Source organism: Schistocerca gregaria, chromosome 7, assembly GCF_023897955.1.
Source record: "Schistocerca gregaria isolate iqSchGreg1 chromosome 7, iqSchGreg1.2, whole genome shotgun sequence".
Classification (NCBI taxonomy): Eukaryota; Metazoa; Arthropoda; class Insecta; order Orthoptera; family Acrididae; genus Schistocerca; species Schistocerca gregaria.
The window spans coordinates 530,379,789-530,451,877 of record NC_064926.1 but is presented as its reverse complement, the minus strand read 5'-3'; the positions used below and the strand labels follow the sequence as shown (position 1 = coordinate 530,451,877).

The window sequence follows — 72,089 nt, the reverse complement described above, 5'->3', positions numbered from 1 at the left end:
CCAATGATGGTCGTATGCGTGTTTGACGCCGTGCAGGTGAGCGCCACAATCAGGACTGCATACGACCGAGGCACACAGGGCCAACACCCGGCATCATGGTGTGGGGAGCGATCTCCTACACTGGCCGTACACCTCTGGTGATCGTCGAGGCGACACTGAATAGTGCACGGTACATCCAAACCGTCATCGAACCCATCGTTCTACCATTCCTAGACCGGCAAGGGAACTTGCTGTTCCAACAGGACAATGCACGTCCGCATGTATCCCGTGCCACCCAACGTGCTCTAGAAGGTGTAAGTCAACTACCCTGGCAAGCAAGATCTCCGGATCTGTCCCCCATTGAGCATGTTTGGGAGTGGATGAAGCGTCGTCTCACGCGATCTGCACGTCCAGCACGAACGCTGGTCTAACTGAGGCTCCAGGTGGAAATGGCATGGCAAGCCGTTCCACAGGACTACATCCAGCATCTCTACGATCGTTTCCATGGGAGAATAGCAGCCTGCATTGCTCCGAAAGGTGGATATACACTGTACTAGTGCCGACATTGTGCGTGCTCTGTTGCCTGTGTCTATGTGCCTGTGGTTCTGTCATTGTGATCATGTGATGTATCTGACCCCAGGAATGTATCAATAAAGTGTCCCCTTCCTGGGACAATGAATTCAAGATGGTCTTATTTCAATTTCCAGGAGTGTATTTGCGTCTTCTTTCTCATAGAGTTCGTGATATGAATATAAGCAGTTTCAAAGTATCAGGAAACTGATGATCCCTTGAAAATGCATCTTTTATCTACAATTTGTTGTAATAAAAATGACAAGAAACTACATTACGCTAGGTAGTTGACGTGTTTAGTGTTACAATTTATGTGCTACAAAAGTATACCACTTCAATAGTACGGCACAGTCTTGATTTATCAAAAGTGCACCTTTCTGGTAGAATTTCAATATTAAACATCAAATAATTACATTTTTAAATACAGTCTTTATACATTGGATCTGGTAGCGTCGTGGGAGGTTTGGGTCTGCAGTTCTTTGTATAATAGATTTCCCCATCTTTTCATTTCTAAGGGATTCTGCGTCCTTCTTATTCATTTAATAGAAGTATTATCTCAACAATATTTCTTTTCTAGGAGATTCAGGGTCTTTCTTATTCAGTTAATAAAAGTATTATCTCAAAAACCGACGTTATTTATTATAAGTAACGTATTTGCCACAATTCTTCTTGCAAAGACCAACGACTGAAACGTTTCGCCAGTGGCCATAAATCTTATCGTGACCTCCAGTCTGTCTGAAAACAAACACAAGTTACACCCATTTGTCATTATGAAACTTTCCAGCTCTGCGCTTATGGACTGGCTCATGTTTGTATCTTGCCGGTAAATATCTTTTTCAATGATGGTGAGAAGCTTTAATACAGTATCCTCTTCCCTTCGAGTGAAATTGCGAAACGAATCTCGATCCTGAAATATATTTGATGATGTACGTTATTTCCGAGTTTTAGTAGTCAATGCAACGTCGATATATCATTGTGCATAAGCAAACTGGCGTTAGACGTTAGACCTTAACGACATTGAATATAAAACTGAAAACAGGATAAAATTCAACTGAGTCAACGAATAAGTTCAATCAGTATGTACCTTAGATCGCTGTAACAGCAACTCGCGATTTTCTCCGCCGTTTTCGACAGTCGCTTACATTGTTAACGCAGCTGTTTTCACACGTCAATTTTTGTAAAGAAAGTGTCGTCTGCGAACCACATAAAGCCAAAAACTGCCGCTAGAGAGCGCAGATCACGTTAGTGAGCTCGTCGTGTGAGCCGCTGGCGCTCTTTGCCGTCAGGTCGCACGCCGCGTCCGTGTGAACATTAGTTGCCCACGTGAACGTAAGCTGGGTCGCCCCGTGTGAGGACACCTTAAGGCTGTTTGAGGACTCGCATTGCCATGCAACAAGCACACTGCGCTTGACAGAATTCCCGTCCTTCAGTTTTGAACGGTACCTTTCATAGGGTCTCATAAAATTTTTTTCTTCTCCTGAGGCAGAAAGTCGACCAAAAAGAAGCCAAAAATACTGGCGCCCTGACTTTTTTGCCCAAAATTGTGGATCTGAATTGTTTGGTAGGTGGAGAATTGGTGTTTGTTTAGTTTTGCTTTAGGGTGCAAGAAACAACTGGGATCATACGCGCTCAAGTCAAAATCATAAAACATGAAGACGGAGAGAAGTTAAAAGACGACTATACGTCAGTCCAAATTCACATAAGAGAAGAGAGTTAAGAACAGGCACGCAGAAAAAGGGTTAAAAAAGACTCCATACAGAAACGGAGGTCCAAATCTAAAAATTAAATGGTCTTCTCCATAATGCTTTAGCGGATAAAAAGTAATACGCGGTCGACAACCCACGTGCCATTTGCTAAAACGGCCAATAACTAAGACGTCAAACACAAGGGAACGTAGAAGGTTAAAAAAATGTTACATTTTATGCGAGTCTTTTGCGCTTTTGGGCGTTGTGTATTAATGTTGGACCATGCCTCTTTACGCAGTTTGTAGTTTTAGTGTGTTCCGAAGAAGACGTGGTTTCCGTGACGAAACCTAGGTCTACTTCCGGTTTCTATTTGCAATCGCGGCGGATTCTTTATAATCATTGAATTATTCACGATTGCTGCCGCGCTGCAATGTTAAAAGTTCTTAAAAAATGGGCACTAGATCAGGAAGTGGGGGACAGTTAAAACTTGGGCGCACTATGCACAAAGTGGTGGTGTACCGCCAATTATCAAATGTCGATAGCTAACAAGGCAGTGCCCAATGTGCAGCCTAGTTAAAATGATCTCCTCCAGGCGGGAGGCCCGAGTGGACGTCTTCCAATCCGCTGGGAGAGGCTTAATAAGCCGGAGCTTATTCCTGTGAAGGGAGGACCACTGGCGCTGTCAAAGGGAGACCACCTTCTGACAGACGGCAACACACAGATAATCGGAGGGAATATAAGAACTCGCGGGCTTAGATACGAGTACTGCAGCCTTGTTTCCTGGTGGACCGACATGGCCAGGAACCAACTCTCCTCCCGCCAAGTGAGCAAGTGACAGTTTCCTGGACCCGCTGCGCTAATGGATGGGCAGTGGACAGCGCACATGTACTTTAAAGACGAGAAGAGAGTCTCAGCAGAGGACACTGCGCCGTGCATGGCTCGCCGTCCCACCATACGGTATTCTGCACCCTGTTCTAACGCATTTCTATCTCACCACGTTGATTTACATTACTGGCTTCACTGTTTTGCCTGGCCGTCATCAGCGCTAGTATAGCGTATCGATGTATCCCCTCTGATTGGACCTTTGCTCGGCTGCTCTGACTTCCAGGTTGTCATCTGTCGTGGAGTCAGTCGGAAGGTGCTAGGAGGAGAGTTCACCGCGGCAGTCCGGGTCCTGATTTGGGCCCTGGCAGGCAGTTGCAGCTTGTCTGGAGCGCAGCCCGGGCCAGCCAGTCGCCGGCTTGCAGCAGCTGTGAGCCCTGCGTGGACATCGCCCGCCTTACCGCTGCCGCCACGCATCACTTATCCGGGTCTGACCTTTGGTGGATTGTTGGTTGGTCGGCGTAATCGACTGGTCCCGCTGGCGGTCTCTGCGCTGTGTCGGAGTCTGTCTGGAGCTGTCCGTTCGGGACGAGCATCGTCGCTCGCCCACCCAGGACGTGGTGGTTAAGTGGCTTCAGGTTAAGTGGCTTTGAGCATTACGTTGTTGGTTCCGGCGTTGCTGTTGTGGAGGTTTTCCTTTGAGCAACAGCGAGTGAAGTGTTCGAGATAGCCGCTGTCAGGTGGAATTGATTAAATTAATTTATCCATAGTTAAGTGCACCAGCGGAATTTTCTGCCTTGTGACCGTTAGTGTTCTGATTACCTGCCCTGGCCGCTAACGCAATTTTTAGGCAGTGTCTTTTCCCCACCAGTCGTTGCTGCCCAACATGGTGTGTAGTTTTCGCAACTCAGTTCACATACGCGTTTGTTTGGGGATAGTGATACTTGTAACGTTTTGGGGCGTTGAATTCTCCTGTACTCTGTCGTGGCAAGCAAGTGGTTGGTCGGTCGGTCCGTGACTGTCCTTTGCTTGGGTTCGGACGAATCGAGTGTAGTTTGGCTCACCATCAGTCTCGCGTAAGTGACGAAGGGCAGACCAATCCCCTGGAGGCTCCTGAGTGCTGTTCTCTTAATTACTCTTTGGCAGTGTTAATGTTGTAATTTATTTTAAAAGGTTTTTTGGAGCTTAACTGTATTTTATATTTTCAATTGGGCAACGTTAATTGAGGGCCTTCAGCCCTCGAAACATGTTCTCAGAGTTTCCTTCACGTCCAAACATTATTGGCTTGTGCTCTTGAAAGGTTATTGTAATTGTGGGCCTTCCGCCGTTGGTTTTGCAAAGGAAATTTGTAAATTTAATGTATTGTTTTACCGATTGTTGTAACATATATATTTCCTTAATTTTCATAATTAGATTTTGCGGCCTTAAGCCATCTTATTGCGTTTGTTTATCTCTTTCTGTGCACCTTGCGGGCCATCAGCTCTTTTAGCATCTTAAAACATTGTGGCCTTCTGCCTTCAGTAATCATCATAGTAAATTTGGAAATTTGAAGATTTAATCCGGCTGCCTTCAGCTGCTCCGCATGCTGATCTCGTAAATTTAACTGTGTGTCTTGCCTTTTCAAAATTGAACTTATTCTAAAGCATCTGTTTGGAAGCCTTCAGCCGCGAGTCAAATTTAATTCTTTCAAAAGTGTATTTGTGACATAAATGATAATAAATTACAATTGTGAAATGAATCCGACTGCAATTCCCTTGGCCCTTTGCACAACCCTAATTACCTGTTAGCCCTGTGTGATTTAGCAGGCGTTTCAGACACAATTGAAAAGGCGGTTTCAGCGGATGTACTCCTTGGCCTGATACAGGGCGAAGAGCTCGGTTGTAAAAACTAAGCAGTGTGCCGGAACCTGATTTCGAAAAAAACGGTTGAAAATGACGAAGGCACACCCGACCCCAAGGTCAATCAGAGAGCCATCAGTTTATACAGAGGTACTATCGCGAAGTTCGATGCGAAGGTCTTGAAACTGATTTCGATAGACCGAGGTTGAAGTAGTGTCCTTAGGAAGCTAATGAAAGCCAAGGTTAACATGGGCCGCTTCACTAAGCCAATGTGGTAAAAGGTTCAGACCCACCGCGAAAGTTGCAGGTTGCGTGAAGTAACAAGTGCCGAAAGCGGAGTCCAGGAGGTAACAGAGAAGAGGGACGCGCCCCATACTGGCGATCAAAGGAATCATCAAAGAAGGAGACATCGGATGGGTTGCCACGCATGGCAGACAAACGGCTTACATACCTCCTGAGGAGAAAGACGCGGTGATAGGACAGTTGTGGCTCAGCAGCTTCAGCATACAGACTCTCAACTGGGCTGATGTAAAAGGCGCCACTGGCCAAACGGATACACGATGGTGGAGAGTGTTAAGACGACTGCCGTATTGTCTCAGGTCTGTAATAGGCCACTCATATGCAATCGCAGTAGAGCTCAGGAATGCCTCACCTTGCGATTCAAGTTGCTCAAAAAATTCGCAGCGCGCTACTCATCCAATTTTTGTGTACTGCTTTGTCAGTTGTTTTGAGACCCATCTTAGGCACAGTTTCCTGTATCTCGGCGTTTCTGTGAATATCTCGTATAAAGGGTTCTGGAGAGTAGCTGAAACATCTCAGAAATTTCATCCACTCTCAGTCGGTGGTTTTCACGAAAAGTACTTTAGATTTTTTTGCACCAGCTCATCAGTCAAAATGGAACGTCTTCCACTCCTCTGTTCGTCATGAGTATTGGTTCTGCACCCTCCGCTACTTTCCCTGCACCACTGAAACACACTCGTTCTGTTCATAGCGCCTTCACCGTAAACCATTCTAATTCGCAAAAAAAAGAAAAAAGAAAAAAAGGCAGGTGTTATCTCTTCCGCAGTTAAAAAGCGGATCACGGCACTTTACTTGCGTTAGGACGAATTTCTCACCAGCATCTTTCACGAAACTTCACAGTACAACGTTAGTTTACGCACTACCGTATTCTTGTGAGTCTCATTCTGGTCAGGGATTCGTCAACCCTCAAAAAACAGAATACCATATATCTTTATGGTCACAGCACACTTGCTTTCTGAACGTGCCTCGTTTTCGCACCTTCCAGCATCTGACTTGTCTGGGGTTGGCCTTATTACGTTATTATTGAAGTATGAGCGTACTTCAGCTGTCTCAGATTTGTTTCGTATCAGATGGATTAGCTTAGTTGTTTTATGCTGTCTCAAGGAACTCAATAATTATGAAGGTTGTTGCGTACTCCAGTAGCCTTGTTCGACTACTGTGCTTTCAGTGCTCGTATATCCTACTTTCTCTTGATCTACTTGCTTTGCCTTTCCGTAACATTGTCTTCAATTTAGTAACAGTTGTTTGTAGTACATTTTGTACAGTCTGGTGACCTTATGGCCTGACGATGTCCCTGCAGTTCACAGATACTAAAACTAACAGACACAGCTACCCCATACACGAACCGGAGATAGACCCGTTCCTTCCTTTCCTAATGGGCGACTGTGGTTTTGCTGGCACCAAGTCTTGGAATTTCTTTGAACTCACGATTCGAGCACACTAGCTCGGCGTTTACCTCAGATTATTTGCAGTCAGTTGCCAGGTTCAGCGAGTTCTTGGGAGTGGTGCGAAACGTCACACCTCCGCTAATTGTTTGCTGTCGCTGCACCACTGCTTGGGAGCAAGTGAGAACTAGTTCGCTGTGGAGCGTCCGGAAAAGTTAACTTGTTTAAACGGAGCCATTAGTTTCAAGTGCCAATGGCCACAGGCAATCGTAAAAGAGCAGCCGGCGGCGGTAGCGCGGGGGTGGTGTAATGACCGGAGAAAAGATAAGACATAAATGGGGGGCGTAAAGGGGCCCCGCAGACGCCGATCCCATTTCTTTCTTCTCTCTCCTCCCGCTCCCCTCCCCCCCCCCCCCCTCTTCTCCTGCGGGGGTCGCACCGAAACGGTCCGCAATTCACTCGCGCTCCAATGGTCCCGTAACCCTCTAAATTACCCCCCGCTGCCCTTTACGACGGCTCGAGTGCGCGAATCCCGCAGATAACTCACTTTACTTATTTTACCGCTTCGTCACGCCGTCCGCCGTCGCCCGCAGTCTTCTGCCCTTATCCATACCTCTCCCGACTATCAATTACCATAAATTAAATAGAATGCACCGCTGCGGCTGCTGACTCGGAAACTGTTTTTAATGAAACTTTTCGCTTACCCGTTTATGCTGGGGATGTCGCCTAGGCAGGCTGTGAACGACCAACAACCCGGTACAGCGGTGGTCGTGAAGAAACCTGCTGTGAAGGAGTGACAGCCAGAACACACTGCTAGTCACCAAATTAGCGTCAACAGAAATGGTAGCAAACAAAATTTTAATTTAGAGACCTCAGTTTCTCCCTGCGTATACAATGTTCAAATAAATTACGGAAATGCAGCCGAATGTCTTCTTCGACAACAGCCATCATTTTGACAGTACACCCAACCATTTTCAAGGCAAAAGTGCAGCAAATAAGCGTTTCTACAAGCGAACTGAAAACCTCGGTTTTCGGAGAAACTCAGTAAAGATAACACAGGCACACACAAAAACACACACACACACACACACACACACACACACATACACAAGCGTGCGCATGCGTGCACACGCACACATACACACTGTAAGCACTAATGCCACAAGAAAACAACGATGGCCGGCATTTGAAATTATCGATAGTGAAATTAATAATTAACTGCTGAGGTAGCATAAACTCTGTCCCTCTTTTGTCGACAAGCGAGAGATGAGGATTCCATGCATTTATAAGATTGCGTTATATACAGCCATGGTGGTTTTTGTTTAAATTCTGCATGGAATCGTGCTCTCTTATTTATTAGGTTACATTACAAATAGAGATGGTAATTTTTGTTTAAATTCTGAATGGAGTCTTGCTCTCCCATTTGTTTATTAATTTCACCATCGATAACTCTTGACGTCGCTTATCTTTGTGATGGCGCTAGTGTTACAGTGTTTGTGTGTGTGTGTGTGTGTGTGTGTGTGTGTCTGTGTGTGTGTGTCTGTGTGTGTGTGTGTGTTATCATAACGGAGTTTCTCTGAAAACCGTGGGTTTAAGTGGCCTAGTACAGAGCTTACTTGCTGAAGTTTTGCCTTGAGAATGGTTCGGTGTGCTCTGTCGAAATGTCGGCACCCGGGTGTATTCCAATAAGTTATTTCAAGATGGTACCGGTTTCGTTGCAGCTTTTTTGGAAAAAAAATGAATTTGTTTACTTGTTGTGAACTTAACTTGGACTGGTTTCCTATCTTAAACCTTGTCTGTCTATGTTCTCGTCCTGAACGATGAGAGTGGTGTCATTACGGAAACGGTATCTGATTAAATTAGCAGCCAGAACTATCTGAATGTGTATAACTGTATTTTATTACTTCTATCAAAACATAAAACTGTATAATAAGAAGGCTGTCCCGAAATTCTGTATAGTGCAGTGAAGTGACGAGTACTATAGCACGTGATGTCAAAGAACATGATTTGCAGTTTCAGCACACAAAACTAACAGAATAAAAGTGCTTCATGAAATTGCAGATTCTGTTTTGAAAGAATAAATAATGAACATGGTTCTATAAAAAGTGCACTGTGAATTTACATAGGCGATCTGACTAAAAAATCCAATCACTGAATAACATTCAGACAAATGTACCACTTCACTCCAAGAATAAGTCTGCCTGCATAAAGGAATGGAATACAAACGGAAGTGTCCCCCAACCGAACCTGATATTAGTTGTTAAGAGATACAACTAACTTCAAATGCTCTCTCTCCTGACTGTTATTAAACTGACCCCATCACGTTTCCATGACCTACCTGTGGCAACGGAAACTCAGCTTTGCTCGGAGTGATGAACATAAGAATAGAGCAAAGCAGCAAGCCGGACAAACGGAAAGAGAGCCTTGGGTAGTGTAGTGCAAGGACGTGCTTTTGTTCAAAGTAGACCATGCTTTGACTTTAGCCACTGTATTCTGCAGAGTGCAATGCGGCGACAGAAAAATGAAATTCTTTCGTAAGGAAACTGGTCGAATTTGAACTTGATAAGTGACTGAAAGGAATCTGACTTTTAATAGCACTCTACTGTGAAAACTGAAACTCATTTTTTTTATAATTACAATGATATTCACAAACAGTACTTTCATATCAAATATTACTCTGCCATAAAATTATTTATTGAATTGGTAAAAGAGTGGTAAATCGAGAACCACTGATTGCAAATCACCTCAACAGGTAACTTGCTTAATTACGTCTCAGTGATGAAGTAACTGACCCATACAAATAGAGAAAACTCCTACTAAAAGTCCCTGTTATCCAACAACGCTCAAGCAGGTAGTGCAGCAACAACACTACGTGCAAATCTTCCTTCTCAAATTAATCATTTCAAAATCATATTTCCAAATTTCATCGTCGTCTCTAAGTTTATCTCTGTACTCTGTAAGGTATTTCCAGACCACTCACTAGCGTGGACAACACCTGTCTCACTCACTAGCTTCTCTTAAAATGTCACAGCAACAACAATGATACTGGCAACCAAAGATCTCATTGCTTGTACTTAAGGTCTCTCTGACGTAACGTACTGACTACTGAAAATGGAGGAAGACAGGGACACGGACAAAGTCCGATTATTTTGCCACGTGTGTGCTGCATACACTGTTGATGATGCGATGTTGGTAATAATGGGGGAAGTTCCCAGTGCAGAAATCAAAAATTCACGTAGTATATGGTCAATCAATGGATGGAAAGTCCTAGGTGTCAACTGAAATTTGGACTAGGACCACGAACACAGTCGAAGGCTGACATAGCAAACTAAGATCTTCAACAAATCACAAACATCCGAACATATACGTTCTTATAAATAACCTGAAGGTGGCAGCAGGTTATATTATATTTCCATAAGTCGGCCTTTACAAAAAAAAGTTGGAAAATGTACATAGATCTTGACAGAAGATTAAAAGACATTACAGGAATGTATAACGAATCTGGCAATTTGAGATGACATTTACGAAAAGCTGAGTAAGGAATTAAAATTTATAAAATAAGACAAAATTTTAATCATTTACTGCAGCAACGTTCTAGAAAAGGAAAAAAAGGTTAAGACTAATAAAAAATAAAAGTATTTAAACCTTCATGAGCCTAGATAAAATATAAAGAAATGTTCTTATAACAAAACGGTCTGCAGAGCCTTCCCCATCACTATCTTTGACTGTCGCAAAACCCACAGCTGAAATACTTGTGGCTGAAAATACTGCATTGACGTAGTGGGTCAGCAAGTGATGCTCGAAAAGATCGCTGTGTCAAAAATCTACAGATACCAGTCACTGAATGCTGATAGCTATTTTGACTGTACCGGAGTTGGGATTACTCCCACTCATCCGTCAGGTGGCCTGAAGATGGGGTAATGTAGTGCTGAAACTGGCTGATCAATAAAAGAGCTGGGAATTTAGACACCTGAAGGTGTTTTGATTCGACATTTTAAACTTTAATGTTGTCTTTAAGAGTACCAACAGCAACATTCCTCATCAAATTAATTAGGCTATGAGAAATGGGAGTGATATATTGTGCTGAGAGATTATGCTTACACTGACGGTGTTCCGAGTGCTGCAGAGCGGGATGTATACATCACAGGACGCTGAAACATCGTAGGTATATTCACTAATCGGTGCACTCACGGAGTATGGTGAACGTCATAGTTTCACTTTCTGCTACTGGGTGAAAATATGATGATGTAAACAGTCGAAATGTGGTGTGGGTGCAGGAAAAGGGGAGGAACGATCAAACACATGATAAGGTTGTTTGTGGCACGTTTATTACGAAAAGCTCACAAAGTTACAACAGATGTTCAATGTGTTCTCCCACACGTCATCGTCGACAATTGCTCGGAGCATATCCGCTGTACTCAAAGTGATGTGCCTTGTTTCAGACCAGGAAGAATCCGTATGTACCCTCGTTAGACGCGATCCTTTAGATATCCCCACAACCAAAAGTCATATGGATTTAGGTCAGAGGATCTGGAAGGCCACACTTCTTAAATCACCTAGAGATAATGCGGCCATTGTCGAAGGCTTTTCGAATAAAACCTTTCGCCTGTCTAGCGACATGTTTTGTTTCCCCATCTAGCATAAATACAGCGTGGTGGAGACAGATACGTTCTCACAAAGCTGGAATCACTTAGTGCACAAGGAGGTCCTTATAACGTGAAGATGTCACTGTACACATAACAGGCCTGTTAGAAGGAAAACGGACCGAGAATGAAGGAGCTTGTGGAACCACACCACGCAGTCAGATAAGATGAGTGCACTGTACGTTTCTGCACAACATGTGGTGCAGTGCCAGATAGGCACCCGGTGCCCAAAATTAGAACTAATCTGTTTTCCAGTGTAAATAGGTAGCGCACTAACGCATTAACATTTTGCCAAGTTTTGCAACCATACGATAATTACAGCCCACTCTGGAGCTACGTGAGAAACTGAACCTCAGCTATAACCACTCGGTACATTATTTATGTAGTTGCGGTGCAGCCCTAATCATTTGCATATCCAATCATGTAGTACACTTCATGACAGTGTGACGTTTGCTGCACGCCCTCTCGATGGCGTAGCTTTTTAATAGTCAGCAGTGTACTTCGTGTTACGGAAGCCCCAAAACACCTTCAAGTCTTGCATAGCTTTAATAGGATACTTTCTTCACAATACACTGTTGACCACAGATAACGGCTAGGTACAGCGATCTGTTTAATGAACGTAAAGGCAAACCCGCCTTCTCTGTGCAGTTGTGTCTCCAGTCGTGATCAAGACAATGCGCGTGCTGCTCATTGTGCAGTCTGTGTACGTGGCACTCGGGTTCGTTTCAAGTGTAGACCGTGAGTGGACAGCCACTTTATGGGGAAAAAGATTGTCATATCAAGCAACTATCGTCGAATAGGGGTACGCAACTGCGATTTCATTCGAACATCTAATCGCTATTGTCCTTCTCCTTGCTTCATTTTCATGGGCTAATGAACGAGTGGCAACAGAGTAAAGCATGGGAATTCTGAAGCTCGTCACCAGACACAAGAAGTGTTCAAGTCGAGAAGGTGATTATGTACAGATATGAAGGAAACTTCATGTATGTACCGGAATTGTTTTTTCCAATAATCATTGTGGGTTTCAGTTTGTATCACTAAATGGTTTTTATTTTCTGGATGACCCTGTCAGTGGTGTAGTCGATTGTGGACGAGCTAGAAACTGAAAAATATGTCAAAAGACTTCCCGAACTGTTGAGCTGTCTCTTCAAGTGTTCCTTCAGAAAGGGAAATCAAAGGAGGTCGCCAACATTCAATAGTTTTACTTGTGAGTAGCACAGTAAATAAACTAAAAACGTAAAATCACAAAACTTCCACCAGAATGGCTTCTTTTCTCCTATTGCAAACGCCACCTGCACTCGCTTACGTTAGTAGGCTCCACAAATCCGAATCCTGGTCGAGGAAATTCTTTTTCGTTCTTAATCTGCTGCAAGTTTGTTCTACATCTCAGGTCTAGATTAACTATCGAAATGAGGTAAGCTCCCTAAAAAATGACAGGGCCGTAGTTCCATACCTAAAAATAAAAGATAATAAGTACACCTATGTAAAGCATAACAAAGGGTATTTCGTACAAATGTGATTACACAACCACTCTCTTAAAAGTAAAATATCGGTACGGTATTCAAAGATAAGACTTTTTCAACAAAGTATTACACCGTTGTTTATCTTACAGCGAGGTAGTATAAATAAAGTAAAGCTGTATGATGCCACGTTACCACCTGTAGCAAGTGACGTAATTTTCCAATTAAATTAACCAAACCTCTTAGTAAAATAATTTAAATCATTTAGTGGTGACGTCCACTTCGTAACTTTCACTATCACATCGTATCTCACCCTAGTGTATTAACCAAATCTCTGATTGGATGAGTCAAAATGTGACCAATGAGCCTTCATTTACTTTTAGCAAGCTTTCAAATTGTAGAGCCGGAGTAATGTCAATAAATATAAAATAGTAACGACGTTTTACGTTTCAGAAGAACTGGAGTGGAAATATCACTTGATAATATGTATTTGTTATGCTCAAAGACCGGTTTGATGCAGCTCTCCATGCTATTTTGCACTGTGCAAGCCTTTCCATCTCAAAATAACTACTGCCCCACTCAAGATTTTGAGCTTACTGCGTTCACTCCTTGGTCTCCCCTTCAATTTTTACCCTCACACTTCCCTCTGGCACAAAACCGACGATTGCCGAATTGCCCACGAAGTGTTAAATCAACTGATCCTTTCCTTTAGTCACTTTATGCTGTAAATTTGTTTTTTCCACCACTTTGATTAAGTTCCTCATCACCAGCTCCTCCTGTTAGCCATATGATCTTTGGCATTCCTCTGCAGCACCGCATTACAAAAGCTTCTATTCTTTTCTTGTGTGAATGCTTACCATCCAATTTCACTTCCATGCAAGGCTGCTCTTACGTCGTAAAGTGAAGCGCTGGCACGCCAGTCGGAAACGACAGATCGGAGAGGGCTGTGAAGAAGATGTCAGTCAGTTGCACACTGAGCGACCCCTCTGCAGGACGACAACGCAACAGCAGCGGTCTCTTTGCGAAGAGAACATGAGCGCCGTGCCCAACTGGCCACGCCCAGTTCTAGAAAAGCTTCAAGACTAGTGACGTGAATAGAAGAGTCAATCCTATTACTTCACTTGTAGTAGAATTGTTAAACTGAAGTTGCTTGTTTATTTCGGTTGTCGCCCTTTGCTTGCAACACGTCTATATAATTCTCAAAGTGAAGTATGATATAACTCATTAATACGATTTGCTTGAATTGTTGTCTAACTCTCAGAGAAAGCAGGTTTCCTAGCTCCCTATATTCTGCGACGAGGCAGGATTCAACAAGTACACTCCAAGCAAATACCACAAGAAAAGACAACCTGACACTTTAGTCCATAATTGATATTAACAAATTTCTCTTCTTCAGAAAAGCTTTTATAGCTATTTCTATTCTACATTTTATAAACGCTCTACTTCGGCGACCACCAGATATTTTACCACCCAAATAGAAAAACACATCAACTACGTTTAGAGTCTCGTTTTCTTATTTAATTCCCTCAGCATTGCCTGATTTGATCCGACTACCATACATTAAACATTTTTTTCTTTTTTTTGTGATCATCGTATATAATGCTTTCAATATACTGTCCATTCTGTTCAACTGCTTCTCCGTGTCCTTTAAAGCCTCTGACACAATTTTCTTGTCATCAGCAGACCTCGGAGATTATACCTTTCTGCCATGATTTTTAATTCCATTTCCAAATTTCACCTTTATTTCTTGCTGAATAACGTCGGTGGTAGGTTACAACGTACGAGTATTTCACTTCCTTCTCAACCATTTCTTCTCTTTCGTGTCTTTAGACTCTTACAACAGCAGTTTGGTTTCTGTTCAGGCTGAAACTATAAATGAAGGTTTGCTTTTCTAGAACTTATGTTGTATGGTACGTCTTTGTGCCAACATTGCTTCACCTTTTTCTGTATTTCTCCGGAACCCAAACTGATATTCCAGAGGTTTGTTTCTACCAGATTTTCCACCCTTCGATAAATAATCGTGTCGATATTTTGTAACCCTTAATTCTTAAACTTATTGTTCGTAATTCTTACTCGTCTTGAAGTCTCCCATTCCATCTTCATGCACCACCTTTTCCTCCCTTCCTTTAACATTGCCTTCAGTTCCAAGTGCCACTTAACGAGAAGCTCACGGGCAGTTGCTAGTCGTACGGGGCATGGGAATTATTTCTGTTTAGTATCTCCGTTCAGTTGTATTTCCGTTAGGCGTGCTGGAAAGCCTTTTAAAGACCAATTAATGTCATTACCTATCGAACTCAGTAAGGTCCGGGAGCGTGATGGAGATTCTGGATATTTTTATACAGAATATGCGGAAGTATTAGGCCTACTGTTAAATTCGAAACACCGCTGATCCATTGAGGAGAGAAAAATTTGCAGTGACTAGCCTAGGGCATAGCTTGTATCCATCTACAAGAAAGGAAGTACAACTGATCTACACAGCTGTCGCCATACAGTACTCTCGTGTACGCCGAAGGAAAAAAATCCCGACACCTAGAAGATAAACGATACTGGATAGGCATGTTTCTGCATCATAAAGGTGACGTCTATTCAAATTTCGCGCCAGTGGCTTAAGAGGGGGGGCTTTAGCGCCGCTATGAGTATGTTCATGAGGTTTGCTTAGTTACACGCTGTAGCGGTATTGAGCGTTAGTTACCTTTCAGATTGGACGTGGTGAATTGGTGTTAGTCAGGAATCCCTTTAATATGATGAAGATGTCACTATCAACAGCTCACTGAGTTTAGGCGGGGTCGTGTAACAGAGCTACGGAAAGCTGGATGTTCCTTCCAGGATATCGCAGAACGTCTTGGGAGGAATGTAGCCGATTGCTGGTCGCGATGTCACAAGCGGGTACGGTCGCAAGACGACCGGCCACCAGATGACCACGTGGCACTACAGGAAGGGAAGGCCGTCGTGTTCTGCTTATGGCTGTGGTGCGTCGAACTGTATGTGCAGCAGCAATTCGAACAACTTTTGACATCACAGTGACACAATGAACTGTTGAAAACCGGTTAGTTCAAGGAGAGCGACGACCCAGACGACGTGTAGCGAGCATTCCACTGACCCCAAACCACCACCATTTGGGACTGCAGTCGTGTGGTGAGAGCTCATTGGAGGACGGTTGGTGATCAATTGTGTTTTCTGAAAAAAGCTGATCGTGCCTCGGTGCCGTTAGTGTGTCGGCTAGAAAGAGAACAGGTGAGCGGCTGCCACCAACTCGCCTTAGGTGTAAACACACTGGACCTACATCTGGGGATATAGTGTGGGAAGCAATTTCGTACGACAGCATGAGCGCTACAGTGCTTATCCTTCACCCTTGACTGCAAGTTTTTCCATCTGTCTGGTGATTCGGCCTTTTGTACTGCCATTGACGAACAGCATTCCGAAAGTTGTTTTCTAACACGATAACGTTTGCTCACATACCGTTGTTGTAATTCAGCATGCTCTCCAGAGTGTCGACGTGTTGCCTTGGCCTTCTCCATAATAATCAATTGAGCTCGTATGGGACATCATCGTGAAACAATACCAGCGTCATCCACAACCACCTTTAACAGTCCCTGTACTGACAGACCAAGTGTAACAGGCGTGGAACTCCACTCCACAAAGTGACATCCGGGCACCTGTACAACACAATGCATGCACGTTTGTTTGCTTGCATTCAACTTTCTGACAGTTACACCGATTATTAACGTGCCAGCATTTTACATGGCTTATATCGCGTTTTAATTAAATTGTGATCTTGCAATGTTAATCACTTAAATACCTTTCGTAGGCAAACGTATTCATGAATTTTCTTATCTCCACATTAATTAACTTAGGTGCTGGGACGTTTTTTCCCATCAGTGTATTTTTAGTCGAATACTGTGAGTAGTGTCGGGGCAATGGCCTTGCCGCAGTGGATACACCGGTTCCCGTCAGATCACCGAAGTCAAGCGCTGTCAGGCGTGGCCGGCACTTTGATGGGTGACCATTCGGGCCGCCATGCACTGTTGCCATTTTTCGGGCTGCACTCAGCCTCGTGATGCCAATTGAGGAGCTACTGGACCGAATAGTAGCGGCTCCGGTCAAAGAAGACCATCATAACGATCGGGAGGGCGGTGTGCTGACCACATGCCCCTCTTATCCGCATCCTGAACTGAGGATGACACGGCGGTCGGATGGTCCCGCAGGGCCACTTGTGGCCTGATGACGGAGTGCTGCTTCTGCATGAGTAGTGTCAGCTCAGACGTAATGAACTAACGGAAATCAGTGTTGGTTCCGTAAACATCAATATTCTGACGCTCTTTACCCACGATATTTAGAGCGTCATCATTCAACAGTTACACATGTAATTTTATTTTTATTCTGATCTATTTTACTTGAAATGGTGTTCCAGTTTTCTCATATTTGTTTTGTGTCTGATATTCCTCATAATTCTGGAAAACAGTTTCCACCATTTGACTGTAGATTTGTATTCATTTATTTCACAAAGTCGCGATTTAGAATTTATAGCCATTTTCAAGAACTATCTGAAATATCTAAAAATGTTAGACGTGCGTAAATGATTCGTCACCGTTGAAATAACTTTTATCCGGTATCATAAACCAGTTCTGATTTTAAAGGCTCTGATTACATACATGTATGGTTGAAATTGTGCTTCTTAAAAGAGCATAAACGAACTGTAATTCACCTTTAACAGCCAATACATTGCTGTGACCAGCATTCACCAGTCTTATTATGTGCCTTTGACATGTACTCAGACCCTTTAATACGACTACTGGTCTAGGACACCAGATAGATGTTAGTTCGACGTTAACATGTCATTCAGGCAGGTCGAACATTTTTTCTGAGATTTTAATTTGCACTTGAGATTGGCTACAAAGCCCATTACTGTTTGAAATAAATGAACACAAATGTACAACCAAATGGCGAAATTTTCTTTCAAGAAGTTCTACATGAATGTGGTATACCAGGAAGGCCAAAATCATATTTCTCATACTTTCCGTTTCCTTGAATGAAAACATTTTGTTTTCTAATTGAGTACTTCACTATAGACGATGAGCTTATAGTACTGTCCTTATAAATGCTATTAATGTGATCTTTAACTTTACTCAGAACTATGTATAGTTCTATAACCCGTTGGAGTGCGCAAGTAGCACTTTTGACTTTTTTTAAGTTATTGTCAACGTGCAAGCAAGTCTGGTGCCGATTACTGAGTAATAGAGTAAAGCTGTGATGAAAAAGGCAGTGTAGTAACAGCCGCAGCTATCCTGTAATCCGAATTTAGTAGAACGCTGTGATGGGCACCGTGAATACCTCACTGGTACGCGAAAAAGGTTCAGCCAGATGGATGCCAACATGTATGTGAGCGGAGGAGCCTTCATAGGAGAAAAGCTGATTTCGGTACTGCAACGTCTTGATGGCATACTGATTCCAGGATAGGGATTAAATTTTCATTGTGCACTCAACCACTCATACGAGTAGTGCTCAAGTTTGTAAATGAGGATAAAGCAAGCTGACTGGGAAAGGACGACATTTTATACTCGGCATGCTTGCCAGGAAGTCTTGTCCGTTATGTAGAGGAGTCTCTACTGTTATTGAATTCACAATTGGCACAAAACAATAGTTCATGTCTACACCAATGGCATTGGCCACCTAGGTTCTGAGGCCATTCTCGGTTCCTGTAGGAGGTGAGCTGAATTGATGGAGACAGCTAGCCTCGCTGAAAGTGCGGAAGCGGAGGATCAACGTTTGTAGCTTCGCACCCAGAAACAATCACGCTCCTTTGGTTTGGAGCCGGGTGCAAGGCCTCGCCAGATGGTCAGATGATTCCGCAACGATATCGGATTCGAATTTCTCGATATCTGCTATTGGGTAGAGGACTGAAGGCTTCTCAAAAGTTTTGGGATGCACTATACAAAAGAAACGGCTGCTACGGTGCACTTGCGTTCGTTTTCATGTTAGTGTTGGCGTTGGATGTTCGCCTGTACCGAAACACGTTCTGTTGTGTACTGCTTCGTACACAACGTTAAGGAGAGGTGAGCTACAGGGTGGTGCGACAGCTGTCGTCAGAGGAAACCGGACAGGAGCGGAAATGATTAGTCAACATGTAAATACGGTAAACAGCAGATTTACTTAAATTGTAACTGTTTGTTCATTACGATCTACAGACACTGATTCATAGAAAAAGTGCCTCTAGATAATACTTAGAAATATTATTTTTCGCGCTGCAAACGTAGGTTAAAAAATCTAGTACTTTGGAAAGATTTACTTAATAGTAGTACACGTACGATTAAAGTATACTTGTACATTAGAATCAGGTTGTTATTCGAATATATTGGAAGCAAGTATTTAAACTGTTCTGTCTGAAGTAACCGTTTTGTCTTACAGGCCTTTCTTCCGGAAAATGCGTTAGTTGTCTTCTTACCAACAGGGATTATGCCCTAGTGATCTGTTCCGACTATAGATGATTTATTCCATTCATTTTTCTGCTTGCTGCTTTTGATACACTTCTTTCACTCAAAACGTTTCCATTTCTTTTCGGGTTGTTGCATTTTGTCGATTAGGTTATACACTTGCTCCTCTTCTCGTATTTCTCCATTTCTTAACCAATCTGTTTTAGACTATCGTTTTGCAGACCTTAGAGGTTTAGTTTCTGGTGTTTCTATGCGGCTTTCATGTCTCTTACTTCCCATAAATCTCTTCCATAAAGTGCATAAGGACAGCCATTACATTGTAGAACATCTCATTTAGAATTTATTTAATGTTCATGACTCTGTTGTCGTTAAAGGCATATTAAAATGAAAGTAGCTAGAGTCTTATTCGCTTAGTTGGTAAACGACCATTACTTCCTGAGAAAGCCATCACATTTTTTGAAGCCATTTCGATTACACTGAGTAGAGCACAGCTGTAACTTATGTAACGCTCTTTGGAATCCATCTTCTTTCGTAGCTATGAGTAGCAAGTCGTCAGCAAACAGCAGGATATTAATAAATTTGCATTTTCATAGATTAATACCTTGTGTTGGAAGTGTACTTGTTCCACAAAATAGTGGCATCGTCAAAGTATATATCCGTGTCAGATAAGGACTATATCCTTCTCTTACTCTTTGACTTATACTTAATACCTGCTGCTCACTTCCTTCTGGAGAACTATAAGTGTGTTCAAATATAAGCTTTTCATTGTTGTTGTAAGATATTTAGGGTACGCCTTTGTAAAATTTGGGGTAGTATATTTCTATTTACGTTGTCAAATGCATTTTCAAAAGCGACGAAAGCAACATATGTCTCAAGGTTACATTGTCTCTGCTTCACCAATTTTTATTTATTATGTGTATATGTCCTGAGCAAGATCTTCCTTTCGTAAACCCATTTTGAACCTCTAGTAACTTGGCCTATGCTGTCTGTTGCAAACGAGCAAAGTACCTCAGTATATATTTTGGATCCTGTTTTCGGGATATTTATTCCTCCGAAATTTTTGTGCTGGATCTCTCTCCATTCTTGAAGGTGATACTACATTTTCCATCCTCCACTGCTCTGGTATCCTGTTTCCAAGCCGGCACACATTTGGCAGTTGCAAAAACCGATATTTCAGAAGCATTACTCGCTATTTCAGTAGTTTCGTAGTAATACTTTCTGAATCCTGGGCCTCTCGGTTTTTTGTTTTCCTTAATGCTCCTTCCAGCTTTCCTATAGTTTTGGAATCAGGGCCTTTTTTTCCATCATTTCTTCTTCTTCTATCACCTTATTGTGACTGCATCTAAGATTTTTTGTAGTGTTCCACCCAGTCATGAATTTTTAGCCCTCCGATTTTCAGAGTAACTCTCTTCCACTCATTCAATTTCAACAGTTCATAAGAGAAGTCCATAGGTCCATGAGCAGCATGTTCTATTTGGGTGACAAACCTATTCCAGATTTTCCTATGGGCATTCCTTATTATTGCTTTTGCCTTTTTTCGTTGTTCTCTCTGTTGACTGTATTTTTAACTTGATTCTTATGAGCCAATTTCTATTAAATTCAAGTAACGTTTGGCTGTTCTCTAATGTTTCTGTTTTTTATGTATTTCAAACCCTTTAGCCATTCTTGTTTTCTTGATTCTACGTCTATCTACTAATTCTGTAGCTGTTCTTTTAACGCACTGTTTGATGTTGTTCCATTCTACATCTGTACCTTCTGCTGTTGGTAGTTCCAAAATATATCTAGTCAGTCGTCTTTGGTAAAGATATCTTTCACTATAAGCCTCTAGTAGTTGTATCTAAAACTTCTAATTCCCTATAATTATGGGCATCTGTTTGAGGAAGTACCTTGATAACCGGAATAAGCTGTGCTTTTTTTGGCGTTTGGTATCCTTCGTTGTTACCGCGAGCTACGGCAAACCACTGTTGTAAAGAGAGCAACTTCTTTTGAGTAATCTTCGCAGAACCTCCTTTGGTCCGGTACTGAGCGATTTCAGTTCATCTTCTCCTCCATGATCACTTACCTCAATATGTTTCCCTTAGAAGTGCATGCGGTAATTAGGAGAAACCGTACGACGGTCTTCTGCGATGAAATAAATTCACAATACTGTGTTCAGTATTATAGTCTTGTCTCTGCCATCTTCCGTATCGGTATCATTATAGTAACTGAGCGACAAAACAGATCATTTCGACTCATTTAATGACTTTGAGTGATAAAAATCTCCTTCACACTTATAGTGAGATAGATTGTCAATAGCTTACTGTCAAATTCATTGAACGCTTCTCCCATGTCTCTCCTGACTTTCATGTTGGCTTCGTTCAGCTTTTAATTGTATGTCAGAATTTGAGTTTGGCTATATCTGTGATAATGCTGTACCATTCCTGACAAACTTGGGCAGCACATGTCTAAGGCGCATTTTACCATACTTCTGAATTTCATCCAGTTTTGCTTCTCATCTTTGTCTTCAGAACTGATACTTTCAGATTGTTTTCTATCACTCTCGCTAAACAAAAATAATTTCCTTCCGTTATTAATTTTTCTTGCAATGCCTGTAGTCGTTAATTCTATCACAGCCTTATAATCACTCTACCTTCGGTGTTAGCTGTTACGAAAACTCGGGCCTGTTAGTAACTAGATGGTCTAAGAAATTACCCTTACGATCGGTTCTCTATCTGCTTGAAGCAGTTTTCAGATAACGTATTTGAATCAGGCCCACACGAGTACCTGTCTGCGGTGCCAATTTTCGTGACATGGTAACTGGCAAATTCAAGTCTCTCGGAAAACGAACTTTGTCTGAAGCTCTCCGCCACTACAGCTTCTGAGACAGGTGATATATAAAAATATCCGTTTACTGTTTGTGAACCACTTCTGATTCTCAAATTTCGCAAGATTATATCACATTCAGTTGCTGTCATAACCTCACTGCATATTATCAAGTTAGGTCACTAAATACGTCGCCACCTTTGGTGTCTAGCCTGTCTCTGGTTTGTACAGCCTATTCTGAATTCGAAATTTCGTTGTTATTCGTTTCTGGTTTCAATTAAATTTCTATCCCGTATAATATGTCAACATGATGGTCCAGCACTTTAGAAAATTTTTATAATTAAAATTATTCCACACAATTTTAATCAGACAAATTCGAATTAATTCTGAATCGAAGTGGTAATTCCAAGTTTGTGGAGTAGGAGAGGTGTTGGGACAACAGATGTTAAAAGAAAAGCAATGCATTGGAGAATAGGCCTAATCATGTCACAATAAGTAAACATCAAGTGTCTCGTTTCCAAAAGAACTCCGTTTACATGACTGATTAACTTTGAATGGGGCACTCGAATGGTACCACTCGCACATGCCACCTCTATGGCTGTTAGTTTGGCGTAGTGTGTAACCACGAGCTACTTACATCATCCATGTACTTAACTAAATTCCTGACTTTTTTTCTTTTTATTTTTCTGGCTTCACAGGATTAAAAAACATCGTTGACAGTCGCATGTTTTTCAGTACTCCATTACTGTATTTCTGTTTCAAAGGTGAGAATGATGTTAGTAAGTTTAGCAATGAACCATTCGCTTTGTAGTTCAGAACAAAATACTTCTGAATTTTAAACATAAGCACTCTGTACATTAAACTGAACGAGAATAGCTTCGCGCACACGCGTAAAGGAAACGCTGCTCAGGTCTCTAGCATTGAGATAATGAAACAAAAGAATCGCAGAATGGTCTGCGTAACCTGAAGATTAATTTTAAACAATTTCCCGAAAAACGTCACATACATATACGGACTCTTCTTCCGAAAAGTGCCTCAATTAAAAGCCTATATTGCTGATGTCAATCTGTTGTAAATTTATGGAAAATGTTCTGTGTTCAAGCATTACGATATTTTAGTAAAGCGAAAACCTCGTCTACAAAGACTATCATGGACTCTATGAACAGATATCTTTCGAAATACAGCACACTGCGTTCGTAGGTGTAATCTAAAAGCTCCGCAGACAAATGCGTCCAGTTTGATTCCGTGTTCCTTGACTTCCGGAAGGTACTGAAATACACTGTCTCACTGTCATTTATCTAAAGAAATACAAGATTACCAAGTATGTGACAAGATCTGTGACTGGTTCAAGACTTCCTTCTTTACAGGTAGAACTCAACACGTCACCCTTAACGGAACAAAATCGACAGATACAAAAGGTAATTTCTGGAGCGGCCCCGTAGAGCGTTATAGGGCTATACTGTCTACAATATACTTGTATAAATCATCTGCAGGATAGCGCCGGAAACGCCACGAAGCTATCTACAGGCGATGCTGGTGTCTACGGTAAGGCTGCAACCCCAGAAGATTGTAACGAATGCAGGAAGACGTCAGGGGGGTCGATCATTGGTGCTGATTCCGAACGAGAATAAACGTGACGTAGGACGTTCGGACATTAGGAGACATCCATTATTATTCAGTTACGCTATTGGCGAGAGACTACTGTAAACAGCAACAACTGTACAATACGTGGATGTAACAATCCTGAACAAGTTAAAGCGTAGTGGTCACATGAAACTATCAGTAGGAAGAGCAGTTCCCAGGCTAAGATTCATTGAAAAATTAAAGAAATACAATTCATCAATGAAAATAGTGACTTACAGAACACTTGTTTGACAGATTGTTGTGTACTGTTCATCGGCCTGCGACCGTTACCGGGTAGTGGCGACGTGTTTCGTCACGAGATTATATGGGAAGAGTGAGAGCATTACGGAGATATCAAAAAACTATAGCGGTAGTTACTGCAAGAGAGATGTTGTGTGTTACGCAGAGGATTTACGTTGAAATTATAGGAGGATACGTTCGAAGAACAGTCGGACCACATATTAGGTGTGACCAAAAGGTTTCTGTTCAAAGGCTCTGCTGTACTGATGCCAGTCCGGCAGAATCGCCATGATCCCTGGGGCAATCAAGCCACCGACTCACCAGATTGAAGACACCCGTCTCGTAAGACACCATAGCCTGTTGCGTGAAGAAGTTCGTGAATGCCCACTGCACATCCTCGTCTGACAGCAATCGTCGATCCTTCAAGGCCTCTTTTTAAGGGACAAGCCATGATAATCGCATGAGGAGAGATCGGAACTATACGGTGGTTGCTCGTGTGTCTCCCACTTCAGCTGGCATAAAGGATGATGTTGGCCTTACAGAGAGACCAGCGTCTTGTGTCGAAGTGCAGCGAACACGGAACTTGGAGCACCATTCTACAATTGTGAACTTGGAGCACCATTCTACAGTGGTAAACTTGGAGCACCATTTCACAATGGTGAACTTGGAACACCATTCCACAATGGTGAACTTGGAGCAGCATTCCACAATGGTGAACTTGGAGCACTATTCTACAATGGTGAACTTGGAGCACCATTCTACAATGGTGAACTTGGAGCACCATTCTACAGTGGTGAACTTGGAGCACAATTCCACAACGGTGAACTTGGAACATCATTCCACAATGGTGAACTTGGAGCACCATTCCACAATGGTGAACTTGGAGCACAATTCCACAACAGTGAACTTGGAACACCATTCCACAATGGTGAACTTGGAGCACCATTCCACAATGGTGAACTTGGAGCACCATTCTACAACGATGAACTTGGTGCACTATTCCACAATGGTGAACTTGGGTCACGGTGGTTTTTGATGGACATGCTGCCACAAACACTCATTCTTCATTCTCCGATGGATATCTGCCAATGTTTTACCTTTGGCAGTGAAGAAAATAATAACAGAACATTGGTCCTGTTTGGATCCATTTGGTAACAGCATCGCCATGGTTCACGTTTCTGCATTTACTGCATGCACATCATAAAGACACGAGTGACAGACTAGTTCCTTACCTACATGTTGGTGCTTATATCCCGGCACCAATGTTACACTATGTTGCTGATATGTTGTAGCAACGGTCTCCATCTCCCCTTATAATACTTTCATTTATGTTTCGCCCAATGACCACGACAAGAAGATCAGAGGAATTAGAGCTTATACGGTAGCTTAGTGAAATTCGTTGTTCCCACGAATCAGTCGTAGATAGAACAGGGAAGGGATGAGATGATAATCGTACCAGAGGTCCTCTCCACCACACACTATAATGTGGCTTGCAGAGTATGCAAAATATCAGATGAAAAGTCTAAAATGTGGTCCTGTAACATTATTATAACTAGTGGAAAAAGTAGTTTACCATTCTTAGAAAATGGTTCAAATCAGTAGCTGCTTTGTAGAATGAAGGCTTTCACGACCGGTTGACATGGCTGTTGATATACTTTCCGGGATGTGAGGTCGTGGTCCAATAACTTTTTCTACTCCTTACGTTTCGTCCAGGACTGCGCTGGACTTCCTCAGAGCGCTGCTCCGCTGAGTCTTGCCGAGTCGGCAAGGAGTAGAAAAAGTTCTTGGACCACGACCTCACATCCCGGAAAGTATATCAACAGCCAGTAGCTGCTTTTCAAACATACAAAATTAATTTTTTATAAGGAACAGTTCTATAAGCTAGACACATTTTCAAAATATTATTTTGTGTTCCTTTGAACCTAACCGATTATATAGTCGCGAAATAAAAAGGCGGCACTGTACTGCCGCTAATAATCGTTATTTGTTAAAATTATTCATTGCTGTTATGATGGTTTGAATCTTCTGCGTATGTGTGAGTAGGACACAACTGCAGCTAAAGTGCTGACACAACTGCGTGGTAAAGATATTGTTTTCTCTGCTGCCAGTTTTGTTGCCACAAGCTGTCTGTTTAAAGTAAAGTCTATTCTACAGCCTTACTGTTATGCACGTCGTTGTAACTAGCGTATATAGATAACTGAAGGAAATAATATTTCATTAGCAGTGAAAGACATTAATGCTATCCCAAACGTCTATACATTACGAGGGCTCTTAGGAAAGTAAGGAACGATTGGTCGCGAAATGGAAACTACAGTGAAAATCAAAACTGTTTTTTTTTTCATCAGTTATCTACAACTTCCAGCTACTTATCTCCATAGTCGCCGATCCGACTTAAACGTTTGTCGTACTCTTGTACCAACTTTCCAATAACCTCGTTGTAAGGCAGCCGCCAGTGCTTTCCGTCAAATCTCTACGCTGGCCTACAACTCGTTGTCTGAGCCAAAATGTTGTCTTCGTAGCCAGTGGTTCATGTGACCACAGATGAAACTCGGAGGGAGACTATTACTATATTGTGGATAATCAAACATTTCGAATTGAAAACGGTGCAGGAGCATCTTCATTGCCCTTGCAGAATGCGGCTGAGAATATTATTGTCTTGAAGAACAAAACGCACAACAGTTATGTAATGTCGTCTGCATAGCTTCAGGCGAAATTTTTCACGAGGCTCTCGTACTTCGCGGAAGACACTATAGTTCTAGGTATCTTTGTGTGTTCCCTGTGTGCTCAGAACTAAAAGGAATGACGTAACGTTGTCGACAGCCATACTAGAGACACTGCCCAACACACTTGTGCCAAACTTCATCCAATTTTCACTGTGGTTTCCATTTCCTGACCGATCGTTCCTTACTTCCCGAACAACCCTCGTATTTTAGTAGGAAATTACATTCACATACAGCTCTCTTGAGCTATGGTGCCTGCTAGTTGGCTATTTATAGCCACAATTAGTCTTACACTCGCTCTTTTCAAAAATTATGCTGGTAAACCCTAACATTAATGATAATATGTGTGACTGTTCAGCAGAAACTCTTTATTGCGACAGATAAGTTGTGATGATGTCCCCTGTAAGGCTATCTCACTGCGTCTTAATTAGACGATTGCTTTCTAATCATGCAGACGTAGTACCAGTGTCCCAGTTCACTAGCAGTTTTCAATAATCGAAAATCGGTTACACTTTCAAAGGTTACCAACTTATTTTTTGACATTCCCTAAAAGTCATGTGAGTTCTATTTTTATTAAATGTGACTTACTTCATATTTGAGCAGTGGAATTTTTCAAACAGAAGTCTTCCGCAGTCGATGCGTTACGCCACACAGGTTCCGAGTACAAGTAGTGTCGTCTTTAGTTGTCAGCAGCACTGTCGTAGCTTGCTGTGAGAAGTAAGTGAGGAAGTCGGCTGTTGGTCACGCTACTGTGCGATCTGGAAATATAGCAGAGTGCAGAGATACAAAGGCACAGGGTGCTGAATTTTGAAAATACGATTTGGTAAAAATTGATTAAGGAATTGTGAAAATTTTGAGGTAATGTCGCTGAAGTGCTCGCACGGAATGTGTGACTAGTTTGCGAGAGACAAATTTTCGGTGATTTTTCTCTTTATTGGTTAGGGTCAGTTAGTTTGATGGCGGAGACAAGATCAAGGAAAATTATATATCCACTTGGCTTGCACTCAGTGTTGCTATACCTCTCTGTTTGCTAATTTCGTGTCGGAGTAACATTTTCTAAATAAGAAGTAATTTTCGTAACGATGATTGTTATTGTTCGTTAGTTAGTTTGTTAGTTGCATGTTAAGCAATGCGTTTTGCAATACACTTTTCGAATGTTGCTCTGTTCAGCGTCATGCAGTAGATGCAATATCTTCCACGTCTGCTCACGCAAATTTGTTTAGTAGTTGTGTGTTGCCTCATTAAAATTCGCGAAACACCCTGGCTAAAATCAAAGCTTAATGAGCTCAACATAGCTACACATCCTCGCATTGCCACTTATGCAAGATTTTCTTGTCCTTAGCTGGTTTGCTACTGCATTGTACACTCCTGGAAATGGTAAAAAGAACACATTGACACCGGTGTGTCAGACCCACCATACTTGCTCCGGACACTGCGAGAGGGCTGTACAGCAATGATCACACACACGGCACAGCGGACACACCAGGAACCGCGGTGTTGGCCGTCGAATGCCGCTAGCTGCGCAGCATTTGTGCACCACCACCGTCAGTGTCAGCCAGTTTGCCGTGGCATACGGAGCTCCATCGCACTCTTTAACACTGGTAGCATGCCACGACAGCGTGGACGTGAACCGTATGTGCAGTTGACGGACTTTGAGCGAGGGCGTATAGTGGGCATGCGGGAGGCCGGGTGGACGTACCGCCGAATTGCTCAACACGTGGGGCGTGAGGTCTCCACAGTACATCGATGTTGTCGCCAGTGGTCGGCGGAAGGTGCACGTGCCCGTCGACCTGGGACCGGACCGCAGCGACGCACGGATGCACGCCAAGACCGTAGGATCCTACGCAGTGCCGTAGGGGACCGCACCGCCACTTCCCAGCAAATTAAGGACACTGTTGCTCCTGGGGTATCGGCGAGGACCATTCGCAACCGTCTCCATGAAGCTGGGCTACGGTCCCGCACACCGTTAGGCCGTCTTCTGGTTGCATTGGTAAAAGATACTTGATATATAGTGAAACAGTTTTAGATTGGTTTGGTGATTCTTTCTAACAGATAATGTTTAAGTAATCACACCACATGCCTTGTTCAGAAACACAGTACTGACTCACACGAAGTTAAGGATAGGAAACCAGCCCAGTGCAGTTTAGTTCACAACTAACACAAGTTACAACTTGAGTCAAAAATAGGCACACCGTTGCACAAAGAGGAAATCAGGGTGTTTGGCTTTCCAGGCCTTGAGCGCTTTTGGATCTATATCTACATCTACATTTATACTCCGCAAGCCACCCAACGATGTGTGGTGGAGGGCACTTTACGTGCCACGTGTCATTGCCTCCCTTTCCTGGTCCAGTCGCGTATGGTTCGCGGGAAGATCGACTGCCGGAAAGCCTCCGTGAGCGCTCGAATCTTTCTAATGTTACATTAGTGATCTCATCGGGAGGTATAAGTAGGGGTAAGCAATACGTTCGATACCTCATCCAGAAACGCACCCTCTCGAAACCTGGATAGCAAGCTACACCGCGAAGCAGAGCGCCTCTCTTGCAGATTCTGCCACTTGAGTTTGCTAAATATCTCGGTAACACTATCACGCCATAAAGCTATCACGCCGTAACGCTATCACGCCGTTCAGTGCCACACCGACGCCTTCTACAAGAAATATGATTCTCTGGGATTTGTAATCAGATTTGTGAAATTATCTAAAATTTCGTCATAGGTGGGAAATTCTACGTTATGCTGGATAAAATCATTTGCAGTAACTGAAGTAAAATCTGGTGAGCACCAGGGGAAAGTAATGGCTATTCGTGTTATACATTAATGATTCAGTGGATAGTATTGGTTGTAATAATAGGTAAATATAACGGCCACAGGACTAAGCTGCAGGTGAAGTAGATGGGAGACTACGATCCATTGCTACATTACTAGGAAGTTAGTGCACATGTACCAATGTGCAACAGATCAATGGCAGACGGTGGTTCAGATAAATCACAGTGGGACAGATAAGACAAAAGGACGCTGAAGAACTCGGAAGGAGACAGACGAGAGAGAGAGAGAGAGAGAGAGAGAGAGAGAGAGAGAGAGAGAGAGAGAGAGAGAAGAACAGATAAGATGAAAAGATTCTGGGAGAAGAAAGCCGTCCGTGGAGAGGTTACCTGTGGTTCAACAGAAGCCTGACGAGAAAGGAAGATGATGTTATTGGGCAATTTATATTGGTTTACAATAGGGAGTGGTTGCAAAACGCTTGTACCCATTTTTAGATACTGATCAAGTGTATGGGTGCTCCGCAACTTCGAAATAACAAGAGACATAGAGCGTTTGCAAAGAAAGGTGATACGAACAGTCACAGAATTTTGTGGTTGTGGTGTTAGAGGAAGAGAAACGTTAAAACATCTTAAAAGGGGACACTAGATGAAAGGTGCAGTACGTCTCGTGACAACCATCTTGGAAAGTTTTAAGAACCGTCTTCTGTGGCAGAAATTTACGAATATTTACTTCATCGCCTACGTATGTGACCATGGTAATCGCACAGATTAAGTCTGACAAATTAATAGTTCACATAGGTGCGTACAAGTGGTCTTTCTAGGCTCAATTCTTCGATGGAACTGGAAGAGGCATTAATATATAGTCCAAATACTACGACAAAAAGAACACTCTGCTGCATAATTCATTATTATTTATTGAGTGTAGTTATACATGTACACTAGTGTCTGTGAAAATTTGCAACGCCCAGAAGCAACGGTATGGATGAATCCATATTTCGGCGTTGGGACAGTGGAACCACAATAAGTGATTAGTATTGCAGAGAGATGACGAGCACATTGGCCCTACAGCGCCCTCTGTTGTGAGCACACAAAGGTCATTGTTACGTCACCCTCAGGCGGCGCAGAGCAGTCAAACGAAGTGGAAACGTGCAAGCGAGCGCCGGCCTGCCTCATCGACGACAAAGGGCGCAAAATCAGCATGCCAGTGTGTTCGAAAGTGGCAGAATGACGGTCTCCGGCAAGCGAGTTTGCCGTACCGTGACACTGCGGCTAGTACAGAGCTCTCTGGCGTGACAGTGAAGTGTGTGTCCTGCACAGCGACCACCGGATACGGAACCACATAGTGTGAGCTCAGCACGCGGTGACAGCCGTCTAGTCCGCGTAACCGTTCCCCGTAGAACAAGCCCCTTCACAGCGCTGATTTCATGTTTTAACACTGTAAATGCTGTGATATCTGTATGGACGCTGAGACACCTGCTGGAGTCTGGACTGGTGACATGCATGGCATTGCCTCGGCTTCCACTATCCAGAAAGCTACAATGTCTCAGGTAGCTATGAGCACGTGAATGCCATCAGCTGCCTGCTGAACGGCCAAATTTAATGTTTTCGGACGAGTCTCACTTTAACTGGTCCCTCAGTGACCGCAGCGTTTGTGTTAGACACTACCATGGTGATAGCTATCGGGCAGACTGCATTTTTGAGTGGCATAGCTGACAAAAGCCAAATGTGATGGTTAGATTTTTTTTAAAGAGAGGTGGAGCCCCTCCAGGCCCACACCGGCATGATGGCCAACAGAAAAGGTCTACTGCCATCTCTGCATAAGGGTTAGTATTCACTAAAGTGAGGATGTGGGTACTGGAATGTTTCCGTACGTCTGGTTAGGATTAACCATTAATATGCGCTCATCTGGAGATAGATTGGTCGAAATCTGACGAAGGGTAGCGGTCTGAAGGGCAGAGGAAAAAAAGTGCCAAGGCAAGAGCCAAGGGAAAAAAACCTCTGCGATTGTTAGGTCAAGTGGTAAGAGCAGTAGCGGTTGTCTTGCTGCCTGCGATAGGTTGTGCAAGGATAGGCTTTGTTAGTAGTGGGTATCATGCAAGTCGATACCTTAACGTTGTGCGTTTGTGCTGCTTGGCGGCTGGCGCTGGGTGCTGGTACAGAGTCTTCGTTCAGCGTCAGCAATCTGCAACAGTTAGGTTTGTTATCAATCTTGTGTCCGATAGGACAGTGTGAGGGAATGTTGGCAGATTTTTTGTGCGTCTGTGAGCGAGCTCGTCGGTGTCCCTGCTGTGGCCTGTAGGTCGGCCCCAATAGCAGCTGGTAGTTGCCAGTCAGTGTTGCTGATATGCAGGGGCTTACCGACGTTTTACGCCGTTTTCGTATGTTAGTTTACCATAGGTGGCTATGCCCTAGCTAGCAGTGTCTTTGGCCGCTTGTGCTTCCATCTGTGGTTGTGATTGTAGTTTCCCAGAGTGAGGATGAAAGGATTGTTGGGGGTGTCATTGGCTATAACATACCACCTCGTCCCCTAATTATTGAGGGTAATCTGAACAACAAACTCTACATCAGAGCCTTCTTTGAGGCCAAGGCAATGCCGCTCCTGCCAACTCCTCCATGGCCCGTATTTCAGGAGGACAATGCTCGGGCAAACGTGGAGAGGAATTTCCAAGCCTTCTTTGAAGAACGATAAGTACCGCTATCTCTCTGGTCTCAACATTCGCCTGACAAATCACCCATTGGAATGCGTCTGGGGTGTGGTTAGCTGACAACTTGTTCCGTTCTGATCCCCCTGAAACCGCTTCCGATGCTTTGTGGACAGTTTTCCTCAGCAGCATATCCAAACCGTCTTTGATTTCACGCCACGGCATCTAGAAGGTCTGATTCTAGCATGTGCTTTCTTCACACTGTAATGAATTCTTACCGTCAAAGTGCGTTTACAATTATTTAAGCATATAATTTGTATATTGTCATGTCCTTAATCTGTGCAGCTGTTTCTTGGTGATGATTTTTTCACAAACAGTACTACATTACCGGTTAAACGACAGTAATGTCATTACGGTTTAGTCGTGACTTAGCTAGTGATGTTTCGGAGAAGTACATAGAGATGAGACCGTGGATACACCATTAATTAGACAGTATTTCCTCACGTGGGTTCAAATAAAGATGATGCTGCAAACCCACACAATGATATCGATTATTTTAACAGCATCCCTTTCGCAGAAGATACATTATTTTCTAATAATTTAAAAATTTCTTCCAGTATCCGTCAAAGTTGGGATGCACTCATTTCTGTGTGGTGACTAGTTTGAGACCATGGGGTATTTTCTCATACCATGACCTTAGACGTAAGTGTAATCACACAGCCTTAGCAATGTACATGTAATGAAGTATTCATTATTCATCACTAGTAATCATTCGAACTTTGCGGGTCAATACAACACTGTTTCTGTGGTGCATGAGACTGTAAAGAAACAGCGCTGGACAGTCAACACAGCGAAATGACTGTTCTCGCAGCTGTGGTGGATACTAGAAGAAAATAAAGAAAAAAATTAATACCCACGTTGCTTGTCCTATTTACTGAAGTATTCTGTGTTAATTTGGATTGTAAATTAAAGCGGTTATGTAACTATTATAATAGAAAATTGATTTGATATAATTCTTCAAGTGCTTTTATAATATCACTTGGCGTTAACGTCGATCCAGAAAAAGACAGAGTAGTGATGCTCCCAAGACATACCACTCTATATGTCTGACAGCTACAACTGCACATCAAACCTTTTTCAAATGACTCCGTAAGGTAACAGATCATGGTTATTTCTTCATGCGACTGTCAACAGCATCAATATGCTTGTAGAAATGCGTCGGAGACACTGTTCTGTTTTCTAATATATATACTCACAGTCGGTCTCGATTATTGATCCACTGTGAAGATGATCACTGATCGAAACCGGTTGTCAATAAATATAAGACAGTACAGTGTGTACCATGCATTTCTCCAAGGATTCTATTTGGCCGACGTAATTTTCGTCTGTAATGATTTATTTACGTACAAAAACAAAATCCTCTGCTGTACTGTGTGATATGGACACTATCTGATATTCTCTCAGTCTTCGTCACGTTGTTCAAACGTGCGTGTTCCATCGAGTACGCTCCACTACTGCGAACAGTTTGTTAATATTTAAATCAATGCACCAGCAGCGCTAATGCTAGCTTTCACACTTCCATTAAACCGTCATCAAAGCAGAATTGCGGAGTTTGGTTGCGCGATTTTTCCACCCAGCGCCGGCAACGAAAATCTATTCACACATGGACGCATTACGGACACGCTATATTAATATTTTCGGCAATTTGTCTTGGTCACGGACACGCGGCCGATATTTTGCCGCGCAGTGTGCAGATTGCTGCGACGAAATGATCTGTGATAAATGGTCTTAATTATAGCGCGCTTGTCAATGGGCACAAATATAGAGGCCTCTGGCGCCAGAGGGGGAGACCTTTCGAAGCGCAGCCCTGCACCGCATGCTGATGGCTTGTACAAACTGTCGTTTTGTTAATGAAGAGCGGCCGGGAAAAAATGGTTTGCACAGAATAATTTGTGCCACGAACGACCATTTATGTAGTTACGCGTTTAATTATGGCTGCAGTTAATAGCCTGTGAATTAAAAAAAAAATTGAACTCCGCCCATCGTGTGGGAGTTTGGCTTCCGGTAACGCGGGTCAGAAGCCTTTAAAATATTCTCGTTCATTTTGCAAATGTTAAACCGATTATTAAGCTTTATACATGATGTAAACTGATGTAAACTGAATGAAACACTGAAGGAAACCAACTAGATGCTCCGAAGCTTAGTTGATATAGGTTTTAGACGCGATGTATGTTTTGTTAAACCAGAATGTATGTTTTGTTAAACCAGAATGTGATAACACAATCTGTTACCTTGTCGTCGACAGTGTCTTGAAAGGAGGATATAGGATAAGATCAACAAAAGCAATCCGAGGATAATGGAATGTAGTCTAATTAAGTCGGGTGATACTGAGGGAAGAAGTTGAGAAAATGAGACACTTAAAGTAGTAAATTAGTTTTGCTATTTGGGGAGCAAAATAACTGATGATGGTCGAAGTAGAGACGATATCAAATGTAGAATGGCAATGGGAAGGAAAGCGTTTCTGAAGAAGAGAAATTTGTTAACATCGAGTATAGATTTAAGTGTCAAATGGTTCAAATGGCTCTGAGCACTATGAGACTCAGCTACTGAGGTCATTAGTCCCCTAGAACTTAGAACTACTTAAACCTTAATAACCTAAGGACATCACACATATCCATACCCGAGGCAGGATTCGAACCTGCGACCGTAGCGCCTAGCGCCTAGAACCGCATGGCCACTTCGGCCGGCCATTTAAGTGTCAGGAAGTCGTTTGTGAAAGTATTTGTATGGAGTGTAGCCATGTATGGAAGTGAAACATGGACGATAAATAGTTTGGACAAGAAGAGAATAGAAGCTTTCTAAATGTGGTGCTACACAAGAATGCTGAAGGTTAGATGGGTAGATCACATAATTAATGAGGATGTATTGAATAGAATTGGGGAGAAGAGGAATTTATGGCACAACTTGACAAGAAGAAGGGACCGGTTGGTAGGACATTTTCTGAGGCATCAAAGGATCACAAGTTTAGCATTCGAGGGCAGCGTGGAAGGTAAAAGTCGTAGAGGGAGACCAAGACATGAATACACAATGCAGATTCAGAAGGATGTACGTTGCGGTAGGTACTGGGAGATGAAGAGGCTTGCACAGGATAGTGTAGCATGGAGAGCTGCATCAAACCAGTCTCTGGGCTGAAGACCACAACAACAACAACAACAACAACAACAACCTTGTCGTCTCGCAAAGCATGGAAACAAATACGGAAAAATTAATGTGATGGTTGATTTTATAACCTTGTGTGTCCTCCCTTATAAATTACTCACTGTTCAGTCACACACTAGTCTGTTGTTCTGTATGTTCGACCTGTTGAAGCGAATAATTTGATGACGCAAATCTGGTCCTAACGCTTGACTCACTTTCTTCATCATGAACTTGGCCATTATCTTACATAATCGACACAATGACATATACACAATGTGATCAAAAATATCCAAACATTTGTTAGTGAGCATTAAGAGAGGGTGTGCCCATCTTTAGCTTTTATGGCGGCTTTAACTCTTCTGTGAACGCTTTCAGTAATGTGTCTGAATGTCTGCTGCGGAATGGCAGCCGGTTCGTTGTCAACAGCCGGAACCAGACATGGCAGTCATGTTGGACGCTGGTGTCTGGAGAAAAGTCGAAGTTCTAACTACAGCAAATGTGTTGCCGACTGAGATTTTAAAGTTCAATGTTTAACTTATAATCTTAGAACTACGTGACCCATGCGAAACTTTCGGCCTTTTATAGTTTTGCTTGTAATTTCTAACTTTAGCCCGTAATAGTTAAATTTACCTATTGCTGAGCAGAAGTTAATGAGAAATACGAATATGAAACACTAAGAAGCAAATAAATGCGAAATGTGTAGGTCAGTGTTCGCTTCCTACCTGGCGTATCATTAAGGCCACAGTAACCTGCAAATGTATTTTGAGATTTTAATTGCATATCCTGCTACAAGTAAGTACGATAGGCCGTTGTAGCAATAGGTAAGTCACAATTCAAGACGACAGTGACATATATGTTAGTCATTTGAGAAAGCATATATACTAGAGAGATAATGGACTACTGTGGCGGTCACGATTATTAACTATGAGGATAACTCTTCATACTTTCCCGGCGATCTAATGACATCTTGGGTTGTCGCGTGTTCTGCCGGATATCAGCGTCGTACTTGCACGATAATTCGGTCACGTAGCTCGTAACCTTCATCAGGTACGACCTGAGACTGCACCTCGAGTGCACCTGGTCGAGTATTTATGCCCATGGCCTTCCCCCTCCACCAACGGCTGCAGGCTCTTCCTCTGTGGCCCGCGCCCATTCCCTGCGACCTGCTGGAGCGTTGCTGCTCCGTTTTCCGTCTGCTGCGGTTCTAGGTGTTCCCTCTGCGGTCCGCGCCCACCAGACCCGCTCCTGGGTGTTTCATCTACGGTCTGGGGTACCAAGCGTTCCGCCTGCGATCCGCGCCCGCTCACCACAACATATTGGATCGTTGCCGCTCCGTTTTTCGTCCGCTGCGGCTCTGGACGTTCCCTCTGCGGTCCGAGCCCACCAGTCCCACTTCTGGGTGTTCCATCTTCGGCCTGGTGCGCCTGGCTGTCCGTCAGGGGCTCGTTTTCCATCTCCATGTCTCTGATTCTTCTGTTAGTGTAGTGTTGCAGCTGGCCCCGTTGCTCCTTTAACAATTCCAGAGCCGGATCCCAGGCTCTGCTTAGCTGGTACCCTGTGTCTCGGTTCATAAGATCGTCAGCCATTTTTATTTCTATGGATTCTCTTATAACACTGTCCCAAAATCTGGCTGTTTGTGCTAGAATCTCGGTATCTTCATACTTCATGGCATGATCTAGTTCTAGACAGTGTTCAGCAATGGTTGACTTAGTACACACTGTGGCCAATTGATCCATCTGCTTTCCTCTGGACTAGTAAATCCAGGAATGGCAGCAAGGAATACAGAAGGCACACCGAACTTAAGCTAGCAACAAAATCTGCGGTTTCAGAACACTGCTTGGTTAGGAGACTCCACGAAGTATGAAGAAACGGAAGTTCTAAGACGGACATCGTTATTTTGGAACAGTGTTGTGAAAGGGGCTACATAATTGTTGGATGTGAGGTCCGCCAGTTATGCCAAACACCGTTTTGTCTCAGTACCAAAACATGTTTCGGCACCACTGTGCCATCATCAGTGGGTTTTCCTTTTTATTTATGCTGTAATGTAAACATTTTTGTTAAATGACTATAAAATTATATGCATCTTTAGTTCAAACAATAGATCGTTTCCTTTTGTAAATACCTTTACGTTTGGTGTGCATGAATTTTCTTGATCACTTGTGTGTTAATTACTACAGGTAGCTTGTCATCTGCAACCAAACGATGATGATGAGAAAGTTTCTTGCTGGGAGTTAAGCTATCATCTAGAATGTAATTTAGTTTGTCTTGATGTTTTTACGCCTATATTAGTTTTTACTTACGTTTTCATGTGGCAAGCACTTCCATTCTCCGCATCATGCTGAGGCGTTGTGAGTCACATTTAACTGTAACAAATATTTTCCACAAATAACATAGTAAAAATAAACTTCACCAAAACACAGAGTGATGGTGGTTTGTTGTGTGACCCAGCCCAGTCAGTGTTTATTTGTTCACCAGAGATGCAAATAATTTTATAATAATTTAACAAAAAATGTTCACATTACAGAATAAATGAAAACGAAAACCCACTGATGGCACAGTGGTGCCGAAACATGTTTGGGTACTGAGAAGAAACGATGTTTTGCATAACTGACTGACCTCACATCCAACAATTTTAACTGCAACCATGGCCAACACAAGGAGCTGAAAATCAAAATGAGGCTATATAAATACGAGTAGCTGACGGGCTGATCAACACGGATACTAGGTTCACTCTCAGAAAAGCTTGGGACCCACCACTCAGCCAACTGAAATCACAGCGTCGGCCGAGAGCGACTTCCGCGCCCGATGCACTCAGCAGAAGTACTGAGGGACCAGAGTTCAAGCACCTGCTTCCGGCAGCGTACCTCCTCCCCCACCCCCCCCCCCCACCCCGCCCACCCACTCAACCCGTCATGGCTTGCGGCTGGCAGTGGATGAAGGGATGAGGGGCAATAAGAGTATAAAGGAGGCAGTATTTAGTAAAGACGCTCATTCAGCGTGTATAACCTGAAGATTAAGGCAAGGTACGCTGTCGAAGTACCGTGTTACGAAAACGTCTGCACCCGGCTGGACGCCCGACAACAGTACAAACAGTTTTGATCAAGGTTTGGAAGGACATTTTATATGGAAAATAAAGAGACGTCTGTTTCGGCTTTTTGCTAGACACTCCCAAGCTGTTGAAAAATTCAAGGTCAAATTTGATGATTGCAAATTGTTTTTTCAATGCTATACTTCGAAACACCATCTAAATACAAACCTTTCTTACCAGTCTAATATGCACAGTTAATAATGTTCGAGTTATTAGCATTTTGTGTTTTGATAGTGAAGATGGATACCCGGCCCCCTACGTGTCTAAGAAAGTGACGACGGTGAATGACCGATCAAGATATTATATTACCAAAATGATGGTCCATGTTCGGTTCTTAGTTGTGGCATTTTTCCATTCGATGTTTTCGCGGTGTATCAGATAACATTATGTCGAATGGAATAACTTTTTTTATTTTTTTAAAATAAAATACGGGGACGTGTGATTAATAGTGAAATAAGTATATACAGGGTGAACCACATAACGCATAACATCCCTTTTATTTCTTGAACGGTTACACACTCCGAAACGTGGTTTTCGGCAAATATTAGAGAGTCGAGGGGCACGTATTTTTTGTTTGGTTAATGTGTTTAGCTGTGGTATTAATGAAGATATTAAATCAAGTACTTTTTTAAATGGATCTGTAATCGACAGTTCTTGAAAATACAGCATTTGTCAATGTTGACATTGAAACAACCTGTCGTAAAAAAATTCGAGAAATGTCGTAGCATAAGAGCACGGTGACCGGAAACGGCATTTGGCGTGCAAAAACTGCGAAGCAGGCGTCTCGGAGAAGGCTACGTAGTTGTATACAGGAAGGCACGCCTGAGCTACGAGAAAAAAGCCTTATTTCTCCATGAGCCAACTTACGAACTAGATGCAGGCTCGCTTACGAATGAAATATGACATACACAAGAATCTAGCATATCACAAATGGATTGGGAGAACTATTTCACATTTGTGTATCCCTGAAACAGGGGAATCAACTGTTCGTTCTTCAAAAATAAAGAAGTCTTATGTGCTGTAAAAAGCAACTACCGTATTAAATATCTAAATGTTAGAAGATTTGACCATCTTTTTCTGTAAGTGGCAGCGTACGTCTTAGAGGCAAAATACACGCTGCTGGACAACAGTCTCAACGTACTCTGCTCTCACTTATAATGTATGGGATAAATTCGATGAACTAAACATTTTATTAAAAATACATTGGTGACCACCTGTACACTGCAAAATAAATATTCTTCTTAGCAAAACGTCGTTTCAGGCTGAATGTAAGCGCATAATGACAGTGTTACCAGCTACGTGCAAAAGAAGGTGTGGACTTATTTGACATTTCAATGCAATTTCGTACACACGTAAGTGATTAAAGAGTTTACTACAATGATTTGGTAACCACTCAAATCACATAATTTAATTTTGTCTTGCAAAAAATAACTTGTCCTTTATTCAAGCATGTTTTCCAACGGTTAACCATAGACTGAAAGGCACATTTGAAATCGCTGTTCGAAAGAACGATGAGCAGATCTCATTACGGATGATACACTCCTGGAAATGGAAAAAAGAACAAATTGACACCAGTGTGTCAGACCCACCATACTTGCTCCGGACACTGCGAGAGGGCTGTACAAGCAATGATCACACGCACGGCACAGCGAACACACCAGGAACCGCGGTGTTGGCCGTCGAATGGCGCTAGCTGCGCAGCATTTGTGCACCGCCGCCTTCAGTGTCAGCCTGTTTGCCGTGGCATACGGAGCTCCATCGCAGTCTTTAACACTGGTAGCATGCCGGAACAGCGTGGACGTGAACCGTATGTGCAGCTGACGGACTTTGAGCGAGGGCGTATAGTGGGCATGCGGGAGGCCGGGTGGACGTACCGCCGAATTGCCCAACACGTGGGGCGTGAGGTCTCCACAGTACATCGATGTTGTCGCCAGTGGTCGGCGGAAGGTGCACGTGCCCGTCGACCTGGGACCGGACCGCAGCGACGCACAGATGCACGCCAAGACCGTAGGATCATACGCAGTGCCGTAGGGGACCGCACCGCCACTTCCCAGCAAATTAGGGACACTGTTGCTCCTGGGGTATCGGCGAGGACCATTCGCAACCGTCTCCATGAAGCTGGGCTACGGTCCCGCACACCGTTAGGCTGTCTTCCGCTCACGCCCCAACATCGTGCAGCCCGCCTCCAGTGGTGTCGCGACAGGCGTGAATGGAGGGACGAATGGAGACGTGTCGTCTTCAGCGATGAGAGTCGCTTCTGCCTTGATGCCAATGATGGTCGTATGCGTGTTTGGCGCCGTGCAGGTGACCGCCACAATCAGTACTGCATACGAACAAGGCACACAGGGCCAACACCCGGCATCATGGTGTAGGGAGCGATCTCCTACACTGGCCGTACACCTCTGGTGATCGTCGAGGGGACACCGAATAGTGCACTGTACATCCAAACCGTCATCGAACCTATCGTTCTACCATTCCTAGACCGGCAAGGGAACTTGCTGTTCCAACAGGACAATGCACGTCCGCATGTATCCCGTGCCACCCAACGTGCTCTAGAAGGTGTAAGTCAACTACCCTGGCCAGCAAGATCTCCGGATCTGTCCCCCATTGAGCATGTTTGGGACTGGATGAAGTGTCGTCTCACGCGGTCTGCACGTCCAGCACGAACGCTGGTCCAACTGAGGCGCCAGGTGGAAATGGCATGGCAAGCCGTTCCACAGGACTACATCTAGCATCTCTACGATCGTCTCCATGGGAGAATAGCAGCCTGCATTGCTGCGAAAGGTGGATATACACTGTACTAGTGCCGACATTGTGCATGCTCTTTTGCGTGTGTCTATGTGCCTGTGGTTCTATCAGTGTGAACATGTGATGTATCTGACCCCAGGAATGTGTCAATAAAGTTTCCCCTTCCTGGGACAATGAATTCACTTTGTTCTTATTTCAATTTCCAGGATTGTATTATGGACCATGCACTATCGATTTTACGACACATATCGTCTGGCGTACGTTTTTTTTTCGTCATAGACTGCAACCTCGGGTGCTCCAAAAAGAAAGAAATCAAGAGGAGTCACATCGGAAGACCCCGCAGGCCATTTGACAAGAGAATTTCGTTCTATCCAATGTCAGGGAAAGTTCTCATCCAGTATTTGCATTGCAACACGGGGCGAATGAGATGGACAGTCATTGTTTTGCAGCCACATACACTATTGAATGATCAGTGGTACCTCTTCTAGAAGAACCGACACAAGGTTCGTCAGAAAGTGCGCGTACGAATGTCCGTTTAGAAAACCTGAGATGAAGTAAGATCTCACATTGTAATTTCCTATCATGGCACACCATACGTTTACTCTCCGTGACCGTTGATGTTGTACCTGACGACGCCAGTGTGGATTTTCGACTGAACAGTAGTGCATGTTATGCAAATTTACATTAGCGTGGCTAGTAAACGTTGCTTCATACGAAAAAGCACACGTTGGAAAACCAAGGGGTCGTCTCTCAATTACTCAAGGACAAACCGACAAAATTCTTTACGTCGTCGAATGCTGATGTAGTGACAGATGATGGAAATTCTGTTGATGCAGGATCCGCATGACGCTCATCTGCCTGATTCCAAATTCCTTGGCAGTGTGTTTCGTACCACTGTGTGGATTCATTAGCGTCGTAGTCAGCACAATTTTTTCGTGTTCTCTTCTCCTTTTTTTGACTTCCAAAAAGCTTGTCCGCAGTAGCGTCTTAATAATCCGTGCAATTGCCTGGCGCGTCGAACATTGGCGATCCGTATAGATAGTCTTATACATCTATACTATTTGTACTGGATTTCTTTTATATTTACTATACAAAAGTAATACACCCAACTTCTCCTCATTGGTGTACATTTCTGCAAGCAAACAATGCTGAAGCACAAATAAGCGTCCTGCAGCACAGACAATTAAATAGGCAAATGTGTTGACATTCTGACACAGCGTAGTACGAAATGCAGTGTGGCAGTGTTTGCACCTATAATGCCGATTCCGGCCACCGTGATCTCAAATTCGAGGTAGTTTCTCGAATTCGGCGTGAAGTCAGCGCCGGCGCCACCAGTCGGGAACGACAGAGAATAGAAGATTGTGAGAAGAGGTCAGCCAATCGTAAGCTCACCGACCTCCTTCCAGGACGACAACGCGCCAGCAGCGGCCCCTTGGTGAAGAGGACATAAGCGTCGCGTCCGACTGCTGGCAGCGCACTGCGATAGCAGCAGATTCAACGCTAGCCACTTCGTTAGCCGACGCATCGTAACCTCGAATCATTAGCAATCTCTACATAGCACAGAGATCAGCAGTTAACAATTATAATGTTAGTGATATTTAAAAATAATATAACATACCACTGTAAAACTTAATAATCACTATTGCTGGTAGAAAAATTCCTGAAATGATGAAATGGTGCATACAAAATTTTTGTTGTTGACAACGAATGATGATTCCCATAAGACCGACGAGAACGTTGATAGATGTCATTGTTTAGAGGCCTGTGACCGCTCTCAAAATTATGCAGTTACTGTAGTTACCTCGCCGGTATACTGATAGGAAAGATCGGTAAAAGAGATCCCAGGGACGCTGAGATAAATGTTTGATAAAGTAAAAGGATAATGTTCTACGAGTCGGGGCGTGGAATGTCAGAAGCTTGAAAGTGGTAGGGAAACTAGAAAATCTGAAAATGGAAATGCAAAGGCTCAATCTAGATACAGTAGGGGTCAGTGAAGTGAAGTGGAAGGAAGACAAGGATTTCTGATCAGATGAGTATCGGGTAATGTCAACAGCACCCAAAAATGGTATAACAGGTGTAGGATTCGTTATGAATAGAGAGGTAGGGCAAAGGGTCTGTTACTATGAACAGTTCAGTGACCGAGTTGTTCTAATCAGAATCGACAGCAGACCAACACCGACAACGATAGTTCAGGTATACATGCCGACGTCGCAAGCTGAAGATGAACAGATGGAGAAAGTGTATGGGGATATTGAAAGGGTAATGCAGTATGTAAAGGGGACGAAAATCTAATAGTCATGGGCGACTGGAATGCAGTTGTAGGGGAAGGAGTAGAAGAAAAGGTTACAGGAGAATATGGGCTTGGGGCAAGGAATGAAAAAGGAGAAAGACTAATTGAGTTCTGTAACAAGTTACAGCTAGTAATAGCGAATACCCTGTTCAAGAATCACAAGAGGAGGAGGTATACTTGGAAAAGTCCGGGAGATACGGGAAGATTTCAATTAAATTACATCATGGTCAGACAGAGATTCCGAAATCAGGTACTGGATTGTAAGGCGTACCCAGGAGCAGATATAGACTCCGATCACAATATAGTAGTGATGAAGAGTAGGCTGAAGTTCAAGACATTAGTCAGGAAGAATCAATACGCTAAGAAGTGGGATACGGAAATTCTAAGGAATAACGAGATACGCTTGAAGTTCTCTAACGCTATAGATACAGCAATAAGGAATAGTGCAGTAGGCAACACAGTTGAAGAGGAATGGACGTGTCTAAAAAGGGCCATCACAGAAGTTGGGAAGGAAAACATAGGAACAAAGAAGGTAGCTGCGAAGAAACCATGGGTAACAGAAGAAGTACTTCAGTTGATTGATGAAAGGAGGAAGTACAAACATGTTCCGGGAAAATCAGAAATACAGAAATACAAGTCGCTAAGGAATGAAATAAATAGGAAGTGCAGGGAAGCTAAGACGAAATGGCTGCAGGAAAAATGTGAAGACATAGAAAAATATATGACTGTCGGAAGGACAGACTCAGCATACAGGAAAGTCAAAACAACCTTGGGTGACACTAAAAGCAACGGTGGTAACATTAAGAGGGCAACGGGAATTCCGCTGCTAAATGCAGAGGAGAGAGCAGATAGGTGGAAAGAATACATTGAATTCCTCTATGAGGGTGAAGATTTGTCTGATGTGATAGAAGAAGAAACAGGAGTCGATTTAGAAGAGATAGGGGATCCAATATTAGAATCGGAATTTAAAAGAGCTTTGGAGGACTTATGGTCAAATAAGGCAGAAGGGATAGATAACATTCCATCAGAATTTCTAAAATCATTAGGGGAAGTGGCAACAAAACGACTATTCACGTTGGTGTGTAGAATATATGAGTCTGGCCACATTGCATCTGACTTTTGGAAAAGCATTATCCACACAATTCCGAAGACAGCAAGAGCTGACAAGTGCGAGAATTATCGCACAATCAGCTTAACAGCTCATGCATCGAAGCTCCTTACAAGAATAATACACAGAAGAAGGGAAAAGAAAATTAAGAATGCGCTAAGTGACGATCAGTTTGGCTTTCGGAAAAGTAAAGGCACGAGAGGGGCAATTCTGACGTTACGGCTAATAATGGAAGCAAGGCTAAAGAAAAATCAAGACACGTTCATAGGATTTGTCGACCTGGAAAAAGCGTTCGACAATGTAAAATGGCGCAATCTCTTCAAGATTCTGAAAAAAGTAGGGTTAAGCTATAGGGAGTGACGGGTCATATACAATATGTACAACAACCAAGAGGCAATAATAAGAGTGGACGATCAAGAACGAAGTGCTCGTATTAAGAAGGGAGTAAGACAAGGCTGTAGCCTTTCGCCCCAACTCTTCAATCTGTACATCGAGGAAGCGATGATGGAAATAAAAGAAAGGTTCAGGAGTGGAATTAAAATACAAGGAGAAAGGATATCAATGATACGATTCGCTGATGACATTGCTATCCTGAGTGAAAGTGAAGAAGAATTAAATGATCTGCTGAACGGAATGAACAGTCTAATGAGTACACAGTATGGGTTGAGAGTAAATCGAGAAAGACGAAGGTAATGAGAAGTAGTAGAAATGAGAACAGCGAGAAACTTAACATCAGGATTGATGGTCACGAAGTCAATGAAGTTAAGGAATTCTGCTACCTAGGCAGTGAAATAATCAATGACGGACGGAACATGGAGGACATCAAAAGCTACTCGCTATGGCAAATAAGGCATTTCTGGCCAAGAGAAGTCTACTAATATCAAATACCGGCCTAAATGTGAGGAAGAAATTTCTGGGGATTTACGTCTGGAGTACAGCATTGTGTGGTAGTGAAACATGGACTGTGGGAAAACCGGAACAGAAGAGAATCGAAGCATTTGAGATGTGGTGCTACAGACGAATGTTGAAAATTAGGTGGACTGATAAGGTAAGGAATGAGGAGGTTCTACGCAGAATCGGAGAGGAAAGGAATATGTGGAAAACACTGATAAGGAGAAGGGACAGGATGATAGGACATCTGCTAAGATTTGAGGGAATGACTTCAATGGTACTAGAGGGAGCTGTAGTGGGAAAAAAAACTGTAGAGGAAGACAGAGATTGGAATACGTCAAGCAAATAATTCAGGACGTAGGTTGCAAGTGCTACTCTGAGATGAAAAGGTTAGCACAGGAAAGGAATTCGTGGCGGGCCGCATCAAACCTGTCAGTAGACTGACGACCAAAAAAAAGTTATAAAATGCAAAATAATCAATTGAGAGGTGACACCAAAGGAAGAGGAAAGCAGTTTCTTAATTCAAACATGGTTATTGTAATTAAATTAGCGTTATTATTTATCCAAAATTTTCAGATACGAGAGTGGCACATTTGGTGAAACAGCCATCGAAAGCAATTGAAAAAATGAAATGAAATGTCGTGTGGCTAGGGCCTCCCGTCGGATAGACCGTTCGCCTGGTGCAAGTCTTTGAATTTGACGCCACTTCGGCGACTTGCTCGTCGATGGGGATGAAATGATGGTGATTAGGACAACACAACACCCAGTCCGTGAGAGGAGAACATCTCCGACCCAGCCGGGAATTGAACCCGGGACCTTAGGAATGACATTCCGTCGCGCTGACCACTCACTACCGGGGCCGGACGAAAACAAATGAGAAAGGGCGAGAGAGCTCACAGCTGCTTCTTTTACATAATCCAAAAACAAATTACGTCCACTGCCTTCAGTTTGCTTTAGAGAGCGTAAAGTTTTAATATATAAACATTTATCTGGAACATTCTTTATCGGAACAGCAACAAATTACATTCCTCACATCATACCGCGACCTTTGCTCCGTACTTTAAAGGTTTATTTACACAGAGGAATGTATATGGCCCTAATTAAATGACTGGGGCATATTCTATTAATTATTCAAAAAGCAACATTTCACAATCCATTTGTGGATGGTCATGTATAAAAAACTAAAGAATTCTCAAATTATTTAAAGTATTTGTGCTTGTCTGGTTGTAATCAAACACGTTAAGTCGAATTGTTTGACTGTTTGTCTATGCAGGATTCATACACACAAACAGGCTTCAATGTCAGCATTAATAATTGCTACCGAGCCGAGAGGACGCACAGCAGACCAGCAGCAGCACCTGTGTGATAAACATTGTTATTTGTTCACTTGCAAAGAAATGAACTGTACGTGCGTATTTTACTGTGTAGACTAATGCTTAGAAAAATAATCCTAGTTTTTGTTTTTGCGGAAGTATTGTGTGTATCCTTGTGTAGGGCGGATTCCTAGTGTAAATTTTCCCTATAGAGAAATTTATTTCTGTTTAATAGCTTGCGGTCTCAGAGTTCAGTGAGAAATCTGCGCATCTACTATTTTACTTTATTGTCCTTCGGTATATTTTCAAACTCAGTAGCGTCATTTGAGACCTTACATCGATTTTATACACAGTACGACATGGCTATGGACTGTGCTTGCTGTGAGTGGACGCAAGGAGAGTTGGCTGCTGTCCGTAGACAGCCGGAACGTGCATTGGCTACCGTCGACAAGCCTCTAGCTAATGCTCGAAGTTGCGGTGACGTCGGGGCGCCAGTGACGAGACCTGCGACACTTTTGGTGCCACTGGAATCCCCTGGTGGCCTGTGGCTTCGGTTACGCAACATTTGACACGTCCGTCCTCACTCCACAGTGGGTTCGCGTGTCACTGGGCGGAATGCTAAAGAGGGAGCAGACCGTGCGGCTGGCTCCCCACGTCATAGCAAACAGATACCAGGTGCTTCCCAGTGTTGAGCCAGAACTGAATGCCTCTCCGTTTGGGCCAGCGGTCGATTTTCCTGTCCAGTCCGGACAAGCACAGAGGGTGGGTATGCTAGTCGTTGGAAGCTCCAATGTTAGGCAGGTAATGGAGCCCCTCAGCGAGATAGCAGGAAAGGAGTGAAAGAATTCCAGTGTGCATTCGGGATGTTTGCCGGAATCTCTAATCCGTCATGAGGAAGAGGCAATGCCCGCGGCTATCGAGCTCACTGGGTGCACCCGAATGCTTGTAGTGGCACATGTCGGCACGAATGATGCCTGCCGCTTCGGTTATAAGGCCATCCTAGTCAATTTGGTGAAGGAAACCAGCAAAGCACGCGTGGTGCAGGATAAGCTATCTGTAGCATTGTACGCATGCTGATCACCGTCCTCTGGTTTGGTGCGATCACATCGGATGCGAATTTCTCGATCTCCTCTATCGAGAGCATAACTGTAGGGTTTCCCTTAATAGGTCAGGTATGCACTACACGCACGAAGCGGCTACTAGGGTAACGGAGTACGTGTGGCGTGCACATAGGACTTATTTAGGTTAGAAGACCCCTCCCTTGGAAACAAATACGATTTTCCTGTTAAATCAGCCACAATGACCTCAGTGAATCTTCGTCCTCGCAGATCAGAGATACAGAAGATTAATATGATTTTAGTAAACTGCAGGCGCATCCAAGGAAAGGTCCCAGAATTAGTATCGCTTATTGAAGGTTATAATGCAACAAAAAGCACTGGGAACAGAGAGTTGGTTGAGGCCAGACATCAATGACAACGAAATCCTAAGTTCAGAGCGGAGTGTTTATCGTAAGGATAGGTAAGTCATCAATAGTTGCGTCGTGTTTATTGCAGTAAAAAATTCGATATAATCTAGCGAGGTTATCACGGATTTCGAATGTGAATTAATCTGGGTGAAACTGGCTATCAAAAAACCGTCCAAAATGGTGATCGGATGCTTTTATAGACCACCTGGGTGAGGATCTATAGTTGTAGAGCGCTTCAGACAAAGCTTGCAGAATATCATCAATAATTTTTCTGATCATGTCTTTGTAATAGGGTTTGACTTCAACTTGCCATGTATAGATTGGGAGTGGCATGCCATCAAAACTGGTGCCAGAGACAGGGAATGGTGTGGCATTGTTATGGATGTCTTGTCCGAAAATTACCTTGAGCAGATAGTTAGAGAACTAAATCGTGAGGGTAGCGTCTAAGACCTCCTGGCGACAAGCAGACTTGAATTTATGGGATCAGTTAACGTAGAGGAAGGTATCAGTGATCATCAAGCTGTGACAGCAGCTATGACGACGGGTCGTACAAGGAATTTTAAGAAATGTAGGTAGCTATATTTGCTCAGTGAGGGTGACAGAGTACAAGTTTCAGTAGCATATAATATTCGGTGATGAGGACGAAGATGTGGAGAACAAATGGAAAAAATTCAAATGCGTCGTTCAATATGCCCTAGACAAGTATGTTCCAAGTAAGGTTTTAAGGGATGGGAAAGATACGCCATGGTTTAATAGCCGTGTAGAGAAGCGCTACGTAAACAAAGAGCACTTCATCTCTGATTCAAGAGAAGTAACAACCGAGCTGACAAACAAAAGCTGAACGAAGCGAAAATGAGCGTAAGGAGAGCAATGAGAGAAGCGTTCAATGATTTTGAAAGTAATACGTTGTCAACCAACTTGAGTAAAAACACTAAGAGATTTCGGTCGTAAGTAAAATCAGTAAGTGAGTCAAAATCATCTATTCTTTCTCTCAGCGACCACACCGGCACCGAAACGGAAGACAAGAGAGAGAAGGCCGAAATACTGAATTCGGTCTTCCGAAGTTGTTTCACTGCGAGGATCGTAACACTGTCCCTCCTTTCAGTCGTTGTGCGAACGTGGAAATGGCAGATGTTGAGATAGCCGATCGCGGAACTGAAAAGCAGCTACAAACGCTTAGTAGAGGAAAGGCTTCAGGACCAGATGAGATACCTATAAGATTCTATATATATTACGTGAAAGAAGTAGCTTCCTTTCTAGCAGTAATTTATCGTAAATCGCTTGAGCCACGAAAGGTACCTAACGACTGGAAAAAAGTGCAGGTCACTCCCGTTTCTAAGAAAGGCCGTAAGACAGGTCCACACTATTATAGAACTATATCGTTGACGTGAATCAGTTGTAGAATAATGGAACACGTTTTATGCTCAATATTTATGACGTTTTTGGAAATGCTGCGAAACTCAGCTCGCTTTGTTCCTCCAAGAGATCCAGAGGGCGGTGGACAACGGCGCTCAGGCTGATGCCGTGTTCCTTGATTTCAGTGAGGCATTTGACACCGTCCCGCACTGTCGTTTAATGAAAAAAATGCGAGCTTACGGAGTAGGGAGCAGACCTGCGATTGGATTCAAGACTTCCTTGCAGATAGAACTCAACACGCCGCTCTTAATGGAACTAAATCAACAGATGTAAAGGTAGTATCCGGAGTAGCACAGAGAAGTGTGATAGGACCGTTACTGTTCACAGTATATATAAATGATGTAGTAGAAAGCGCCGAATGCTCTTTAAGGCAACTCGCAGATGATGTTTATACCAAAATAGGAACGCGAGAAGATAAAAAGAATTTGCAGAACGACCTGTAGAGAATTGATGAGTGGTGCAGACCCTGCAGTTGACGCTGTACGTAAATAAATGTAACATATTACGCATATACAGGAAACGAAATCCACTACTGTGTAGCTACACTGTTAATTACAAACAGCTGGAGACAGCGTCTACTTAAAATATCTTGACGTAACTATCGAGAGGGATCGTAAGTGGAATGATGACATAAAACAGATAGTGGGAAAAGCAGACAGGAGACACAGATTCATCGGAATAATCTAAAGGAAATGTAACTGATCCATTACATTGTTCGCTCGATTCTTGAGTATTGTTCATCTATCTGGGATCCCAATTAGGTAGTGCTGACAGAGGACATAGAGTAGGCCCAACGAAGAGCGGCGTGTTTCGTCACGGGATCGTTTAGCTGGCGAGAGAGCATTACGGAGGTGCTTAACAAACTCCACTGGCAGACGTTACAAGAGAGACGTTGGGCATCACGGAGAGCTTTGCTATTGAAGTTTCGGAACGGCACTTTTCGGGGGGACACCATATTATTCCCCCCACATACATCATGTGCTGTCACCGCCAGCCACCACACTTGATAGGTGGTAGCCTTTAAATCGGTCGCGGTCCGTTCGTATACGTCGGACCCGCGTGTCGCCACTATCAGTGATTGCAAACCGAGCGCCGCCACACGGCAGGTCTAGTCTAGATTCCCTAGCACTCGCCCCAGTTGTACAGCCGACTTTGCTAGCGATGGTTCACTGGCTGCATACGCTCTCATTTGCAGAGACGACAGTTTAGCATAGTCTTCAGCTACGTCATTTGCTACGACCTAGCGAGGCACCATATTCAGTAATTAGAATGAATTCTGAACAGACAATATTGTGAATCATGTACCGTCAAGAGCGACTCTCACCATTAATGAATTAAAGTTAAGTATCAAACTAACTATGTCCACTTTCTGAATTCTCATTCCTTGTCATGTTCCAGACCTCACGTCAGTATAGTTCTTCCCTCCTCACACCAGCCTGCGTGAGCTAAAACGCGTGCATTTCGGCCTCCATGCGTAACACGGTGTGGCTCATCTGCCAACACAACACACCTCGCTTGTTGACGACGAGAAAAAAATTCGAGAAAGTAGAGCCAATATAGAGGCTTACCGACAATCATTCTTCCGAAGCAATATTCGCGAGTGGAACAGGGTTGGTGGGATCAGATAGTGGTACCGAAAGTACCCACCACCATACACTATTAGCTGGCTTGCGGAGTATGATGTAGGTGTAAATGTAGATATCACCATAATTGTCTTCTCAAGAGCTATCTAATGCAGTTATGCAAAGTACACGGTGACATTAAAACAAGCGTGCTTGCTTCAGTATTTCCGTTGATTCCAACGCTAAGAATATTAACGAAACAAAAAATACGTTGTCCTCGACTTAAGCATTTGCCAAAAAAGGGCGTTTCGATTTCTGCAACCGTACACGAAGTAAAGTCGGTGTTACGTCTTATGTGACTCATCTCACATAATATTCTGACAGTTTCATCGTGATGCATGATGCGCTACTATAAGATTTTCGTAGATGAAGCTCAACCGCAATAACATACATTATGTGTGTTTTTGTACTATGTATCACATTTAAAATAACCGTCACTGCGATTTATATATACTTATTAGATTATTAGTCACATCTCCCGACGTTTTACTTATAAAAAAAGAGAAACAGCGGAAAAGCATTGCGATTATCACAATATTATCAGATTCATAGAAAAAATTGCATGAATTGAAGATGGACCAGCAGTTTTGTAGTCTGAAGCCTTGTTTTTTAGTTTATCGGCTTTTTTTCTCGCCTTGGCAGCTTGCCCACCGATCTCGCTCTACTAGACACGCGGAATGCCGGGAACGTTGATAACTCGAACAATATTAACTTTGCGCCTCATATTATGTTCATATAAAATATTTGTTTTTTGATGATCCTCCGACGCTTAAATTTGAAAATAAGATTTTCCGTCATTAGCTTTGAGCCGGCCTCGGTGGCCGAGCATTTCTAGGCGCTCAGTCCGGAACCGCGCGACTGCTACGGTCGCAGGTTCGAATCCTGCCTCGAACATGGATGTGTGTGCTGTCCTTAGGTTAGTTAGGTTTATGTAGTTCTAAGTTTTAGGGGACTGATGACCACAGCTGTTAGGTGCCACAGTACTCAGAGCCATTTGAACCATCAGCTTTGACCTTGATGTTTTCAAAAACCAGGATATGTCTAGCAAAAATCCAAAATACGCATCTGTTTATTTTTAACACAGAATTTCGTTTTAAACATTGATTAAAAGTAGGATACCCACACGCCAAATCCTCCCCCTGTTAGGTTAGTCTGCCAACAACGAGAATGACGTCTAATTGAAACACACCAGCACCTACATAAAAAGAATAATTACTTCTCTTGTATATTTTAATAAAATTTATTTTTCATTTATTTCATTCGAAGGGTTGAGAGAATCAATAAAAAATAAGTTGCAAGATAATCTTTGTCAAGTTTGCAAGTACAATGATGGTAAAAAATTCACAACACCAAATAATAATCAATATAGAGTTCATGGGGGCTTAATTAAAAAGAAAAGACTAATATTAATGAATAAATGCAATAATTTTACTACCTGTGTGACCGAATATGAAGTCTCGTAACCGGTTGGCTCTGACTATTATTGGCACTCAAGCTGACTGCATAAAATAAATATAAAGAATGAAAAGGAATTTCCATTAACAAAATTGATTGAGTCCCCTGCAACTATAAAAGCTACGAAACAAAAAGCACAAGTGTAACTGTTCTGTGTGTGGTAGAGTGACTCAACATACATGTATCTGTCCCGGTTCTTTCTCAGCACGACAAAATATTTTAAACACCATTTACAATGAACTAATTGATAAACCAGAAATACTAAAATTGCACATAGAAACCAGAATTACAAGTCTAATAAATAAACAGGTGCCAGATGCTTTGTTGACTGTAGCTGTTTTACCTAATTATATATTGGGGAAAATATTCCATTACACCAGCATCATAAATCAAAAGCCCATCTCCTTTCTCAAATATATTCTGACAACGGCATCTTCTTCCATCTATACATTACATCAACCGAACAGTACACTATTTCTGTCGTCTACTCTCTCGCCCAACAGAACGGCTGTTCTCGACATCCTCTTAACTACTACCGAGCGAGGTAAAGATTCAAACTACGGAAGGCACTAACTACTGATAGGGATAGTTAGCAAATGAATGATTTTAATAGAGAACAAACAATGTATTTACCTTAATAGTCATAATATATATAGCAGTTCATGACACCCAGTCTTACAAATTTCAAAACTCCGCCATCTCTCTCCCCAGGTCCACCACTGCTGGCGGCTCACCTCCAACTGAGCAACGCTACGCGCTGTTAGCATCCAGCTGCCGCTGCCCAACACTACAATGGCAGACAACAATGCAAACCAGCCACAGACTGCACACGGCACAGCCAGTGATTTTTATACAGAGCGCTACATGGCGGCGGCGTTACCAATAAAAAAACCTGAACAGCCTACTTACATAGCCCCAATGCTCCCCACAAAAAAAATTTACAAATTGTTTTGGGCAGTGGGCAATACAGATTTGAAATTTTTTTTCATAATTACAATAACAAAGAAATGAAATGCACACACTTATCGATACAATGTTGGTCAAAAGCTAAAATTTTCTCACAGTCCATAAAGACAGTCCTTATCATTCATCAAAGTAAAATCACAGTGTTTTTTTTCTCAAAGTCTGAGTAGTAAAAGAGAATGCACACAGAAGTAGTGGATTTTCATGCCATCTTGAAGTAGTAGTGTTGTCCTTCCAACGGAAAGACAGTGCTGACTCTTGACATGCAGACAGGTAATGGGCCACAACAGAGCAAACCCACAGCAGAGTCATTCGAAGTTTTGAAGAATATTGGTAGGTTGGTTATCACAGAGCAGACCCACTGTAGTCCTAGTATAGATTACGGTATTGGTGGGCCACCAGAGGTGCAGACCCACTGCAGGCCTTGTAGAAATAATGGTATTGGTGGGTCATCAAAGGTGTAGACCCACAATAGTCCTTGTACAGATGGCCAGAAACCATCAGTTTGACCGTGCAGACGCACAATCACCATTGAAGAGTCTTGTGGACAATATAGCAAGTCCATAACCACCACTTGTGCACTCAGAAAAATTGTTTTTGAAATGTCCTTAGAAAGAACAATGCTGTTAACCAGTCCCTTACTGAATTATCAACACATGTGCAAACATTAACAGTCCCTACTTGTCACATATTGTCCATATACTATGACCAACAGAAACGTGTGCAGTGAAATGTAATTTACAAGTTACTTAATTTGATCAACTGGTGTCAATTACAATTTTGTAGCATAAAGAATACCTTGACAAAGGTACAAAATACATCATTAAAGAACATAATAATACAGACAGCATTTGTAGTAATAGGGGCTTTACAAAAGAATGAAATAACAAGTACATCAGTGTTACAAAAATTACAACATAAGTACATACATAAAAGATCAGAATAACTTTTGAAACATCAACTTCACACATGAGCATTAGAACAAAACAGAATAAATAATGTGTAAACATCTTTACAAAGTAAATAAAATGTTACTAATGCAAATTATATTTGAGAATAACAGACTTCCTCATCATAGTGAATGTAGCTTAGTATAAGAAGAGAAAAAATTCTATGAAACAGTACACAGAGACAGGAAGAAAATAAATACACAAGGGTACACAAACACATAGTGGGATAACACAAAAGGAAAGAACAGGGTTGGTTTTCAGGGTAACATTTGGTACTGCAGTCCAACCCAAAACTTCATTCCATAGATCGTCCCTCTTATTTCAAGATTTGCTCCATCCAAAAAAGAAAATCCTATCGAAGCATGCTTTCTGTATTCTGTTCACATACTCTTTCAAAAATAGTTTTTCTCCACTGTACACTACTTTTTTGGCCAAACCATTTTCTTATAGCTTCTCAATGCATTTCTTCCAATTCATCATAGTTAGTTTCTTATATAGCCTACCCCCTCTTAAGCTAACTTAAATCTACTGAGCTCAGATGCTAAACTAAGGGACGACGCAATGCAGCAGCACAAAACAATTAGCACAAACAGCAATGACAAAAAAAAATCGTAATTGGCAAAGCTAGCTACAGTAAATCTAAATTACCAAGCAATGCAACATTACAACTAATATGAGCCATTGTGCAGCAAGAAGAAAAATAAGTAAGTAGTAAAACTAGCTTAACAGAGTAATATAAAGTGAAATTTAGTAGCACTCTGCCTGGCAAACAGCAGCAGCAAATGCAATAATTTATATCTAAACATGACAAAGCTCAAGCAGAAAAAATAGTACACTAAAGACAACAATGCAGATATGGGAAATATATATTCACATCTTAATGTCTATATAATTAAAATGGTGCACCACAAAAACTTATTGTAAAAAGAATATTACCATGTACTTGAAAAGAAAATTCTGTATGCAATTCCTGTGAAGGGAAATGTCTTTTTGAGCTCCTTCGTTTTTTTAAGTACATCATAAAGTCATTATTTACTGGATCTGTAGGCATAAAATATTTATATTAGTACATCCATTAAATTTTGTAGTAACCAATGCTGCAGTGCAGTTAGAAACTAGGTATTAAACAAAATAGGCAAAGCAAGGCGTGAAACGTCATTGACTAGCCATAAGGCATTTCATAATGCAGTAAACAATCTTCCAACTAGCAAGACAATAGACATGAAACGTTGGTCATCATTTCATTTCAGTAAATATTATAAAGAACTCTACAGTGTAATCATGTTTTCAAGTTTGAGGGTGTCGTATTTACGATGCTTTCTACAAAGAAATGTCAATACCGAGGATGATAGCCTCTTTTCTTTTTTTTCACTACCTGTGCCTCCGAAAGGCACACACTAATTACATTTTATTTGTTGCATTAATTGCAATAATAATGTATTAGTGTCTGGAATCTGTTCCTCTATGCTTTTCGGCAGTGCATTTGCACCGGCAACATTCACATTTTGACAAGCAGAAAATGTGTGTTGACTTATTTGAGAAAACGGTGAGGACACAAAACCTGAATGTACAGTATTTGCAAGATTGTGTCCTGTCATTTAGAATTCATGACGCGAGCTGTTGCCGACCGATCGATCGATAATGCTTCCCTGTTCACTAATTGTTTCACTGGCTACACCATTATTTGCAACCCGCTCCATTTCCCTATGCACAATTACCAAATTAGTACTTTGAACATTAGTTAATTCATTACACGGAGGCGTTAACAAACTGCTTTCGAATTCACTGTCATTTCTCAGTTTACTTTGTAGCCTAGTATTACGTTTATCACATGCCATTACTGTCACAATATTTCACACGACAACACAGAAAAACACAATTTGAAGAGCAAAAATAAGAGAACACATTGACATAGCAAATAATATCTAGTTAATTTCAAGCGCAGCTGCGAAATACTTGGTGCAAATCTACATGCATGCCACAACTGTTTTGCTGTACAACAATGAAAGACTACAACTATAAAGGATAATTCTCTCTACAGTTACGCGCTAGCAATAAACAAAAGCTACGCTAATTACACAAACTGCAAAAAAAAATCTGAAAATTTCAGTGAGGTATCCTCGGCTAAGGGTCAACATATGAAACGTCCCCTTTGAAAAATTATACATAACTGTGCTTAAACTGACACACAATATTTTTAGCGCAACGCAATCTGACTTTCAAAAATCCCTACAAAAGAATGGCCCTGACTAACATTAACCTATAACTTTCACAAATCACTTACCTCACAAAAATCTTCGTTACTCGAACTACTGCAATACAGAGAGCGCCACTACTGCCAGCTAAATAAAAGATTCAAACTACAGAAGGCACTAATTACTGATAGGGATAGTTAGCAAATGAAAGATTTTAAAAGAGAACAAACAATGTATTTACCTTAATAGTCATAATATATATAGCAGTTCATGACATCCAGTCTTAGAAATTTCAAAACTCCGCCATCTCTCTCCCCACGTCCACCACTGCTTGCGGCTCACCCCCAACTGAGCAACGCTACGCGCTGTTAGCATCCAGCTGCCGCTGCCCAACACTACAATGGCAGACAACAATGCAAACCAGCCACAGACTGCACACGGCACAGCCAGTGATTTTAATACAGAGCGCTACGTGGCGGCGGCGTTACCAACAAAAAAACCTAAACAGCCTACTTACACTATCACCTGCCATATGTGGTCCATTGGAGATCGAGCAGGCCAAGGCACCATGTTGACACTCTGTAGAGCATGCTGGGTTACAACAGCGGTATGTGAGCGAGCGTTATCCTCTTGGATAACAATCTCTGGAATCCTGTTCATGGACGGCAGCACAACAGATCAAACCAGCAGACTGACGTACAAATTTGGAGTTTGGATGCGTGGGGTAACCACTGCATTGCTCCTGCTGTCATACGAAATCGCAACCCTGACGATAACTCCAGGTGCAGGTCCAGTGTGTCTACCATGCAGACGGGTTGGTTGCTGGCCTTCCACGTGCCTCCTCCTAACGAACGCATCCATTACTGGCACCGAGGCAGAAACACCTTTCATCCCAAAAGACAACAGACCTCCACCCTCCCCTCCAATGACCTCTGAAGTTGGTGTCGATTTGGGGTCACAGGAAAGCACACTGCAAGGCATCTCCTCAGCAACCGTCCTTGAAGTAATCGATTTGTAAGAGTTCGTTGTGTCACTCTGGTGCCAACTGCTTCCCATACTGCAGATGCTGTACAATGCGCCAGACCTATACGCTGAACACGATGGCTTTACCTCTAAGCAGTAACACGTGGCTGTCCACAGCCCGGTCTTCTTACGACCGTACATTCTCGTGACCACTGCCGCCAGAAGTCGTGTACAGAGACTACATTCCTGTAAGTCTTTCTGCAATATCGCAGAAGAAACATCCAGTTTCTCGCTTTCCTAATACACGACCTCCTTCAAGATGAGCGAGGCGTTCATAGTGGCGACATTGTCGCCTTAGAGGCATTCTTGACTAACTTCAGTCCACCACCTCCAGTCTCTAAGGCAATCAAGAATCATGACCGCTACAGCGATTATTTTAAACAAACCCGATTAGCTTCCTTATAATGGCGGTACTAACGCAATTCTCATGCGACTGGCGTGAAAATTTTATTGGATCATTTCTCAGATGTAGAAAAACGCATACCAATTTTCGTTGATGTAGCAGAGCTACTTGTTGGTGGCGCAAATATTTTTTTCCGTCGGTGTAAATAACTCAGTAATTATTCTAACAAGGGGACGCCACCACGTTTGGAACGCGGATTTACTGAAAACTCCGTTCACTCGTAGTACTCCATGAGGACAACAAAATGCGTAAGCAGTAGGGCGTACTTCTCAAGCGTTACTGAGAAAATCGCAAGATAATTTCGGTCGTCAAGTATATATCTGTGCGTGGCCATTTTTAGCATGAAGCGGCTGCAGCCGAGTTTTGCCGGCACGGTAGCTCAGCGTGTTCGGTCAGAGCGTTAACTACCATCTCTAATAAATAAATAAAAAAAACGGAGCGAATGGATCAACGAGCAAACTGAAGGCATGTTATCGGGTGTCCGCCCTGAACAAATTCAAAGAACAATATAAAAGAAATTAAAAAAAATAGTAGTTGGCGTTGAAGTTGGATCGAGTTCTGTTCGTCAGTTTTTTTTTTAATTTCAACACAGTCATTTTCTTAACTATTTATATTACAATTGATAATGGGAAAAATACGTGTAATCCGATGAACGTTTATTAAATTTACGGTGTTATTTGGGAGTCTACTAATTTTTATTATCACAAATAATGTAATATTCAGAACTATCGACTAGTGAAAGACCAAACGCATCAAGTGATACTGAAAATGTATGCTTGTCCGTGATTTGAGATATCCCTTATACCTGGAAGGATCCCGAAACGACTTGTTAACTTCAAGTTTTGACCAGCACAGACGGCTTTCGGAAGATGTACAATTAATCGTCTCTTTTGACCAGTACAAGTTGCAGGATGGTACGTTTCGTAAAAACACGGAAAACATTAAGTTTAACGGCACCAGCTGCATTGAATAAATGCTATGTTTCTGCATACGGAAGGCCTTTTGACGTTTTCCGTGGAAAAACAAACCTCGATAACAATTTCAAAAACCTCTCTTTCAGGCGATAATTTGGAAGCAAACCATTACGCAGTATTTCCTTAAAAATCGGTGCTGGTAATTGGTTATGAAGTATCGAGTGTATTTTAATAGCGTCTTGCGAGAAGCAATTCCTCGTACTCTTTCGATTAAAGACGAACAGTTCTGAAGACACCGACAAGCATAGAGTTTGGTCGTTTGCTAGTCGGTAGTTATGAAAATTATATTATTTGTGGTAACAACAATTAGTAGACTGCCAAATGACATTGTAATTTTAATAAAAGTTCAGCCAATTACACGTATTTTCCCCATTACATCAATTGTAATATACATAGTAAAGAAAATGACTGTGTTGAAAATAAAAAAAATAAAAAAAAGCTGACGAACAGAACTTGAACCAGTGATCCAGCGGCTAGAACGTCAACAACTTCTTTTAAGGAAAAAAAACATTTTTTTTCATATTGCTTGTTGAATTTGTTAAGCGCGGACGTCCGATAAAAACCGTTCAGTTTGTTCGGTGATCCGCTCGCTCAGTTTTTTTAATAGAAATGAAAGCTAACGCTTTGACCGGACACACCGAGCTACCGTGCCGGCACCACTCGGCTACTGCCGCTTCATGGTAAAAATGTCCACCCTCAGATATACAGCGTGTTACAAAAAGGTACGCCCAAGCTTTCAGGAAACATTCCTCACACACAAATAAAGAAAAGATGTTATGTGGACATGTGTCCGGAAACGCTTAATTTCCATCTTAGAGCTCATTTTACTTTCGTCAGTATGTACTGTACTTTCTCGATTCACCGCCAGTTAGCCCAATTGAAGGAAGGTAATGTTGACTTCGGTGCCTGTGTTGACATGCCACTCACTGCTTTACAGTACTAGCATCACGCACATCAGTACGTAGCATCAACATGTTAGTGTTCATTACGAACGTGGTTTTGCAGTCAGTGCAATGTTTACAAATGCGGAGTTGGCAGATGCCCATTTGATGAATGGATTAGCGTAGGGCAATAGCCATGCCGGGGTACGTTTTTATCGAGACAGATTTCCAGAACGAAGGTGTCCGACAAGGAGACGTTTGAAGCAATTGATCGGCGTCTTAGGGAGCACGCAACATTCCAGCCTATGACTCGCGACTGGGGAAGACCTAGAACGACGAGGACACCTGCATTGGACGAGGCAATTCTTCGTGCCGTTGACGATAACCCTAATGTCAGCGTCACAATAGTTGTTGCTGTACAAGGTAATGTTGACGCGTCACTGTATGGAGAGTGCTACGGGAGAACCAGTTGTTTCCGTACCTCGTACAGCGTGTTCAGGCACTCTCACAGCTGATTGGCCTCCACGGGTACACTTCTGCGAATGGTTCATCCAACAATGTGTCACTCCTCATTTCAGTGGAAATGTTCTCTTTACGGATGAGGCTTCATTCCAACATGATCAAATTGTAAATTTCCACAATCAGCATGTGTGGGCTGACGAGAATCCGCATGCAATTGTGTAATCACGTCATCAACACAGATTTTCTGTGAACGTTTGGGCAGGCATTGTTGGTGATGTCTTGATTAGGCCCCATGTTCTTCCACCCACCCTCAATGGACACGTTATCATGATTTATTACGGGATACTCTACCTGTGCTACTAGAACATGTGCCTTTACAAGTACGACACAACATGAGGTTCATGCACGATGGAGCTTCTGCACATTTCAGTAGAAGTGTTTGTACGCTTCTCAACAACAGATTCGGTGATCGATGGATTGGTAGAGGCGGACCAATTCCATAGCCTCCACGCTCTCCTGACTTTAACCCCCTTGACTTTCTTTTATGGGGGCATTTGAAAGCTCTTGTCTACGCAAACCCGGTACCAAATGTAGAGACTCTTCGTGCTCGTATTGTGGACGGCTGTGATACAATACGCCATTCTCCAGGGTTGCATCATCGCGTCAGGGATTCCACGCGACGGAGGGTGGATGCATGTATCGTCGCTAACGGAGGACATTTTGAACATTTCCTGTAACAAAGTGTTTGAAGTCACGCTGGTATGTTCTGTTGCTGTGTGTTTCCAATCCATGATTAATGTGATTTGAAGACAAGCAATAACATGAGTTCTAACATGGAAAGTAAGCGTTTCCGGACACATGTCCACATAACTTATTTTCTTTCTTTGTGTGTGAGGAATGTTTCCTGAAAGTTTGGCCGCACCTTTTTGTAACACCCTGTATATTTGACGACCGAAATTATCTTACGATTTTCTCAGTAACGCTTGAGAACTACGTGCTACTGATTACACATTTTGTTGTCCTGATGGAGTACTACGAGTGTACGAAGTTTGCAGTAAATCCGCGTTCCAAACGTCGTGGCCTCCCCTTGTAGGTAGTGAAGATCAGAAGGAAGTCAGAAATCTTAAGAATATAGTACTGAGGAATAGAAACGGTTTCCCATTAATATCAAATTTCAGCGTCTTCGAGGTTTCGGGAATCAGCCTCTTCGTTTCACCTGGAGCCGTGTGTGAGTGTTATAAGCAGAGGTGGAGCAGCGGGCTGCGGACGATTGCAGAAGGAGCGGCTGTCAGTGCAGATGGCGCCGTAACAAGTGACGCGGGCAGCTTCGTGTTCCCCGGGCTGACCAATTAGCCTCTGCCGGACGTGACGCGCTACAGTTACGGCCGTCTAAGCGGCTCGGACGCGCTCTGGGCTCGCGTTTCGCCGGCCGACGTGCCCGCGTCTCGCAGAGTCAGCTAACCGAATTACGCTTCAGCGGATGTGTGGCTCCTACTGCCCCGCAGGTCACGTCTGCCAGGTGTGGGGTATTTCCAGCAGCGAACTGGCCGAAACGGACGCCCCAACCAGCTTTGTAGGTTGTATCAGTATATCCTGTGTCGAGTTTCGTTGCTGTTACCGCCTTTCACAAGTGCCTTCTACTTTTTGATGTACATAACTAAGAAAGGGCTATTATGGGTCACCGTTTGTAACACAACACCTCGTGGCATTAGGCCAGTATTACACGATCATACACTATAGGCCATTAGAATTCCTACACCAAGAAAAAATGCAAAATGATAAACGGGTACTATTCATTGGACAAATGTATTGTACTAGAACTGGCATGTGATCACATTTTCACGCAATTTAGGTGCATTGATCCTGAGAAATCAGTACCCAGAACAACCACCTCAGGCCGTAATAACGGCCTTGATACGCCTGGGCATTGAATATAACTGAGCTTGGATGGCGTGTACAGTTACAACTGCCCATGCAGCTTCAACACGAAACCACAGTTCATCAAGAGTAGTGACTGGCGTAATGTGACGAGCCAGTTGCTCGGCCACCATTGACCAGACGTTTTCAGTTGGTGAGACATCTGGACAATGTGCTGGCCAGGGCAGCAGTCGAACATTTTCTGTATCCAGAAAGGCCCGTACAGGACCTGCAATATGCGGTCGTGCATTATCCTGCTGAAATGTACGGTTTCACAGGGATCGAATGAAGGGCAGAGCCACAGGTCCTAACATTTGAAATGTAACGTCCACTATTCAAAGTGCCGTCAATGCGAACAAGAAGTGACCGAGACGTGTAACCAATGGCACCCCATACCATCACTCCAAGTGATACGCCAGTATGGCGATGACGAATACACGCTTCCAATGTCCGTTCACCGCGATGTCGCCAAACACGGATGCGACCATCATGATTCTGTAAACAGAACCTGGATTCATCCAAAAAAATGACGTTTTGCCATTCGTGAACCCAGGTTCTAAGTTGAGTACACCACCTCAGGCGCTCCTGTCTGTGATGCAGCGGCAAGGGTAACCGCAGCCATGGTCTCCGAGCCGATAGACCATCCTGCTGCAAACGTCCTCGAACTGTTCGTGCAGATGGTTGTTGTCTTGCAAACGTCCCCATCTGTTGACTCAGGGATCGAGACGTGGCTGCACACTTCTACTGAAATGTGCATGCCATGCGGATAAGATGCCTCTCAACTCGACTGCTAGTGATACGAGGCCGCTGGGATGCAACACGGCGTTCGTATTACCCTCCAGCACCCACCGATTCCAAATTTTGCTAACAGTCATTAGATCTCGACCGACGCGAGCAGCAATGTCGCGATACGATAAACCGCAATCGCGATAGGCTACAATCCGACCTTTATCAAAGTCGGAAACGTGATGGTACGCAATTCTCCTCCCTACACGAGGCATCACAACAACGTTTCTCTAGGCAACGCCGGTCAACTGCTGTTTGTGTATCAGAAATCCGTTGGAAACTTTCCTCATGTCAGCACGTTTTAGGTGTCGCCACCGGCGTCAACATTGTGTGAATGCTCTGAAAAGCTCAGCAATTGCATATCACAGCATCTTCCTCCTGTCGGTTAAATTTCGCGTCCGTATTACGTCAACTTCGCGGTGTAGCAATTTTAATAGCCAGTAATGTATTTCTGTGTCGAAGGTGATATGTCATATATTTATGTTAAGCAAATTTGATTGCACAGTAGGGAACTTTGTTAAATCTCGCCTTTCGTCAAAGAAATAAGATATGGTCTTAAAAGCCGTTCGTCTTCTGTTCACTGTAATTTGAAATGTAACCACTTGGAGCGCTTGCATCCTTACAGCTATATGATTTGTGTACTGTGTTTCTAAAGATAATTGCTGAGTTTAATTTGTGTGTTCCTTAGAGTGTTTTTAATAACCTTGCTTTGACTCGGATGCGGCGTGAACAATTGGCACAACGCACGTTATTAATCGTATGGTGATCGAGCGACGTCAGATCCACAATCACAGCTGAGCAATGCACCTCTGCATCAGCAAACATCCAGGCAACTTTCCAGCTAACAGCAATTGAGGAGATGGAACGCTCTACAATAAAATAAAAAAAATTCTTAGCTTTTCACTCTACTTGGTGTATTACTGAACTCTGGATGGTACAAGTAAAAAAGTGCTACACCTATTTCGTACTTTTAAGTTTGTAACAGTTGGATTGTCAAAGAGGGCGGAGGAGTGGATAGAGGTTCAGGGCACTCTCTTGTCCTAGGGGTGGTAAATTGCCCCTAAAGGCGGAAGAATCAGCAATGATCAACGACATGAGGATGCAGAAGGCAATGGAAACCACTGCATTAAAGACATGAAACGTGTATCCACAGGACATGTGGCCTGTAGTTGAAGAAGTGTCATAATGATCTCTCAATTGGCAAAAGATTCCGGAATAGTCCCCAATTCGGATCTCCGGGAGGGGACTGCCAAGGGGGAGGTTACCATGAGAAAAAGATTGAATAATCAACAAAAGGACGATGTTCTACGAGTCGGGGCGTGGAATGTCAGAAGCTTGAACGTGGTAGGGAAACTAGAAAATCTGAAAAGGGAAATGCAAAGGCTCAATCTAGATATAGTAGGGGTCAGTGAAGTGAAGTGGAAGGAAGACAAGGATTTCTGGTCAGGGTAATATCAACAGCAGCAGAAAATGGTATAACAGGTGTAGGATTCGTTATGAATAGGAAAGTAGGGCAGAGGTTGTGTTACTGTCAACAGTTCAGTGACCGGGTTGTTTTAATCAGAATCGACAGCAGACCGACACCGACAACGATAGTTCAGGTATACATGCCGACGTCGCAAGCTGAAGATGAACAGATAGAGAAAGTTTATGGGGATATTGAAAGGGTAATGCAGTATGTAAAGGGGGACGAAAATCTAATAGTCATGGGCGACTGGAATACAGTTGTAGGGGAAGGAGTAGATGAAAAGGTTACAGGTGAATATGGGCTTAGGACAAGGAATGAAAGAGGAGAAAGACTAATTGAGTTCTGTAACAAGTTTCAGCTAGTAATAGCGAATACCCTGTTCAAGAATCACAAGAGGAGGAGGTATACTTGGAAAAGGCCGGGAGATACGGGAAGATTTCAATTACACTCCTGGAAATTGAAATAAGAACACCGTGAATTCATTGTCCCAGGAAGGGGAAACTTTATTGACACATTCCTGGGGTCAGATACATCACATGATCACACTGACAGAACCACAGGCACATAGACACAGGCAACAGAGCATGCACAATGTCGGCACTAGTACAGTGTATATCCACCTTTCGCAGCAATGCAGGCTGCTATTCTCCCATGGAGACGGTCGTAGAGATGCTGGATGTAGTCCTGTGGAACGGCTTGCCGTGCCATTTCCACCTGGCGCCTCAGTTGAACCAGCGTTCGTGCTGGACGTGCAGACCGCGTGAGACGACGCTTCATCCAGTCCCAAACATGCTCAATGGCGGACAGATCCGGAGATCTTGCTGGCCAGGGTAGTTGACTTACACCTTCTAGAGCACGTTGGGTGGCACGGGATACATGCGGACGTGCATTGTCCTGTAGGAACAGCAACTTCCCTTGCCGGTCTAGGAATGGTAGAACGATGGGTTCGATGACGGTTTGGATGCACCGTGCACTATTCAGTGTCCCCTCGACGATCACCAGAGGTGTCCGGTCAGTGTAGGAGATCGCTCCCCACATCACGATACCGGGTGTTGGCCCTGTGTGCCTCGGTCGTATGCAGTCCTGATTGTGGCGCTCACCTGCACGGCGCCAAACACGCAAACGACCATCATTGGCACCAAGGCAGAAGCGACTCTCATCGCTGAAAACGACACGTTTCCATTCGTCCCTCCATTCACGCCTGTCGCGACACCACTGGAGGCGGGCTACACGATGTTGGGGCGTGAGTGGAAGACGGCCTATCGGTGTGCGGGACCGTAGCCCAGCTTCATGGAGACGGTTGCGAATGGTCCTCGCCGATACCCCAGGAGCAACAGTGTCCCTAATTTGCTGGGAAGTGGCGGTGCGGTCCCCTACGGCACTGTGTAGGATCCTACGGTCTTGGCGTGCATCCGTGCGTAGCTGCGGTCCGGTCCCAGGTCGTCGGGCACGTGCACCTTCCGCCGACCACTGGTGACAACATCGATGTACTGTGGAGACCTCACGCCCCACGTGTTGAGCAATTCGGCGGTACGTCCACCCGGCCTCCCGCATGCCCACTATACGCCCTCGCTCAAAGTCCGTCAACTGCACATACGGTTCACGTCCACGCTGTCGCGGCATGCTACCAGTGTTAAAGACTGCGATGGAGCTCCGTATGCCACGGCAAACTGGCTGACACTGACGGCGGCGGTGCACAAATGCTGCGCAGCTAGCGCCATTCGACGGCCAACACCGCGGTTCCTGGTGTGTCCGTTGTGCCGTGCGTGTGATCATTGCTTGTACAGCCCTCTCGCAGTGTCCGGAGCAAGTATGGTGGGTCTGACACACCGGTGTCATTGTGTTCTTTTTTCCATTTCCAGGAGTGTAGATTACGTCATGGTCAGACAGAGATTCCGAAATCAGGAACTGGATTGTAAGGCGTACCCAGGAGCAGATATAGACTCCGATCACAATATAGTAGTGATGAAGAGTAGGCTGAAGTTAAAAACATTAGTCAGGAAGAATCAATACGCTAAGAAGTGGGATACGGAAGTTCTAAGGAATGACGAGATACGTTTGAGGTTCTCTAACGCTATAGATACAGCAATAAGGAATAGCGCAGTAGGCAACAGAGTTGAAGACGAATGGAATTCTCTAAAAAGGGCCATCACAGAAGTTGGGAAGGAAAACATAGGAACAAAGAAGGTAGCTGCGAAGAAACCATGGGTAGCAAAAGAAGTACTTCAGTTGATTGATAAAAAGAGGAAGTACAAACATGTTCTGGGAAAATCAGGAATACAGAAATACAAGTCGCTGAGGAATGAAATAAATAGGAAGTGCTGGGAAGCTAAGACGAAATGGCATCAGGTAAAATGTGAAGACATCGAAAAAGATATGATTGTCGGAAGGACTGACTCAGCATACAGGAAAGTCAAAACAATCTTTGGTGACATTAAAAGCAACGGTGGTAACATTAAGAGTGCAACGGGAATTCCACTGTTAAATGCAGAGGAGAGAGCAGATAGGTGGAAAGAATACATTGAAAGCCTCTATGAGGGTGAAGATTTGTCTGATGTAATAGAAGAAGAAACAGGAGTCAAATAAGGCAAAAGGGATAGATAAAAATCCATCAGAATTTCTAAAATCATTAGGGGAAGTAGCAACAAAACGACTATTCACGTTGATGTGTAGAATGTATGAATCTGGCGACATACTATCTGACTTTCGGAAAATCATCATCCACACAATTCCGAAGACAGCAAGAGCTGACAAGTGCGAGAATTATCGCACAATCAGCTTAACAGCTCATGCATCGAAGCTGCTTACAAGAATAATATACAGAAGAATGGAAAAGAAAATTGAGAATGCGCTAGGTGACGATCAGTTCGGCTTTAGGAAAAGTAAAGGCACGAGAGAGGCAATTCTGACGTTAAGACTAATAATGGAAGCAAGGCTAAAGAAAAATCAAGACACGTTCATAGGATTTGTCGACCTGGAAAAAGCGTTCGACAATGTAAAATGGCGCAATCTCTTCAAGATTCTGAAAAAAGTAGGGTTAAGCTATAGGGAGTGACGGGTCATATACAATATGTACAACAACCAAGAGGCAATAATAAGAGTGGACGATCAAGAACGAAGTGCTCGTATTAAGAAGGGAGTAAGACAAGGTTGTAGCCTTTCGCCCCTGCTCTTCAATCTGTACATCGAGGAAGCAATGATGGAAATAAAAGAAAGGTTCAGGAGTGGAATTAAAATACAAGGTGAAAGGATATCAATGATACGATTCGCTGATGACATTGCTATCCTGAGTGAAAGTGAAGAAGAATTAAATGATCTGCTGACCGGAATGAACAGACTAATGAGCACACAGTATGGTTTGAGAGTAAATGGGAGAAAGACGAAGGTAATGAGAAGTAGCAGAAATGAGAACAGCGAGAAACCTAACATCAGGATTGATGGTCACGAAGTCAATGAAGTTAAGGAATTCTGCTACGTAGGCAGTGAAATAACCAATGACGGACGGAGCAAGGAGGACATCAAAAGCAGACTCGCTATGGCAAAAAAGGCATTTCTGGCCAAGAGAAGTCTACTAATATCAAATACCGGCCTTAATTTGAGGAAGAAATGACTGAGGATGTACGTCTGGAGTACAGCATTGTATGGTAGTGAAACATGGACTGTGGGAAAACCGGAACAGAAGAGAATCGAAGCATTTGAGATGTGGTGCTATGGACGAATGTTGAAAATTAGGTGGACTGATAAGGTAAGGAATGAGGAGGTTCTACGCAGAATCGGAGAGGAAAGGAATATGTGGAAAACACTGATAAGGAGAAGGAACAGGGTGATAGGACATCTGCTAAGACATGAGGGAATGACTTCCATGGTACTAGAGGGAGCTGTAGAGGGCAAAAACTGTAGAGGAAGACAGAGATTGGAATACGTCAAGCAAATATTTGAGGACGTAAGTTGCAAGTCACTCATTTACACATTGCTTTGAAAGATCACAATTAAACAGTACGGCTGAAGGCCTAGTTAAAGAAAAATTGAGATGCTTTCTTGGCTGAAGGCCCAAAACCACACCGATAACAAGAACGGCTGGAGGCCTGGCTTAGAAATCAAAAGAAATAAAAAATAGAAGGTAAATTAAAAAAAAGACATGCAATTGCAACTATTAGTGGCTGAAGGCCTACACTACACGTCTGAAGCACAACTATAATTAAAACACCTTAATAAACATTTTTTTTAACCTAGAAATTTCTTTTTAAGATTACGATAGAATGGCCGAAAGGCCACAAACGGCTGAAGGCCACTAACAAGCTTGAAACAATCGCCTGAAGAACAAGTCAAACAATTTAAAATAAACCCCTTCCTTCTTATAAAAATTTTCCTTTAAAGAAGACACATGGCTGAATGCCTTATTAAAAGGGGTCCACGTAAATCCTCGGCTGAAGGCCATACAATCCATGGAACAACTAAAGGCTTAGGGCCTGGATTACAAACAATTTCAAATAGAACAAATTTTAAGGAAATTTCAAAATTTTAATATCATGCGGTTGAAGGCCTTTATGTAAAATTAAAAGAACTGAATAAATTCACGGCCAAAGGCCTCGCACAATACATCGGACTAAAAAGGAAATCACACTCTAAAACTAACAGAACAGAAATGTTCCAGGGGTCGGCCTGAGGTAGCGCAAACGTAACGTGAGGTGAGACGGGCAGCCAAGAGCAGAAGTTATATAATCAGATAGCAATCCAAACCAGGTTCAAATGGCTCTGAGCACTATGAGACTTAGAACTACTTTAACATAACTAACCTAAGGACATCACACACATCCAAGACCGAGGCAGGATTCGACCCTGCGACCATAGCAGTTGCTCGGATCCGGACTGAAGCGACGCCTAAAACCGCTCGGCCACCATGGCTGGCCCCAAACTAGCGATGGCCCGAGGACCGACCAGTAATTCAACCAATTCCCTTCCTTCCGACCAGCGGCACAATGATGGAATATATCGGCCGAGAACGAGGACACGATCAGCACTACGTCTTCAGAAATTAGCGTCTAAAAACTGCCAAGGGAACAATAACCACTCTAAACAAATATGAACCAAACAACTTACAAGGCTGTAGCAGTACACGCTCTGCCGGACAGCACCAACAAGATGAGGAAAGGCACAGAGCCAGAAAACTGCACTAACGACCAGGGCAGGTAACTGGGGCGTTAACGGCCACAAGGCAGAAAATACCGCTGGTGCATTTCACTAGCAAGTAACAGTCAATTTAATAATGAATCACAAAATAGGAAGACAGCTGCAAGATTTCGCCGACTCCAACACAGCCCAGGGAGTAACAACCCGCAAATGAACGAAGAGGTGTCACAATAGTTGAGGTTTCATAACAGGTTGACTGATCACTCAACTTAAGCGTCCAGGTTCGGTGGGTAACAAATATTGTCGCTCTCGCACCTTGCACCTCACGACCTGACAGCGCTTGCACACCGTCAGCGATCCCGGCCTGGCCCAACTGACTGACTTCATCCAGCACGCAGACGACATTAAAATAACTGCTGAGTCAAAACACAAGCTACACAGGGTTCCGTGAAACCATTTCCACAAACAACAACAGTACTAAGACCAGTCACTGTTCAACAACTAGAAGGAAACACAAGTCGACACACACAGAGGACCCAGAAGCAGTCGGCGACCAAATACAGGTCGCCCGATGAGACGACCGACCGAACGACCAATCAAGGTCGTCTCCACTAAAGTCATTTGTGCCAGCAACGGTCGGGGGAGTCGTGGCTGTCCGGACCTCATTGCTACTTCCTCCCCACTGAACTCCCGACCAAGACGACCCGGAAATACTAGCGATCGATCCAAAGATAGTACGACAGTGCTCTTATGGATAAGCGCTGCTGCTGCCACTCATGGACAGGCAAGCCAGCAAGCCAGTAAATCGAATATGAAACGAGACGGGAGTACCGCCAAGACAAGATGTCAAGCAATAACTGTACGAACCGGAGGCGCGCACAGCTCAATCATAAGAACTTGTTACAATCATGCCTAAGCGAATTGGTTTCAAATGTAGCGCTTCGTCAATGCAAAGAGTTTTAAAAAAACAGTGGTTTCAAATATTTTAGGAATATAGTCTGTAATTGAAAGAAGCAGCACTAACAATGTCCGTTATAAAGATGCATGATACAAGAGGAAGACGTAGTTCTACAATGTATTACCTTGGTTAAACATGGGTGAATCAGAATCATTTCGTCAATATCTGAGGTAAAATGAGTGATGGTAGTCGAGGTTTTAAAATTCCCTAAGGAAAGGGTTCTCCGACATTTATTCTGCATGCTCGCTCTTCTTCTTAATTGGTTCCTGAGAGTAAACTTGTATTTAGACGTAAGAAACACAGTAGTGACTATCATTCGGAAATAAACGCTGTCACTTTCAAGGAAAAAAATGTTGTGTGGCTAGGGCCTCCACTCGGGTAGACCGTTTACATGGTGCAAGTCTTTCGATTTCACGCCACTTCGGCGACTTGCGCGTCGATGGAGATGAAATGATGATAACAAGGACAACACAACTCCCAGTCCCTGAGCGGAGAAAATTTCTGACCCAGACGGGAATCGAACCCGTGCCCTTAGGATTGACATTCTGCCGCGCTGACCACTTTTTTATTTTTTTGGTTTTTTATTTATTTATTTAATTTTTATCTTTTTATTTTTTCTTGTTTCTCGTTTTTATTATTTTCTTTTTTTTTACTTTTTAATAAGCCCCTTAATAAAGTGGAACTAAAAAAACTGAATGCCACCGCCACTTTTCATCCTATAACAAAAAAATCCGGTCCACTTGAGGCGTTGGCTCCTGACTAAACCTACCCCAGAGAGTTTCCTATATACCAGGGGAAATATGGGAAATCAAGGTTAGGGCTATCCTTACAAACAAAACAAAATATTCCTTTTTTCTGAATTTTATTTTTATTTTTACTGTTTTTATTTTTATTTTTTGTTCAGTTTTGTTGTGTAATTGATCAGAGGCCTTCTGCGCCCCGCTGGTAATATGTTGAGTCACGTCTTCTCGTAATTGATGTGTTCCGTTCAATTGTTCAGAAATGTTCATTGACCTCAACCACTCAGCTACCGGGGGCGGACACTTTCAAGGAGTGATACACTGAGCAGATCTTGCAATACTTAGCTTCGAAGTCGGTCATTGTAATTACGGTGCAGGTTATCATTCGGCTGTTACATAGAGACGACCAAGTACGAGGACCAGCAATGGGGATATTGTGCTCTGGCTGAATAATAAAAATACTTCGGACAAAATAAGCCGGACTCGTGTTGAACTCCTGCAGCTCGGTAAATTATATGAGTCACGAGACGGGATATACAAATTTGGCTTCCTAGAGGTTTGAGAGGCTAGTAGATGGACAAATCAAGTTCTATTAAGAATTTCATGAGATAAGAATAGACTGAGACGGCTACCTAACAAAAGACAAGTAGATGTGAGTAAAAAATACAAAAACATGAGATTCGAACATGGCTGAATAGTACTAAGGATGGTAAAGGAGGCTAATCACGTGACCGCTGCAGCCTTCC

At 43.1% G+C, this 72,089-nt stretch overlaps 1 protein-coding gene across 1 annotated transcript; it reads left to right on the top strand.

Moving 5' to 3' along the window:
* The first annotated feature begins 12,631 nt into the window (after window positions 1-12,631).
* On the top strand, window positions 12,632-61,697 carry LOC126282462 (collagen alpha-1(III) chain-like). The gene is made up of 3 exons (XM_049982117.1): window positions 12,632-12,636; window positions 24,321-24,803; window positions 61,523-61,697. Exons 1-3 carry the CDS (start codon window positions 12,632-12,634, stop codon window positions 61,695-61,697), a joined length of 663 nt encoding a protein of 220 aa, XP_049838074.1.
* Window positions 61,698-72,089: the final 10,392 nt, after the last annotated feature.

Bases quoted from the DNA above. Each gene is read 5' to 3' on its own strand.
- LOC126282462 (XM_049982117.1), top strand. The intron at 24,804-61,522 runs GTGGTTTTTGAT...ATCAAATTTCAG, and splicing joins AATGGTGAACTTGGGTCACG to CGTCTTCGAGGTTTCGGGAA.